This window comes from Hyperolius riggenbachi, chromosome 2 (assembly GCF_040937935.1).
Source record: "Hyperolius riggenbachi isolate aHypRig1 chromosome 2, aHypRig1.pri, whole genome shotgun sequence".
NCBI lineage: Eukaryota > Metazoa > Chordata > Amphibia > Anura > Hyperoliidae > Hyperolius > Hyperolius riggenbachi.
The window spans coordinates 297,385,381-297,457,469 of record NC_090647.1 but is presented as its reverse complement, the minus strand read 5'-3'; the positions used below and the strand labels follow the sequence as shown (position 1 = coordinate 297,457,469).

General features: G+C 45.5%; 2 protein-coding genes across 3 annotated transcripts in view; both read right to left on the bottom strand.

Moving 5' to 3' along the window:
- The window catches only part of RRAGC (Ras related GTP binding C), a 53,856-nt gene extending 43,221 nt beyond the window's left edge, over positions 1-10,635 (bottom strand). For both annotated transcript variants that reach the window (XR_011026267.1, XM_068269015.1), the window contains exon 1: positions 10,292-10,635. Coding sequence is in view for 1 of the 2 variants with exons in the window: in XM_068269015.1 (XP_068125116.1) it covers positions 10,292-10,477 (186 nt within the window). In the remaining variant the exon portion in view is untranslated. The remainder of the gene's footprint in view (positions 1-10,291) is intronic.
- Positions 10,636-26,457: 15,822 nt separating this feature from the next.
- On the bottom strand, positions 26,458-53,583 carry MYCBP (MYC binding protein). Its single transcript, XM_068265429.1, has 5 exons — positions 53,477-53,583; positions 47,134-47,206; positions 45,037-45,085; positions 40,006-40,135; positions 26,458-26,656 (listed from the first exon to the last, which is right to left on the bottom strand). Exons 1-5 carry the CDS (start codon positions 53,489-53,491, stop codon positions 26,612-26,614), a joined length of 312 nt encoding a protein of 103 aa, XP_068121530.1. The 5' UTR covers positions 53,492-53,583; the 3' UTR covers positions 26,458-26,611.
- Positions 53,584-72,089: the final 18,506 nt, after the last annotated feature.

The following is a 72,089-nucleotide window of genomic DNA, read 5'->3' as shown; positions in this document are numbered from 1 at the left end:
CAGTTTATTAGGTTTCCAATAGATTTCATAGTGAAATCTAATAGGAATCTGTTCCTAGTGCATTGCACAGATCAGATAGATGTCTTACAGTAGAATCTAGTGGCCATTCATTGCCAACTTTATGCACTTTTTCCCCTCCCTCTCTACATTTATATCACTCAATCTACAAGTGCTTTGCTAGTAAAGCACACAATACATACTTTACTATGCTTAATAATTAACATATTTCCTAGGTAAACGAGCCATTTGAGAACACTCTTATCTGATCATTACAATGAATACTATCATATGCCAGACACTATGACTAATCTCAGAAATAACACAAATATAGGAAGTGGAATACGGGGAAACCATACCCACAAAATATTTCTGTGCTCCGCAGCAGAGCTCAGATACTGCTTCTGTGCTTTCAATCCCAGGATAAAGCAGCGTACACACGCCGGACTTTAGGCAACGACGGGTACGTCGTTGCCTCCCGCTGGGTGGGCGTGCCAGCGACAGTCCGGCGTGTGTACGCTCTGTCGTCAGACTGATACGGCTGTTTCTGAGTGATCCGCCCGGCATTGCCTAAAGTCCGGCGTGTGTACGGACCTTAAAGGTGGCCATCCATCCATCAATGCATGGCCAGATCAACCATAAGAATTTCAGATGTATGGACATCTATTGCCTGTCCATACACTGTGCAGCAATTTCCAATAGATTTCAGCATCAAATGAAAATACCTGTGCCCAGTGTTTTAAAGAATAGTTCCCCAACCCTGTCCTCAAGGCCCACCAACAGTACATGTCTTGCAGGAAACCACAAACATTCACAGGTGAGGCCAGCTCGGGGTAACCTGCGTAGGAGGATTTCTCAGGCCCCGCTGGGCCGATTTTCCCAATTTTTTTTTTCCTGCACGCAGCTAGCACTTAGCTAGCTGCGTGCAGTTTCCGCTCGCCGCCGCCGCCCCCCCCCCCCCTCCAGACCCCTTGCGCAGCCTGGCCAATCAGTGCCAGGCAGCACTGAGGGGTGGATCGGGATTCCCTCTGACGTCCTGACGTCCATGACGACCGGGGAAGCCCAGCAGGAAATCCGGTTCTGAACAGGATTTCCTGCTTACTCTGATCGCCGAAAGCGATCAGAGTGGATAGGGAGATGCCGCTTGTCAGCGGCTATCATGTAGCGAGCCCTCGGCGAGGGCTCGCTACATGATTTATAAAAAATTTGTTTTTTTTAAAAGTGCTGCGCTGCCCCCTTGCCGCCAGAATTGTAATGGCAAGGGGGTTAATCACTACAGGACTGACACAGTTGAAAGTTACGTCTTGCATGTGGTAGTGCGGATCTGACAGGACGTAACTTTCAAAACCAGTCGCCGCACGGTTTCGCCGCTTAGACCGCTTTCTTCCCGACACAGATCACTCGCTCTGCAGTCTATATGATGGCAGAGCTCTTTGTGCCGGTGAGGAGCCGTTTTCATTGGCTCCTGGCCCTGTCAAGGATAGGCCTGTTAAAGCGTGTGGAAATTGTGTTCTATATCTTGTATCCTGGCCCTGTCATTACATCCCATTGGCTTACATTGATTGACAGGGTCAGGAGCCAATAAAAACGGTTCCTGACCGACACACAGCACTCTGCCGCCATAGCGACGGCAGAGAGAGGTGCCTGCGGCGGGGAGCGAGCAGGGTGAACGGAGAGAGCAGCGGGACTGCGCAAAGATTCGTCGGTAAGCGTTGTTTTCTGTTGCTTTGCTGTACCAGCAGTCTCTGGTCCTTAAAGGGTCAGAGACTGCTGGTCCAGAAATAGTTAACTACCTCTGTGGCTTTCCACAAAACATGCACTGTTGGTGGGCCTTGAGGACAGGGTTGGGGAACACTGCTTTAAAGTCTTACGCTAACACCACTCCTGCCCTCCTCCAGTGTTTGGCAAAACAGAGCACGGGATACCACATGACTCAGCGCATGTAATGACGCCATACATGCACCACATGGAACAGGTGCACAAGGTGACAGCAGTCACCGGACACCAGGATCCATGCCGATGGAGAGGTGAGTCTTTACATTGCACACGGGCACGGTGGGGGTAAAACACTGATACATCTATGGAGGATACTGGCTGGGGGTCTGTCGGTCATTGCGATTTTGAACGCAATGACCACAGTGCACCTGATCAAGCGCTTGCGACCGATTTTTCCACCATTCTTGATTGATCAATTCAACCTATTTTGTTGGACAGATCCAACAGCGTGAGTTATTACAGTGTCCTTGCAATTTGCTGGGCAGCTTTATTTGGTAATAGTTCTGCTTTAAGAAGGGGTTAACATATTAATGCTGTAATAGTAAAAGAGAAGTATAATAAATCCACAACGTCACATGATGTGTGAGAACTTTCTACTGTCCATCAAATGTATGATGAACAAAAGGTGCAATCACGCCACATATACCCTAGTCAAATGCAATGGAAGATGTACAAATTAAAAAAAAAAAAAAAAAAAAAAGAGATACTCTAATCTAAATTTTACTAGTATGATGAAGAAACTCCTACAACCTCAGCTTTTTTCAGTTTTGGGAAGATCTCCTTTCTGTCCAGAGTTTTTATATCCTCATCTGCCTTCTACCAAGGTAGGGTACTTATAGCATCATGATCGAAGGTAAATAAAACACTTCTGTAACCCAGAACCTCATACACACACACAAGGGATCTCGACCGAGTCTGTCCCTGGAACGAAAAAGTTGCACTGCACCTTATGCGACCTTTAGGTGGCATACAATGAAGCATACAGTCAATGAAAAGTATGCTTCACTGCCTTTGTTAATGCATGAGTCCTGCAGTAACGTACTGCATGCACTGCGTTGGGATTCTGTAGTGTGTTAAATCCCAATGCACCGCATGCACTGTGAACGTTCCACAAACGTACTACTGCAGTGCGACTTTCTGCATTAATCACTTCATCCCCGAGGGATTTTAACCCTAACTGACCAGAGCAACTGTCAGCTCTCCTTCCTTTCATTCCCCAACAATCACTACTTATTACCAGGGCTGTGGAGTCGGTCCAAAAATCTTCCGACTCCAACTCCGACTCATCAGTTTCTGAAACCATGACTCCGACTCTGGGTACCCAAAATTGCTCAGACTCCTCGACTCCGACTCCTTAGTCTAATACTTAACAAAAAATCATGCGACTCCGACTTCCTACTCCTCAGTTTCTGAAACCACGACTCCGACTCCAACTCCGACTCTGGGTGCCCAAAATTCCCCCGACTCCGACTGACTCCACAGCCCTGCTTATTTCAACAAAATGATCTATATCCTTTTTTTCTCCACCACGAATTAGGCTTTTTGTGGGTAATACTTATTTTAAGTAATTACTTTATTTTCCATGCATTTTATTTTGGGGAAAAAAAAAAAAAAAAAAAAAAAAAAAAAAAAATTTAAAAAAAACACACTATGACCCATATGCAATTCCCTTTTTTACCTGAGTTTTCTCCTAGGTGATATTTTTAAACTTGTCAATAAAATCCTTTTTAAGCCACCAAAAGGCAAGAAAATACTCAAAATAATTTTGATGGTCCTTTTCACCTACTTTTTAGTACTTTCTTTAGTTGAAAAGTTCTGGAAATTTATTTTACATCGAAGATGAAAAATTCTCTCCTAGGTAAAAAAGTGAATTGCATATGGGCCTATATTTCCAATTCCATCCCCTATAGTTTTAAAATAAGCAATGCTACTATAAATAAAACCCACACATTTGATTTGATCGTTAGTCCCAGCTATATGAACGTTTACATTATGTTCCTAGCACAACATATGACAACAATAAATTATTTGGAAATATAGCTATAATCTTTCTGTTTTACGTTTTGGGTCTATAATTACAAGCCCTTACTTAGTAAAATACCAGTAATATACCCTTTTTTAAGTGTTTAGTGTTTATTTGCTTTGGAAGTGGAAGGGACTAGTTTTATTAATTGGCCCCGATTTGGGTCATGCACATTAATTCCAGGTATTGTGATTGGTTAGGGGAACGCTTGATCCCCTTCACAAATCACAGATCTCCCAGTCCCAACTGATATGAGAGACGGGCTTGCCCATTAAAATGCCCTGGAGCCGCTATGAGGCTCCAGCATGACGTTTCAATGCAGCGGCTTGCAGCTAAGAAGTTAAGATGCCCCCATCTGCAACATCCCACTGTGAACCAAGCCTAAAATAGAAAAAAAATAAAAATAAGAATGGAGGAGAAGAAAAAACACACAGTAAGTAGTGAATGAAGCCAAGGTACAGGGTTAATTCAGTGTGCAGGATTTAGTGCCCTGTGTGCAAAGTTTAAATCTTGAATAATAAGCTGGAGGAAACTACCAGTTGCAAGAAGAGGACTGGGTGCTGAAAACTAAACCTAAAACAGACAAAGGAGAAGTTACAGGGCTAGGCATAGATTTTGAGAATTGGTGATATGTGATGAGGTGGTGATGAAGGTTAAGCATCAGAAAGGGATTATGTTCCTTTCACACTACGGGGAGGGCACATCGGGGGACAACAGTGAATGCATCCTGTGTTAATAACAGAATACATTCACACAGTCAATTGGGACACAAATGCAATGTACACAGATGCAAATGCAAAGCATCTGACCTGCTGTATTTCTCCATTGTATTGTGAACGCACCGCAAATCAGATGCAATGAATGCATATTGAAAGAAGACTGTGTCCATACCTACTAGGCTTCTCGCCACATGCAGAACGCTCACCTATTCAGTGGGGGTTCAATTCCTCCACCAATGTTTGGTCCACTGCACGGGATTGGAGCCCAGCAGAAGCATGGAACCCCATGCTTCTTCTGGATTCTAATCAGTTTCGGTGTGACAGCAGACAAGCAGTGACGCAAATGCAGCGGATGGATACAACAGCAATGTGCATGCGGCACGGATACCATGCATTTTAAAACGGATGCGCTTACTGCACTATTTCCACAACTACTGCCTCCAGCCCCTTGCAGCTATCCTGTGCCCTTGACGAAGCTCCGCTCCCAACCGGTGACCCGGAATCCTCTCCGGTACAAAATGCCTACTGCGCTTCAGCGTGCGGCTCACGGAGTAGTGCTGATGTCTTCCGGACTGTACTGCGCAGGCGCAGTAGTTCTGTGCCTGCGCAGTACAGCCCAGTTGACGTCAGTGCGACTCTCATGGTCACTTACAGTAGGTAGTAGAAATCTGACAGAGCTGACAGGATTTGGACTAGCACATCTCTTCATAGGGGGAGGGGGGGGGGGAAGAGGAGTTCTCAGGGTTTTCTTTATTTTCAATATCTGCTGGAAAAGGACATAGAAGTAAAGTAGTTTAAGGCTCGTTTTAATCTGTGGGAAATATACTTTTTATTTGTACGTGTTTATATGCATTTGAAGTTTTACAATTTAACTCCAAGGAAAGGAAAAGAAAGGAGTAGGGCGTCATGGCAGCCTCGGCTATCTTTTTCCAGGGACTTGTCCAGCCCTGCTCTAAAGCTTTGTGCACATACTAGAGCAAGGGTGTCAAACTCAGATACACAGTAACCCGAAATTGAGAACCGAGACCAAATCACGAGCCAACCTCTATGTCTGGTGGCCACCTCTTTCCCTTATACAGTTCCCTGAGGATCGGTCTGCAGTGTATGGGCAGCCAACAGATGTCTCTCTGATCACATTCGATCTATCTCTTGGTTGTTCTGTCCATACATCACTAGATGTATGGGTACCTTTAGAGATCCGGCACACCAGACGGATGAGCACATTGCTCTCCTGCTTATCCTACCCGCCGTTTCCTGTTGCAATGCTTGGAAATCTAACTCAGCGGATAAGGCACCCAAATGCACTAGATTTGTTTTATTTATAGAATTGTCACCAAACAAGACAGGTATTGCAAATGACAAACCAGCATACATAACAAGTACATTCTATGACCCAGAAAAAGAACAACCCCCGGCATGAGGGCCCATTCGCAATTTAGCAATTAGCGGGTGATTCCCGATAATCGCTGAAGCATTATCGCAATAAAAAGTATATTGCAGTGATCTCACTGCCGCAACTGGCGCTGATATAGGGCGATTTGCGATTAGCCACAATCACAAAACGCATTACATGCAGCATTTTGCCACGATTCTGGAGCGATCACAGTAAATTGATTAATAAATCGCTGATCACGAATAGCTCTGAGTCGCGGACGTGTGAGCCATGATTTACCGCTCTAATCGCGGTAAAATCACCCACTTAAAAGGGTAGCGCTAAGCGCTACCGGTTTGCGATTTATTGTGTGAATGGGTCCTAAAGGGAACCTAAGTCGAATCCCGGGTTCAAAAAGAGATAACTACCTAAAAAGTGGGAAGCCTGAGGATCCTATTGAAGCTTCTCTCAGTGTCCTCTGTCCTCCCACTTGCAAGCGCAGCCCCCCTCCACATCAGGGCCGCGCATGCGTAGTAGCGCCGAACTGCTCATGCACAAGCCAATCCAGCTTACCATGCACGTATGGCTACTGCGCTAATGGCAGAGGAGGAGCGCAGCCCCAATTACATTACGGACAAAGCATTTTGTCATCAATATTCCAGAGGGCCCCGCTTAACCACTTAAGGACCGGGCTTGTTTCCTCACATCTGTGCTGCGTGGGCTCTCCAGCCCACAGCACAGATCGTGTGGCAGCCAGGGCAACCAGACTTCCCAAAAGTACTAAAAGAAGATGAAGCGCGCCATAGTGCATTAAATGTGTAGGAGTTTTTATTAACAATTAAAAGTTATACTCACAAACATGAGTGATAAAAATCGCATCTCAGATCGTCAGATCTGATCTGACGAAGGCGCTGAGCGCCGAAACGCGTAATGACGTCACACGCCGATTGACACTCCAGCGACGCCCACCGACCAGTGAGAGGATTCCCAGTCATCGGTAACCGCGCTGCTGGCCACAGCGCGTCATCCCCCACTGCAGAGGCAAGCGGCTGGCAGTCCGCTGAGATGCGATTTTTATCACTCATGTTTGTGAGTATAACTTTTAATTGTTAATAAAAACTCCTACACATTTAATGCACTATGGCGCGCTTCATCTTTTAGTACTTTTGCCAAATCACCCTTGTCGGAGCGCTGCGGGGTGCTGAATGTGAAAGGAGAGCCATCCTTTGAGTGTACAGCAGTTACGTGGAGCGCAGGATATCTTCGTGCTTGCTTGTGAAAATACAACCAGACTTCCCCCCTTTTTTTCCCCACTAGGGGGATGACCTGCCTGGGGGGGGGGGTCTGATCGCCGCCGGCTATTTGTGGTAAGCGGGGGGGGGGGGCTTCTCAAAGCCCCCCCTCAAGCGATTCCCAGCCTCGCTCCCTTTCCCTCCCTCCCCTCCTTCCTATGGGCGGCACCGGACGGCTATCCGTCAGCCTATCAGATGCCGGCGATCCCCGGCCAATCAGAGGCCGGGGATCGTCGGTCTGCTTTACGGCGCTGATGTAAACATCGGGGACTTCTTCCCAGTGTGTTTACACTTAGCCTGCAAGCCACGATCGGAGGCTCGCAGGCTGTTCACGGAGACACCCTCCAAAAAACGATCAAAATCTGAATAGAGCATGTTGGAAATAATCGAATCGACCACAAAAACGAACACAAAAAGGCATCGTGTGTATTCAGCATTAGGAGTGACCACTATACTGACATGCTGTTCAGCTATAGGAACGGTCAATCAGGTGCAGTGGGTTACATCTGAGTGATGCACAGCATCCGGTGTGTTTACCAGACAATGTGTGTGCTTACAGTAGCATTAAAGGCGCGTACACACGCCATACTTCAGCAAACGATTGTTCCGTCAGACCCTCCCGCTGGACGGACGTTCTGCCGACAGGAGCCAGTGTGTGCGCGCTGTCGGCAGACTGGTAACACTGTTTTTGACAGACCCGCTCAGCGGATCTGTCAGAAACAGTCTTAGTCTCCCGACAGCGCGCACACACTGGCTAGTGTCGGCAGAACGTCCGTCCAGCGGGAGGGTCTGACAGAACAATCGTTTGCTGAAGTATGAAGTGTGTACGCACCTTAAAGAGAATCTGTATTATTAAAATCGCACAAAAGTAAACATACCAGTGCGTTAGGGGACATCTCCTATTACCCTCTGACACAATTTCGCCGCTCCTCGCCGCATTAAAAGTGGTTAAAAACAGTTTTAAAAAGTTTGTTTATAAACAAACAAAATGGCCACCAAAACAGGAAGTAGGTTGATGTACAGTATGTCCACACATAGAAAATACATCCATACACAAGCAGGCTGTATACAGCCTTCCTTTTGAATCTCAAGAGATCATTTGTGTGTTTCTTTCCCCCTGTTCTCATGCACTGAAGTTTCAGGCTGCTTGTTTCTTCCTGCAAACAGCTTTGCCCTTGTCTGTAATTCTTCAGTATGTGAAAGCCCAGCCAGCTCAGAGGACGATTTATCCAGCTTGTAAAAGATAAGAGAGAAGCTGCTCTAATCCTAAATAACACACAGGCAGTGTGCATACAGGGGCCTGGAAAAGGGAGTTCATAGCAGAACCACAACACTGAAGAACTTGGCAGCCTTCCAGACACAGGCCGACAAGTCTGACAGGGGAAAGATACATTGATTTATTACAGAGACAGTGATAGTATAAAGTGCTGCAGTAAGCCAGAACACATTAGAATAGCTTTTTGAACTTGTAGGATGATAAAAAACAGGATGCAATTTTTGTTACGGAGTCTCTTTAAAGAGCACTTTATTGCACTATATACTGCACTGTATGGTCGTATCACACATATACTGTGCTATGCGACTTTTCACCACAGCTTTACTGCGATCTTATCACAACATGCATAGTATTAGGGCCCATTTACACTTGAAAGCGCAAAACGTGAGTGATTTTTCAGTGGAAAACTCACTGAACACTGTGGCGATTTTTCCGCGTTTAGCGCTTCTATAGCATTGAAACAATCACCGGGAAAATCGCTGAAAATGGTGCAGGAGACACGTTTGCGTTTCACGATTTTGGGCGCTTTGTGGCAATTAGCCCAAGTAAGAATGAGCCCATAGGATTTAATTACACTAGCGCTTTTAAAAGCGCTAGCGTTTTGCCAAAATCGCCAGCAAAATGCTCAAGTGTGAATGGGCCCTTAAAGTACCCTTAGGTATAAACTGCCACAGGTTAGGGTTCTAAACACAAATTTGAAAGTGATGACATGCCTTCTATGTTAGGAGCTTGCAATCAATATAGGAAATACTGTATATTTAGATTTTCCAAGAGTCGGAGTTGACAACACAGCCTTGTTATTTCCCCATCATTTCAGTACCCATAACCAATACACAAAACGATTTGGCCTTCCTATTGCCCCATATAAGCTCCCTAACCTTCTCTGGATTTTCCATGTACGGTATGTAATATTGATACCTCATCTTCACCATAACCCAGAATTCAAACCAATCAGCTGATCAACAGCAACCAAATCAACTACTAGGAGCCAAAGTGACAAGCTGCGGCTGACAACCCCTTGAGCATCGCTTAGGACATAAATGCGCCCCAGTGCCCAAGCGAAAGGCATTCAATGGAACCCGAAGCGAGAGGTATATGGAGAGTGTCAGATGTATTTCCTTTTAAATAATGCAAATTGCCTTCCTGTCATGCTGATCCTCTGCCTCCTCTATCACTGTTGGGGCCTTTTTCCACTACCCTGCGATTTGATTCCAAACACAGGGTATATTAAACTAATATTAAACTAATGGAAACTGCAGCAACAATTTCCATTAGTGCAATTCAATTGCAATTTTGGTCAAAACGCAATTGTCGTCCTGCTGCATTTTGGATGCGATTGAGCTATACTATACTGAGTATAGCAGCTCAATCGCATGGAGGAAATTGAAACGTGATACCATTTCATAGTGGGAAAGAGCCCTTAGCCATAGACCCTGAACAAGCTGGTAGATGGTCTCTGACTCAAGTCTGACTGGATTAGCCACATGCTGGTTTCAGGGTTGTGACTCAGGAACTGCTGATGCCAGAAGATCAACATCAACGGTATTGTTTAAAAGGAAATACATAATATGGCTATTACTCTCACCTCTGGTTTTGGGTTTAAGACTAGCATTTTCAGAGCCTTACTTTATTTCAGTGATACCCGATTAGTTCCTATGAGCAACAGCTCGTTTTCTCTGCTTTGTCTTTAGATGCCCCACTACTGTATTGTTTGGTGTTAACCCCTGCAGGCAGGCACCACTTATTGCTATGGGAAAAGCAGGCAGTGTTTGGCTGTCCTTCCTGAAAAGCAGGAAAGGGGGAAGGGTGAGCAGAAGCAGCCCTCACTGGTCTCACCTTCTGTATGGAAGACTTGCCGCTGCGCCTCATTCCCATGAGCAGGATGCGGGGCTTGCTGTCTGACGCCGTGCAGCTCTCGTCCATCTCCGACTCATCAGCCCCATAGCCGAAGTCCTTGGGGAAGGAGTCCGCCACACCATAGCTGCCGGCCAGCGGCTCCTCTCCGGAGTACTGGATAGACATGTCGCACGAGTCAGTGGCCCCTCTGCTGCGGTCCTCCAGCCACCATAATCCAGCTGCGTCCCCCTGGCTGCAGCGCACTCCGGCCCGGGCCTGCTTCTTATTACTCGGCTTCCCTTACTCTTTCTCGCAGCTACCGAACCCTTCCTGTAGCACCAGCCCTGCTCCCTGCGTAACGCCTTCTCATTGGCGCTAGACCTGCAGACTGCTCCTCTCCGATTGGGCGAGAAGCGGAATTGTCCAACACAAGCGAGTAACAGGCTAGGTTGTACTAGAATCATATGGTATACAGTCACCTGACCAAGCAGTGGGGGTAGCGAGTCACATGTGACCTTTGACCCACAGCTCTATCTCAGGGCACTGCCCTGCCTGGAGATGGACGTGTGCCTGAGTCTGCACAAATAGACCTGCATACAATAGGCTGCACTTTGTTCTTGTGGTGCATTCATGATATATAACAGGCAAAACAAAATACAGTACAGGAGGAGAGCTTTTTATGAACCGAGAAGCAGTGTGCTGATCGCGCAGATTTGAGCACTGTATTATTAAAATACATATTAAAATACTGTATTAAAATACTATATTATTATTAAAATACTATATTATTATTATTATTAAAATAATATATTATTAAAATACATATTAAAATACTGTATTATTAAAATTCCTCTTATCAGGCTACTGAAGCTGAAATGTCAGTACTCTCCAAAGGCCTGTCATTCTGCCCTGCGAGACCCATAGACAGGATTGCACTCTGTGGAGATATGGAGGAATTTTTCAGAAAGCTGCGACTCAAGGAACACTACCATGATAAGGAAGCCTGTGATACAATGGATAATGGACCAAAACTCACCAGATCTAAAAAGAAAAAAAGATGGACCCCCAAAGAAGGAAAAAACCCGGCCCTGGATAAATACATAAACAAATTCAGACGCAGAATCTCTGACAGGATCCTGAGTAAAAGAAAGACACTGGCCCAGAACGTAACACCACAGGAGCGACAGGCCATCAGATCCCTTAAGGAGAATAAGGACATTATTATTAAACCAGCGGATAAAGGTGGTGCCATAGTCATAATGAACACCAGTGACTACATCCAGGAGGCACAAAGACAATTATCCAACACCGCTCACTATGCCAAATTACAAGGGGACCCCACAAAAGGCTACAGGATGGCACTTAATAGGATGGTTAACAGATTGCCTGCAAACATCAGACTACATGTAAGGACCCTTATCCCTGAAGAGCCTAGAACAGCCTGCTTTTACATGCTTCCCAAGATCCACAAAGAGGGAAACCCTGGCAGGCCCATAATCTCAGGGAGCGGAACTCTTACAGAGAACATCTCAGGGTGGCTGGAAAACATTTTGAAACCTCTTGTCTGTAAAAGACCCAGCTACTTACAGGATACCACCCACCTCCTGAACAAACTGTCAGCCATTGGCCCAGTACCTGAGGGAACCATACTGGCCACGATGGACGTGGAGTCCCTGTACACGAACATTCCCCATGATGATGGTATTGCGGCCTGCCGTAAATATCTTCAGGGTCAGGGCATACCTGTAAAGCCTATCTTCTCTAGCGTTTATTTGGTGTACCGAGCACCCCTGGGGTATGGCCTACTTATCAGAGGACCTCCCCACCATTGAATCCCTGACCACTGAGGCCAGGGACACGTTTATAGCTAACAATACTGAAGGTGATGATGAGACCTATAGTGCTGACACTGACGTAGAACCTGTATTTAAAGACATCTTCAAAACTTATAAAGAATTTACACGAGCAACGTGGGAGGTGGCTAGCTTTAATGTATACCTGAAAGAAAAAATTACCGTTCGAGGACTACGTATACTAACTAAACCCCATTCACATACCGATGACCCCGAATTTATCAAAGGGTGGGAGGAGTTAAAAACACGTCAAACTTTAGAGCAGATGAAATTCCTCCACGATTATGAATTCATCTACTCTGAAAAAATAAGGAATCAATTACTGGGCGAACAAAAAGTACTGTTAGAACTGTCAGGCCATCCTCAGTTTGAGAAATTTGAATCTAAACTTCAAAGAAAGATAGAAGCATATACAGAAGAGATTAAAAATAGAAAACAGAAAAAGTTCGCACGAGATTGCTTAGATTTCAAGAATAATAAAGTTTACACGTGGGCTGAGAAAACACAGGGTGCAGGGGCACAAGGGAACCAACCAGGGGGTGTGTCTGAAAGTGATACACAATCCGAGTGTGAATCGAATACATCTACTACGTCTACCCGTCACAAGACACATAAAAACAAATACAAAAATAAGGGAAAACACACCCCAAAATTGAACCCCAATAAACCCTCCACGAAAGCCGATCCCAAGACTGGTTTTTTAGACATCCCACCAACCACCCCAGATTTACAATGTGTAGGAGTAGCAGAAAATTCAATGACTCCCAAGGCACAGGGGTTGAGGCTACAGCTACAGGCTATCACAATCTAATGGAATAGCTACACCACACTCTGCAAGTGTGGGGGATAAGCAAAGACCTCCATTTTTTGATTGCACTCAACCTCCACTTTGAGACTGTAGAAGCATATACGCTTATGTCTGTAGCTGTGCTGGTGACAATATACAATATCCAGCAATTTTCTATTTATCCTTTATGCTGAGCTTATTGCTCAATCTATCATACCAATAGGGCTGGTCTTAGGACTTTGTGAATGTTCAATTTTCCCTGGTATTATCTCGGATAGTGCATGATCTTCTCTAGCGTTTATTTGGTGTACCGAGCACCCCTGGGGTATGGCCTACTTATCAGAGGACCTCCCCACCATTGAATCCCTGACCACTGAGGCCAGGGACACGTTTATAGCTAACAATACTGAAGGTGATGATGAGACCTATAGTGCTGACACTGACGTAGAACCTGTATTTAAAGACATCTTCAAAACTTATAAAGAATTTACACGAGCAACGTGGGAGGTGGCTAGCTTTAATGTATACCTGAAAGAAAAAATTACCGTTCGAGGACTACGTATACTAACTAAACCCCATTCACATACCGATGACCCCGAATTTATCAAAGGGTGGGAGGAGTTAAAAACACGTCAAACTTTAGAGCAGATGAAATTCCTCCACGATTATGAATTCATCTACTCTGAAAAAATAAGGAATCAATTACTGGGCGAACAAAAAGTACTGTTAGAACTGTCAGGCCATCCTCAGTTTGAGAAATTTGAATCTAAACTTCAAAGAAAGATAGAAGCATATACAGAAGAGATTAAAAATAGAAAACAGAAAAAGTTCGCACGAGATTGCTTAGATTTCAAGAATAATAAAGTTTACACGTGGGCTGAGAAAACACAGGGTGCAGGGGCACAAGGGAACCAACCAGGGGGTGTGTCTGAAAGTGATACACAATCCGAGTGTGAATCGAATACATCTACTACGTCTACCCGTCACAAGACACATAAAAACAAATACAAAAATAAGGGAAAACACACCCCAAAATTGAACCCCAATAAACCCTCCACGAAAGCCGATCCCAAGACTGGTTTTTTAGACATCCCACCAACCACCCCAGATTTACAATGTGTAGGAGTAGCAGAAAATTCAATGACTCCCAAGGCACAGGGGTTGAGGCTACAGCTACAGGCTATCACAATCTAATGGAATAGCTACACCACACTCTGCAAGTGTGGGGGATAAGCAAAGACCTCCATTTTTTGATTGCACTCAACCTCCACTTTGAGACTGTAGAAGCATATACGCTTATGTCTGTAGCTGTGCTGGTGACAATATACAATATCCAGCAATTTTCTATTTATCCTTTATGCTGAGCTTATTGCTCAATCTATCATACCAATAGGGCTGGTCTTAGGACTTTGTGAATGTTCAATTTTCCCTGGTATTATCTCGGATAGTGCATGATCTTCTCTAGCGTTTATTTGGTGTACCGAGCACCCCTGGGGTATGGCCTACTTATCAGAGGACCTCCCCACCATTGAATCCCTGACCACTGAGGCCAGGGACACGTTTATAGCTAACAATACTGAAGGTGATGATGAGACCTATAGTGCTGACACTGACGTAGAACCTGTATTTAAAGACATCTTCAAAACTTATAAAGAATTTACACGAGCAACGTGGGAGGTGGCTAGCTTTAATGTATACCTGAAAGAAAAAATTACCGTTCGAGGACTACGTATACTAACTAAACCCCATTCACATACCGATGACCCCGAATTTATCAAAGGGTGGGAGGAGTTAAAAACACGTCAAACTTTAGAGCAGATGAAATTCCTCCACGATTATGAATTCATCTACTCTGAAAAAATAAGGAATCAATTACTGGGCGAACAAAAAGTACTGTTAGAACTGTCAGGCCATCCTCAGTTTGAGAAATTTGAATCTAAACTTCAAAGAAAGATAGAAGCATATACAGAAGAGATTAAAAATAGAAAACAGAAAAAGTTCGCACGAGATTGCTTAGATTTCAAGAATAATAAAGTTTACACGTGGGCTGAGAAAACACAGGGTGCAGGGGCACAAGGGAACCAACCAGGGGGTGTGTCTGAAAGTGATACACAATCCGAGTGTGAATCGAATACATCTACTACGTCTACCCGTCACAAGACACATAAAAACAAATACAAAAATAAGGGAAAACACACCCCAAAATTGAACCCCAATAAACCCTCCACGAAAGCCGATCCCAAGACTGGTTTTTTAGACATCCCACCAACCACCCCAGATTTACAATGTGTAGGAGTAGCAGAAAATTCAATGACTCCCAAGGCACAGGGGTTGAGGCTACAGCTACAGGCTATCACAATCTAATGGAATAGCTACACCACACTCTGCAAGTGTGGGGGATAAGCAAAGACCTCCATTTTTTGATTGCACTCAACCTCCACTTTGAGACTGTAGAAGCATATACGCTTATGTCTGTAGCTGTGCTGGTGACAATATACAATATCCAGCAATTTTCTATTTATCCTTTATGCTGAGCTTATTGCTCAATCTATCATACCAATAGGGCTGGTCTTAGGACTTTGTGAATGTTCAATTTTCCCTGGTATTATCTCGGATAGTGCATGATCTTCTCTAGCGTTTATTTGGTGTACCGAGCACCCCTGGGGTATGGCCTACTTATCAGAGGACCTCCCCACCATTGAATCCCTGACCACTGAGGCCAGGGACACGTTTATAGCTAACAATACTGAAGGTGATGATGAGACCTATAGTGCTGACACTGACGTAGAACCTGTATTTAAAGACATCTTCAAAACTTATAAAGAATTTACACGAGCAACGTGGGAGGTGGCTAGCTTTAATGTATACCTGAAAGAAAAAATTACCGTTCGAGGACTACGTATACTAACTAAACCCCATTCACATACCGATGACCCCGAATTTATCAAAGGGTGGGAGGAGTTAAAAACACGTCAAACTTTAGAGCAGATGAAATTCCTCCACGATTATGAATTCATCTACTCTGAAAAAATAAGGAATCAATTACTGGGCGAACAAAAAGTACTGTTAGAACTGTCAGGCCATCCTCAGTTTGAGAAATTTGAATCTAAACTTCAAAGAAAGATAGAAGCATATACAGAAGAGATTAAAAATAGAAAACAGAAAAAGTTCGCACGAGATTGCTTAGATTTCAAGAATAATAAAGTTTACACGTGGGCTGAGAAAACACAGGGTGCAGGGGCACAAGGGAACCAACCAGGGGGTGTGTCTGAAAGTGATACACAATCCGAGTGTGAATCGAATACATCTACTACGTCTACCCGTCACAAGACACATAAAAACAAATACAAAAATAAGGGAAAACACACCCCAAAATTGAACCCCAATAAACCCTCCACGAAAGCCGATCCCAAGACTGGTTTTTTAGACATCCCACCAACCACCCCAGATTTACAATGTGTAGGAGTAGCAGAAAATTCAATGACTCCCAAGGCACAGGGGTTGAGGCTACAGCTACAGGCTATCACAATCTAATGGAATAGCTACACCACACTCTGCAAGTGTGGGGGATAAGCAAAGACCTCCATTTTTTGATTGCACTCAACCTCCACTTTGAGACTGTAGAAGCATATACGCTTATGTCTGTAGCTGTGCTGGTGACAATATACAATATCCAGCAATTTTCTATTTATCCTTTATGCTGAGCTTATTGCTCAATCTATCATACCAATAGGGCTGGTCTTAGGACTTTGTGAATGTTCAATTTTCCCTGGTATTATCTCGGATAGTGCATGAAAGCCTATTACTGGACTGATCAAATTCATTCTCACTCATAATTATTTCACTTTTGGACAGGACCTCTATTTACAGCAGATGGGCGTGGCAATGGGTTTGCGATTCGCTCCACAGTATGCAAATCTATTCATGGCCAAAATCGAAGAGGAATACCTCAATGCATGTGGCATAAAACCCTTGGCCTACTTCCGCTTCATTGATGATATTTTAATCATCTGGTCCGCAAGTGAGGATGATCTTCTCCAGTTCCACAGGAACTTCAATGCCTTCCATCCTACAATCAAATTGAAACTTACCTACTCTCACACAGAGATTAACTTTCTGGACACCACCATATACATCAGGGGTAACAACATACAAACCTCTGTGTATCGCAAACCTACAGACCGTCCCACATACCTAAGATATCACAGTTTTCATCCCAAGCACATTAAGAACTCTATAATTTACAGCCAAGCTATAAGGTACAACCGGATTTGTTCTGACAGGATGGACAGAGACAAGCACCTGGATCACCTTAAGAACACTTTCATTAAACAAGGTTACAGTCCTCCCATGGCTGAGGCCCAAATCAGGAAAGCCAGCAACATCCCCAGGACTGAACTCCTGAAATATAAGCAAAACCAGAAAGAGGAACGTGTCCCTTTGGTTGTCACCTACAACCCACACCTGGAAATCTTAAGGAGGATTGCTAAGGAACTTCATCCCATTTTACACAAGGATCACAGACTGAGAACGATATTCCCTAAACCTCCACTCTTGTCATATCGGCAACCACACAATCTAAAACAGATGATTGTCAGGAGCTCTTTGAATAGGCCTCAACAAAACGGAACATCACCCTGCCGACAAAAAATATGTGGGACCTGCAGACACATTTACTCCACTGACAGGGTAACGATACCAGGTTCACAACAGGAGTACAGAATACAAGGTAAATTTTCTTGTGGGTCCACCAATCTGGTATATCTGATCATGTGTGCTAAATGCCCCAATGTTATGTACGTGGGAGAAACTGGACAAACTCTGCGCAAACGTATGAATGGACACAGGCACACTATTAATGATACCAAATCTGGACTCCCAGTTGCTACACACTTTCGGTCCAACGGACACAGCATGGATGATCTTCGTGTCACTGCCCTGAAGGGCGGCTTCAAAACGTCAAATGACCGATTAATAGCAGAAACAAAATTTATAAATTGTTTCAAAGCTGTGCAGAAGGGTCTGAATAAGGACAACAACTTTCTATATTGGTATGAGATTGATGATATATGAACTGTCTCAGCCACCCTAGCTGAACTTGTGAACTAAGAATTTACGATACCTCTGGGTCAATCCTAATACCAGGTCTGTGAGCAATAAAGTAAACAAGGATCCTTATCTTACCCCATTTAGATGGTCTGTTTGTATTAAGGCATCTTAATGATGTATTTATGCTTGAAAAAAATATCTGTTTTTCCTTTTGATGTTGCATGTATATAAGCTGTCTGTACCACCAGCTTGCAAACTAACAGGATATAAACCTGACGAAGGCTGCAAGGCCGAAAGCTTGTTTATTCTTATTCATTTGTAGTTAGCCAATAAATGGTATCATCCTGATTTAAAACTTCTTGGTATTATTAAAAGTGCTACCAAGGTTATATCAGTTTTGGCAGTTCATTGTTGATCACCTTTTGGCGCTTTGAGTCCGCAAGGAGAAAAGCGCAATATAAATGTTATTTGTCTTGTCTTTTCCCTATCTGCTGTGGAAAAGTACTCTTTTCTGGGTCAAATAGTTCACTTCCTGACTTGCGTTAGGAAGTGAAAAAACAAATCACTCTGCTAAAGCGTTTTGAAAAGCACTTTACAAAAAGCGTACAGGCAAGCGCCGAGAGGGGGGAAAAAATCACTCACCAAATCGAAAATCGCTGGCGATTTCAATTTTAGATGTGAACAAAGCCTTAGAGGTGCCCCAGGGCCGCTATACCCCCAACAACTTAATCTCTAGTTATCTGGCTTGCAGTCACTGCCATGTAGTCCCTTTTCTTATTTCTCTCTGCTTCAGACACAATAGGAGAATGATAGCCAAGTGAGTTGTGCTCCCCCTCCTACACTGCGCCCTGAGGCTGGAGCCTCTCTCGCCTCTGCCCTGATGATGTGTCAGCTTGTTAATTGTACAGAGCCACAATAATTCAACATGCATACAGACTGTTTTGGATTGGTTGATCCTCATCAGTGCATGACATGGATTAATGTGGCTCTATTGAGTAGCCTGACTAGAAGAAAGCAATCTCAGAAACTGTTGCTAGAGCTGTAGTGCATGAGAACCCTTGTAAGACGATTGGAAATTAAATAGGTGATTTCAAGTAGAGTGATATAAAAAGGCTTCATGTTTGAAGGTACTGTGGTACACATATGCAGGGTGGGGGGAGGCATCCCAGTGTGAGCTTCAATTGACAACAGTGATGGTAATGTTAAGGAACACCCCGATATGGATGTTTAAAAATTAATTTATTGGACACCAAAAATAACAGCACGTTTCTCAGGATTTACATATTTCTTCAGGTTCATAGAACAGTGTCTCTGGCGCAGAACAGATTTGGAGTGCCTAAAAAAGGTTTTATCTGTTTTGAGCCACTCTGCAGGCCTGACCCCTTTTTCTATTGTCACTCATGCAGAGCAGCATGTCACCAGGTACAAAGTCCTCTCCCTATAGCCGTTGGCCCTGCTGCTTTATCCTTCATATGGCGCCCAAAGCATTTGACATGCATCAGTAGCCGTACAAAGTATGCGGCAGCACAGATGATGGCTGTTATGAGAGGAGAGGATGGCACATCTGGTGATGTGATAAGGCTGCTTTGCTGCGTGCTGCTTTTCATGGCTGCAGAGGGGGCTCTCTGTAAAGGGGCAACTTATGGGGGTTTAGGTGGGGGAGATATACAGTATGTTTTGCCTGTAAGGAGGTGCAGGTAGGGGAGTGTTATGGTTAATGGGCCACATTTTACTGGGAGTGTGGTTGGGGTGCTGGTTGCAAGGAGTGAAGCGAGGCCACAGTTTGTTGTGTGTGTGTATATGGGGGGGGGGGGAGGCTAGGCACACCCTGTGTTGGTGGGGTGTGCGGTACTGGGTGTTTTGGGGGTGGGGAGACCCTGCCCCCATATAAAATGTGTTTGAGTATGGTTAGGAGGGCCCACTGGTTTTCCAGGCGCCCACACCACTGCCCCTTCCCTGGGGGTCTACTCTCCTAACCTAACTCCCCACCCTAGAAGAACTCTGTAACCATTGGCCCAATTCCAGAGACAATACATACAGCCCCCCAGAAGAAATCACTTTAGAACCGTTCGGCCCAACCACCGCAAATATCCCAGAAAAATTTCCCCAGAAAAGTCCCCAGAAGTCCATAGAAAAATGTTTGGACTGAAAAGCGGTCTGCAGCTAAAAAAAAAGTTTCGGGAACCCTGCTCTTGATTGTATACTAGAAATTGTGTCCTTTTTATGTTGGTATTAAATTCTGATATATCAAAGAGCTGTGCCTTCTTTTGGGGGAATTTAGAGACTCCTGATTGTTTGTGACCCCCAACTCTGTGCACTAATACAACTAAAGGCAGTCTTTTTAGTATGGGGAGTTCATTAATCACAAGTGAGGTACTGGTGGTGGAGACATGTTGATCTTCAGGTTCCCTTTAAACTCACATTTTTATTCCTTTCCTTTAACCCTCCTGGCGGTTTATTAAAATCCGCCAGGGGGCAGCACAGCGGTTTTTTTATATCATGTAGCGAGACAAGGTCTCGCTACATGATAGCCGCTGCTCAGCGGCATCCCCCCAGCCCCCAACCCCCGGAGGCGATCGGAGATCCCGTTCAAAGAGCGGGATCTCCTGGAGGGTTTCCCCCGTCGCCATGGCGACGGGCGGGATGACGGCACCGACGTCGTGATGTCAAAGGGGACTCCGATCCACCCCTCAGCGCTGCCTGGCACTTATTGGCCAGGCAGCGCACGGGGTCTGGGGGGGGGGGGGGGGCGGCTGCGGTGCGACGGATAGCGGCGGATCGGTGGCGATCGGATTGCACACGCAGCTAGCAAAGTGCTAGCTGCGTGTAGCAAAAAAAAATTATGCAAATCGGCCCAGAGGGGCCTGAGTGGTGTCTTCCGGCGGCATAGCCCGGGCTCAGCTCGGGCTCACCGCCAGGAAGGTTAAGTCAATCCAGCCTTAGAGGCAGAGGATCAGCCTCCACATTCCTCTCACTTTAAGTTCCCTTTAAGGAAAAGGGACATCATCTAAGGAAAGACTATACACACTGCATTTGTGAATGCTAAAGTGAAACTCAGTTCTGATCATGTACGCAGGGCCAACCTTAGATTTCACAGCGCCCTGAGCGTAACCAGATTTTGGAGCCCCCCCCCCATTCAGCTCTTTACGATCCCTCCATTTAGTGTATATAGGCACCCCCCCTTTAGTAAATATAGGCAGATCCCCCCTTTTGTGTATATACAGTAGTCAGATCCCCTTTTAGTGTATATAGGCAGATTCTCCCCCCCACTTAGTGTATGTAGGCAGATCCCCCTTTAGTATACATAAAACCAAATCCCCCCCCCCCCTTCCCCGTTTATTGTATCTAGGCATAGCCCCCCTTTAGTATATATAGGCAGATGATCCCCTTTTTAGTGTATATAGGCAGATAAATAGTGTATACAAGCAGAGCCCGCTTTAGTGTATATGGGCACCCCCCCCAACTGGGAGATAGTTGGGGAACCTTACTTTTCTGCTTGTCTACTTACTGTGCAGTGTAGCTAAGGACAGAAGATGGCCAGGAGTCAGGAGTGACAAGCCTCTCTCTGATTAACCCTCCTGGCGGTCTATTAAAAACCGCCAGGGAGCAACGCATCAGTTTTTTTAAATTATTTTTTTTTTTAAATCATGTAGTGACCCTAGGGCTCGCTACATGATAGCCGCTGTGCAGCGGCATCCCCCCACCCGCTTCGATCGACTCCGGCGATCTCCGATCAGGAAATCCTTTTCAAAGAATTTCGGGATTTCCTGGAGGGCTTCCCCCGTCGCCATGGCGACGGGCGGGGTGGCGTCATTGGGAGTCCCGATCCACCCCTCAGCGCTGCCTGGCACTGATTGGCCAGGCAGCGCACGGGGTTTGGGGGGGAGGGGGGCGGCGGCAATCGGAGTGCACATGCAGCTAGCAAAGTGCTAGCTGCGTGTTGCAAAAAAAAAAATATGCAAATCGGCCCAGCAGGGCCTGAGAAATCCTCCTGCGCTGCTTACGCCAGGAAGGTTATAAGTGTGCTGCTCCGGAGCAGCCTGCATCCCCCACTGAAGCAGGCTGAGTCATCCAATCAGACATCGCCTGTGAGTGAGGGGCAGCGCTACTGGCTCACACACACTCCGCAAGAGGCAGCAGAAGGTTCCTGGAGTCTTTGCCCTATCACACCCAGCGGCGACAGGGGGCGGAGCTACCACTCGCAGCAGCCACAAACTGACCTGGAGCCTGCAGCCAAGTAGAAATGTGGCCAGGGCCAGTTGAATGCACGTGCGCCACTCAGGAAGCCGGCGCCCTGAGCAACCGCTCCGGTCAAAGGCCAGCCATGCATGTACGTTATTAGTAACAAACCATTCATCCAATTTGGAGTATATAAATGATACGTATTTTCTACACTTTTCTAGCCTGGGTGACCAATAAAATAAACAGATTTTCTCTCTCTTATGGTTTTAAAAACTGGAGGACCGATTTTGAATTACAGAGGTATCCTGAATTTTCCTCCACTTTTATGATCAGACACCATTATCTCCGGCAGCTTGAATACATACCTGCAATGAGCCATAGATGGTAGTTGTTTTACAGACGTGACACGGTAGTCATGGGCTACGTTAACTTTACCAGCACTCGTAATGAAAGCGTTAACAGAAAACTAGAGCACGTCTTGCCAGGTTGAGCAGAAAAATGTGACATTAGCACAGTTTGAATCTCAACATGAATCATTCTCCGCCACACTTGTGTGAGAGAATAGCAATTGCCATAGAAACTCATGCTGACTTACTGTCATGTAGGGTAGGCTGTTATTTGAACTAAGAACATTTCAGAATACAAATGTTTAGTCTGAAATTAGTTTGATGTCCACAAAGAGATACATTCTCACTCTAATTTGTTTTCGCTTGAAATGTCCAGTTCGATTCAAGGGAAATTTTAAATAAATGCAACTTTCATGAACGTGATTGGGTAATTGAAGCAAGACAGAAATTTATTTCACAGATATGTCTCATTACAATTTTTTTCTTAAAAACGACTCTCTAAATAAAGCAGTGTTTCTAAAGGTGGCCATACATGGTACAATTTTTCAATTAGATAATTTAGTTCGATTATTCCATTAGATCGAATATAAAGATTTTTCCAGCATGTCCGATCATTTTTCCAGAAAAAACGGGATAATCGTTCGAATTTCTTGATCGAGAAAAAATATTTTCAACTTTAATTCAATTCGATCATTTAGATCGAATAAACGGGAAAATCGAACGTTTTTATTGTACCGTGTATGGCCACCATAAAACCTGTCCTCGTGACTCCCCAATAGTGCATGTTTTGCCGGCAACCTCACCTATGCACAGGTGTGGTAATTAGTGTCTCAGCTAGGTGGATTCCATGTAGCTGAAACACTGATTACCACACCTGTACATAGGTTAGGTTGCCTGCAAAACATGCACCGTTGGGGCGCCACGAGGACAGGTTGAGAAACACTGAAATATTGGTTCTTCTGCAGCACTGTTATGTGGAGCTTCCACAGACAGAATACCATGGGATCTGCTGGATTCTGTCTGTACTTGCATGCCTGAGGGTAGCTTAAAGTTAAAAACATTAGGTGACCACTTATCTAGGCAGCCAGCACTATGACATGTCATATTCCATTTATTTTAATAATCCACAGCAGAATAAACTCCTGACTTTCATATGCTAATTCTGAAAGCCTGAGCATTTCATCCTTTTAATTTGCATCCTTATATGCAGTAGCAATGAATACAGAATGGGAATGTTTCATTGCATATCATGTTTGATAGAGGTAAAAGAGGCAGGACAGATTGTTAAAACTCATAAAATAGTACATTAAAAAGACCTAAAAAAGTACATTATAACCAAGGGTTGTGCAAAAGGGTATTTAATGGGAATCTGCAGTGTAAAAATAAAGTTATTATATAATGATTTGTATGTGTAGTACAGCTAAGAAATAAAACATTAGGCGCAGAGACATGAGTCTAATATTGTTTCCAGTACAGGAAGAGTTAAACGTATTTATACAAAAGAGCCACTGATCTCTACGACTTTCAAAGTCGCAGAGAGCTCTGTCTTCTGTAGCTTAATATCTCAAATATCTGTCACTGTATTTTCTTTTTCTCTGCAGAGGAAGGGTCAAAAGTTCACCTGCCTGCTCTGTAAAATCATTTAGAATGCTGAAGAGTGTGTAAACTGCAAATATTAAGAGAATGATGCAATGTAATAAAAAAAGAACTATATAACTGAAAATAAAAATGTGAATATTTTCTTTGCTACTAATGTTCTAGTAATTATCCGTACTACACAACCAATTCATCATAATTTTTTTTTCGCTTCAGTGTCTATTTCAAGAGTAGATGAAGTGGCACATAATATGATGGGATACAAATACCATCTAGTACGAATCCTTCATAGAACTTGCCTGTGTTACCTATATATTTTCACTGAGGGTTGATAAGAGGTCAGGTGTGTCTAGGGCAGTCATGGCTAACCTTGGCACTCCAGCTGTGACAAAACTACAAATCCCATCATGCCTCTGCAATGCCTCATGGGACTTGTAGTTCCACCACAGCTGGAGTGCCAAGGTTAGCCATCACTGGGCTAGGGCAAACATTTTGACAGCAGGCAACAGACAGGGCTGGTGCACATCAGAGTGGGTCTTTTTTTTTTCACAAACACAAACTCAGGGGCTGCAGCATTTTTTCTCCCTAAATGTTAAAGTATAGGAAAGTGGAAAACCGCTAGATCAGAGCGGTTTTCCATGCGTTTTTGTTACAGAAGCTGTTCCGTAACTTTTACTGTAGCAATATTTGTAATCTGCTACACAACAATTCTCAGAAAAACACTAGGCATGTTTAGAAAATCTCTCTAAACATGCCTAGAATCGCTCTAAAATCTGCTTCAAAAACCTCTAGCGTTTTGCAAATCTGCTAGAGGTTTTTGGTGTGCACTGACTAGGCCACAGAGAGATGAACAGGTCAGGATTACTCTATATTGGACCTGATTAAAAGTCCACTATGTGCTCTTGAAGAAAAACAAGTTTGCCTTCTTAAAGTGGACCTGAACTCTTGCACAGGACAGAAGGAAAACCTAGAGAAATCCACCCTGTATGAATTTTGAGAATTTAGCCTGTCTAATTCCCCCTCATTTGTGTCTAATCACAAGTTGATTGTGATTGTAATTTGGCCTCTCCCCTGTGTCACATGACTGCCACGACAGATGAGGCTCATTTGAAGGTACAGGGTGTAAACTATATGTCTGCTTCCATTAATCAGTAAGTAGAAACAGTGCAGATATATTTTAGGATGCGTTTGAGCTGTAACAAAGAAATGTTTTTCGTTTAACTGTTAAATTATGCTGTTGCATATCTTTTAAAAGCAGAGCGGACAGAGTTAAGATCTACTTTAACCCCCTGCCGCAGCCCCAGGACCGCTCCACGCCGATTCTCGTGAATGGCTGCGGGCGGGATTGCAGGAGATCATGCACGCGCATCTCTGCATGAATGACGGAGCTCCGCCTTCAGTCTCCCAGCGGCGGTCGCTGCTCAGAAACTGTTAGACAGCAAATAGGACTGTACAGTGCTGCGATCTAAGGCAGCGCTGTACTGGGGACAGAGGAGCGATCCACTGTGATAGGCTGAAGCCTATCACAGCCGATCGCTGTGATAAGCTGACGGGGGGGGGGGGGGGGAGGGAGACAAGAAATGAAAACAATTTTATATTTAATTAAAAAAAAAAAAAAAAAAAAAAAAAATCACAAATATTTATAAAAAACCCAAACATCTGGGAAGCGATCAGACCCCACCAACAGAGAGCTCTGTTGGTGGGGGAAAAAAAAAAATCACATGTGTGCTGAGTTGTGTGGCCCTGCAGCAAGGCCTTACAGCTGCAGTGGCCTATTAAGTAAAAACTTGCCTGATCACTAGGGGGGCAGGGTTTAACACCGCAGTCCTCAAGTGGTTAAAACAGAAAGTATTTGCAATTATTGGGGTTGGAGTGAGCTCTGAGGTGTCTTACAGTGCATCACTGCTGAATATGCAAATCATCCTTTTTTGTTTTTAATCTAAACACACCTCCAGAACCTCTGAAATGCACACTCCAACCTGAATAATCACAAACACCTGTTTTAAGAAGGCAAACTTTTGCTTTGCATAACATTTTAGTAAGAGGGCTGTTGGGTCCTTTGTAGCCCCGTACACACTCCTAGGAGTTCTGGTTCACCATGAGCTTGCTGGGTGATCTGTAACTCTTAAAGAAACTAACCTAAATACAGACTACTGAAATTCAAATGGTCTGCAGAACTTTTGAGGGCAGTATAAGAATAATGTTTCCATGAATGTAGTTTTTCTATTTGTACACACACACACACACACACACACACACACACACACACACACACACACACACACACACACACACACACACACACTTTGATGTTCATCACCAAAACATTTTGAACAGAAGAACGACCACAGCTCATGATGAGTTGTTTATTTTAGATAGATTTATAAAGAAAACAAAAATAGGTGTTCCCATATATCCCAAAACAGAATACATCCTAGGTGTGTACATTATATACAGTTCCAGTGCAGCATTTAAATAAAAAAAAAATATATATATATATATATTCCTATTCAGGACGTTTTTCATCTATTGGAGGCTCGTGCTGGGCAAGCTGAAACAAAACAGGATAGTATTAGACATGTTTTGTATTACATAGGCAAATCTGTAAGACAAGACAATACCAAAAGACAGAAGGAACAGGTACTAGAGGTTAGCAAAGAATACTATAAATATGCTACGCCTAGGGGGTAGAAGCTGATACCAACAGATACAAGTTCACATTGAGGAACAACATATACAGTATAACTTTGGACCACAGGTCTGCCTTGCTTTACATCCCCTTTATTGTATTTAATAAACCAGGGCTGTGGAGTCAGTCGAGGAGTCGGACCAAGTTTGGGTACCTGGAGTCAGCGGTATTAACCACTTCCCGACCGCCGTATATACAATTGGCGGCCGGGAAGTGCACCCCGCAAGGACCGCCGTATTGACAAATGGCGGCGGTCCTTGTAGGGGCATGGGCGGAGCAATCGCGTCATCCGTGACGCGATCCTCCGCCAGGGAAGTCCGGCATTTAGTCTCCGCTCGCCGGCCACTTAGCAGCGCCGGCGAGCGGAGGAATCCGCAAAAGGCAGCCAATCAAGTAGTATAAAGGCACTTTGTTAGGTAAACAAAGTGCCTTATACGTGCTTCCTCCTCGCCTCGTGGTCTCATTGTTCCAGAGACCACCAGCGAGGAGGAAGCACTTTGTGAGTACACAGGACACAGCTCTTTTTTGCCCACAGCCACCCTGATCTCCCACCCCAGCCTTCAGACCCCCCCCCTGATCACCCCAGCAGACTCCTGCCAGCACCCTTGCACAACTATAAACCCCCCCCCCCCCACCTGCCACTAACTATTGACGTTATCCCTTAGTTTAGGTCCCTAACTGCCTCCTAGTCACCCCTGACCCCCCCCCCCTACCTTTAGATCACCCCCAGACCCCATCCCAGACTACCCCCCTGTATACTGTATACATCTGTATACAGCTACCTTACCCCCTGATCCCCCTCTGATCACCTGTCCATCACCCCTCAGCACCCCCACCCATCAGAGCAGACCCTAACTGCCCCGCGGGGGCAACCGATCACCTGCCCCCCTCCTGATTACATCCACTGCTCTTTGTTTACATCTGGCCTCCCCAGCAATCACTAACTGATCTGCGATCAGTAACCCCCTGTGTCTGCCCCGTGCGGGCTCCTGATCAACCCCCCCTAATCACCGTCCGAGTGCATTGTATTTGACTGTGCTGTGATTGTATTAGATTGTGCTGCGATTGTATTCGATTGTGCTGCGATTGTATTTGATTGTCCCGTGATCTGCTTCAATTGTCCCGTGATTGTTGGATTGCCTCTGAGACCCAACTTTCCGCTACACCCAACCCATACCCCCCCCCCGAACCCCCCATCACCTTCCAAGTGCATCAGATTTGATTGTGCGGTGATTGTATTCGACTGTGCTGCGATTGTATTTGATTGTCCCGTGATCTGCTTCGATTGTCCCATGATTGTTTGATTGCCTCTGAGACCTCACTTCCCGCCACACCCAACCCCACCCTCTCCTCCACCACATCCAACCCCACCCTCCCCCCACCACCTCCTACCACCACCTCCAACCACCACCTTCCGAGTGCATCAGATTTGCTTGTGCTGCGATTGTATTCGATTGTGCTGTAATTGTATTTGATTGTCCCGTGATCGGCTTCGATTGTCCCGTGATTGTTTGATTGCCTCTGAGACCCCACTTCCCGCCACACCCAACCCCACCCTCCCCCCCACCACACCCAACCCCCCTCCCCCCCACCACCTACCGAGTGCATCAGATTTGCTTGTGCTGTGATTGGAGCCGATTGTGCTGTAATTGTTTTTGATTGTCCCGTGATTGTTTGATTGCCTCTGAGACCCCACTTCCCACCAACCCCAATACCTCTCAAATACTCCCTTTTGCTAGGTAGGTGCTCTTTTTTTCTGGGTAGTCTCGGAGGAAAACCCCATAAATTTAGCAATCCACAATGGCAAGAAGGGGGATTTCCGATGTGGAGGTATACAGGTACATGGACCAGTGGGATGAGAGCTTTTGGGAAGACTCATCCGTCGAATCATCCGGGTCCAAATTTGAACCTGTGGAAAGCAGTGGTTCCCTGACCGAAAGTGATGACGAGGCTTTGGTCCCGGCTAGAGCCAGGCGTACCAGACCCCATGTCGTTAGACCGCAGGTGGCGCAGGATCCGCCTCAAGGGCAGCAGGGTGGTGCTAGCGCTGATGATAGTTTTCTTGGTGAGGCAGGCACCAGCAGCGCAGCATCTCCTGGACTTAGTACCAGTACTTCTGTAGACCCTGGTGAAGTGGTGAGCGCCAGCCTGGAAGTTGAAACTGGTACGGTGGCAAGTGCAGTAGTACCTCCGTCGCAGCCACCAAGAAGAAGACGGGCCCGTAGTACCCATAGACTCCCAGAGGTGCTGGCACATCCAGATTGGCAATCCCCTGATTCCGCCACACCCGTAGTGCCCCCTTTCACCGCCCAGTCTGGAGTCCAGGTGGCGACAGCTCATCTAAGAACGGCCCTAGACTTTTTGCAGCTGTTCATCACCCAGGTTCTCTTGGACTTAATTGTGGTTGAGACCAACCGTAAAGCCACACAATTCATCACCGAGCACCCGGAGAGCATCTATGTCCAGCCTTTCCGGTGGAAACCAGTCCAAGTTTCCGACATTAAAATCTTTTTGGCCCTTATCCTTCACTTGGGACTAATGAAACAGAATGTATTGCGGTCGTATTGGTCTACGAACCAAGTACATCATGTTCCCTTGTACCCTGCTGCCATGTCCAGGACACGATTTGAGTCCATCCTGCGCTTCCTGCACTTCAACGACGACGAAACCTGTCATGAAAAGGGCCACCCTGCTTATGACCGGCTCCACAAAATTCGTCCCCTCATAGACAACCTGTCATCAACATTTGCAGATGCTTATATCCCTGAACAGAACATCTGCGTAGACGAGTCCCTCTTACGCTTTACCGGGTGCCTTGGCATCAAACAGTACATCCCAAGCAAGCGCGCCCGGTATGGGGTGAAACTGTATAAGCTCTGTGAAAGGGCCACAGGCTATACATGTCGTTTTAGGGTCTATGAGGGAAAAGACTCAAAATTGGAGCCGGTCGGATGCCCTGACTACCTGGGGAGCAGTGGAAAGGTTGTGTGGGACTTGGTGTCACCCTTGTTCCAGAAGGGGTACAATATTTATGTGGACAATTATTACACAAGTGTGGCCCTCTTTCAGCACTTAAAGTTAAAAGGAATCCGATGCTGTGGCACTGCGCGGCCTAGTCGCCAGGGCTTCCCCCAACGGCTCGTTACCACCAGACTTGAACGGGGGCAGAGGGCCGCCTTGCGTACTGACGACCTGCTCGCGGTGAAATGGAGGGACAAGAGGGACGTTTACTTTCTGTCCACCATTCACACAGACACGACAGTCCAAATTCAACGGGCAACTGCGGTCATTGAAAAGCCCCTTGTCGTCCACGAATATCATGTCAACACGGGAGGGGTGGACTTCAATGACCAGAGGTTAGCGCCTTATTTAGTTTCCCGGAAAACAAGACGCTGGTATAAGTGTCTTTTTATCTGATTCAATTGGCAGTTTACAACAGCTTTGTTCTCTACAGTAAGGCTGGGGGAACTGGATCTTTCCTTCAATTTCAGGAACAGATCATTCTGGACATCCTGTATCCAGGAGGTGCCAGGGCCCCCCCCCCCAGATGCAACTAGCCGACTGCATGGAAGGCATTACGCCTATCAGATTCCGAGTGCCCCAGGTCAACGCATCCGAAGAAAACGTTGTTGTGTCTGCAGCAGTGCTAGAAGAAGGAATGACACCAGTTTTTATTGTCCCAAATGTCCTGACCAGCCTGGCCTATGCATAGGGGAGTGCTTTGAGAGGTACCACGAGCTGGTACACTATTAGAACCTAGGGAACTCCAGACACAGGAGTAGGCACACACTCAGTGGTCTTTCGCACATTGTTCCAGGGAGAGGAGAGGTAAGCTTGAAAACCAAACAAGCAGGTAAGCATAAAAGTCGGAAGAAGGATCGGTTTCCATGCTTGATATTGCTGATCTGTCCTGGGTTGGCAATATAAGACGGCATGTTTGAATTTCCCTTGAGTGTGGACACCCCTGGTTTATATGCGATTTACTTTGGGCCTATGATGATGCTTTAATGCCACACAGAGTCATCTCTATTGGCAGGCATATTGCTGTATACTACAGGCATAATGCTGTATACTAAAGTTCTGAGGCCCAGTCACATAAGTTGGTGGCTCACCCTGAGTGCAGGGTGGCACAGGGTGTCTCTCTCCTGAGGTTATCACTGCCATTGATGTGGAGGAAGATCTGCCATTGATGTGGAGCAAGGTATGTTTGCCGTTCATTTTTCCTTTCAGCCCAGAGTGCATTACCCGTATACCCAATATAAGGAGTATAGCAGAAACTCCTAATACTGGCCATACATGTAATGATTGCAGAGACCCTAAAATGCCAGGACAGACTCCACAAATGACCCCATTTTGGAAAGAGGACACCCTAAAGTATTATGTGAGGTGCACGGTGAGTTCATAGAAGATTTTAGTTTTGTCACAAGTTAGAATTTTATTTATTTATTTTTTTTTTTTTACAAAGTGTCATTTTCTGTTAACTTCTGACAAAAAATTTTTTTAATGACCTCACCATTCCCCTCATGGAATACCTTGTTGTGTATTCTTTCCAAAATGGGGTCATTTGTGGGATTTGTTAACTGTCCTGGCAAGTGGGCGGGGTGCTAAATTGTAAGCACTATAGGAAATACTAAAGGTACTCATTGGACTCTGGGCCCCTTAGCGCAGTTAGGGTGCAAAAAAGTGCCACACATGTGGTATCGCCGTACTCGGAAGAAGTAGTTCAATGTATTTTGGGGTGTATTTTTACACATACCCATGCTGGGTGGGAGAAATACCTCTGTAAATGACAATCTTTTGATTTTTTTTTTTTTTTTTACACACAATTGTCCATTTACAGAGATATTTCTCCCACCCAGCATGGGTATGTGTAAAAATACACCCCAAAACACATTATACTACTTCTCCTGAGTACGGCGATACCACATGTGTGGCACTTTTTTGCACCCTAACTGCGCTAAGGGGCCCAAAGTCCAATGAGTACCTTTAGGATTTCACAGGTCATTTTGCGGCATTTGATTTCCAGACTACTCCTCACGGTTTAGGGCCCCTAAAATGCCAGGGCAGTATAGGAACCCCACAAATTACCCCATTTTAGAAAGAAGACATACCAAGGTATTCCGTTAGTAGTACGGTGAGTTCATAGAAGATTTTATTTTTTGTCACAAGTTAGCGGAAATTGATTTGTATTGTTTTTTTTCACAAAGTGTCACTTTCCGCTAACTTGTGACAAAAAATAAAATCTTCTATGAACTCACCATAGTCCTAACAGAATACCTTGGGGTGTCTTCCTAAAATGGGGTCATTTGTGGGGTTCCTATACTGTCCTGGCATTTTAGGGGCCCTAAACCGTGAGGAGTAGTCTTGAAACGAAATTTCTCAAAATGACCTGTGAAATCCTAAAAGTACTCATTGGACTTTGGGCCCCTTAGTGCAGTTAGGGTGCAAAAAAGTGCCACACATGTGGTATCGCCGTACTCAGGAGAAGTAGTATAATGTGTTTTGGGGTGTATTTTTACACATACCCATGCTGAGTGGGAGAAATCTCTCTGTAAATGGACAATTGTGTGTAAAAAGAATCAAAAAATTGTCATTTACAGAGATATTTCTCCCACCCAGCATCGGTATGTGTAAAAATACACCCCAAAACACATTATACTACTTCTCCTGAGTACGGCGGTACCACATGTGTGGCACTTTTTTGCAGCCTAACTGCGCTAAGGGGTCCAAAGTCCAATGAGCACCTTTAGGCTTTACAGGGGTGCTTACAATTTAGCACCCCCCAAAATGTCAGGACAGTAAACACACCCCACAAATGACCCCATTTTGGAAAGTAGACACTTCAAGGTATTCAGAGAGGGGCATGGTGAGTTTGTGGCAGATTTCATTTTTTTTTTTGGTCGCAAGTTAGAAGAAATGGAAACTTTTTTTTTTTTTTGTCACAAAGTGTCATTTTCCGCTTACTTGTGACAAAAAAATAATATCTTCTATGAACTCACTATGCCTCTCAGTGAATACTTTGGGATGTCTTCTTTCCAAAATGGGGTCATTTGGGGGGTATTTATACTATCCTGGAATTCTAGCAGCTCATGAAACATGACAGGGGGTCAGAAAAGTCATAGATGCTTGAAAATGGGAAAATTCACTTTTTGCACCATAGTTTGTAAACGCTATAACTTTTACCCAAACCAATAAATATAGGTTGAATGGGTTTTCTTTTATCAAAAACATGTTTGTCCACATTTTTCGCGCTGCATGTATACAGAAATTTTACTTTATTTGAAAAATGTCAGCACAGAAAGTAAAAAACATCATTTTTTTGCCAAAATTCATGTCTTTTTCAGTGTTCTCCCCAGGATTTTTTTCCAGCCGGGTGGCATGAAAAAGTAGCCGGGTGGGGTGCGAGGGGGAATGCAGGGCAGGTGCAACTCTAACTACAGCATAAGAAGAGGATGAGGAGGTGAGCTGATGACAGCCGGTTGCTCACCAAACTTAGTTAGGTGATGCACCCCTCTAAAAGAGCCCGAAGAGAACACCTAATATGGGTGTTATAGTTCATTTCATACGGGGGTGATTATTGCATTTAATATGGGGGGGGGGGATGGGGGAGTAATTTCACGTTTCATACAGGGGTGTTTGTTGCATTTCATAAAGGGGTGATTTTTGTTTTTCATATGGTTGTTGTTTGGTGCTGGGGTCAAGCGGTATTGCAGATAGTAAACAGGGTAGTAAATTATCTGCAATACCCCTCTACCCCAGCAGCAAATAACATCCATATGAAATAACATGCTTGTGAACTCTGCAAGAATCACCCCCACACCTCCTTTCCTGTCCTTTCAAGCCACTTGCACATACCCTCAACACTGGATCTATGTTCTATTTTTGCAGCAGCAACTTTTCACAGACTTTGCCCAACTAGTACAGCCAGGGCTGGATTTGTAATTTTTACTGCCCTAGGCAAACTCTTCACAACTGACCTCTGGCAGATTAAATCACTTATATTAAATCTGCCAGTTGCTAAAATCAAGTAATGTATGGGCACTTACATCTTATGAGAAACCAATCCAGCAGGCAGATGAGAGACAGCATTCAGCAGCAGCCTCCATCCTCAGCAAGTCAGCTAATCTACATTGCTTATTGTTTATTTGTTTACCAGACCCTTGAAAGCTCCGTGTACTCTCTGCAGACTCTGCACAATATCAGATAAGAAGTGCAGCAGAGGTCTGGCCCACAGAGTTCTGAACTTCACGGCATGCTTCAGAGGAGCTCTTATTGTAGATAGAGAAGCAGCCGGGAAACAGAGGGTGGGGCGTCAGAACTCCTTGCCGTGCACTGTATCTGGAGCTGAAGATTCGTGCAGCCAGGGCACAGGAGAGAGAGCCGCTGTGTGGATACGATCGCTCGGGGGAGAGGGGGGGGGGGGGATAGAGTGTCTGCAGCTTCATGCTCTCCCCAGCCTCAAGTAACACAGGGACAGAACTAGTTTCCCTGCGCTCTGTTTGTATTTACCTTGCGGCTGCCTCTGCTAGCTGAGCTGCTTGCAAGCTAACAGACACAAGCAGCCAGCAAAGCGAGGCATAGAAGAGGCTTTCCGGTATAGCGGTGACAGACAGTCAGCCAGCCCTGCCCCTTACAACCCACCCAGCCAATCACTGTTGAAGCAGGAGGTCACACAGCCACGCTCCTGCAGTGTATAGCGAGAGCTGAACACTGATTTATAGCAGGCAATAGAACGCTCTGCCTGCGTGACATCATCAGCCTTAGCAAGGTAGGCGGGCGGGATCTCAAAGCAGCCGGGCGGCCCGCCCACTTAAAGAGCCCTGGGGAGAACACTGCTTTTTTGATGAATATAATAAAAAGTAAAAATCGCAGCAGCAATGAAATAGCACCAAAAGAAAGCTTTATTAGTGACAAGAAAAGGAGCCAAAATTCATTTAGGTGGTAGGTTGTATGAGTGAGCAATAAACCGTGAAAGCTGCAGTGGTCTGAATGGAAAAAAAGTGCCTGGTCCTTAAGGGGGGTAAAGCCCACGGTCCTCAAGTGGTTAATGAACTGAGGAGTCAGATGATTTTTTTGCGCAATTTTCAATTTTCGATTTTATTTGATTAGCCGCACCCAGGCTATGCATATACATAGGTTAGGATTTAGTTAGTGTTAGGCCCCTCCCATGGAGGATTGACTTCTTCGCAGTGGGAGGGACGAGTACTTAATAGGTTGCATGCAAGCTATTAATGGAAACCAACATCCTCCTCTAGTGGTAGACAGGTCATGTGTATGCTCGGTGTGTATTCGACCCCACAAGTGGGGCTTGCACTCTTTTGCAGGTAGGCACTAGTCTGTTTTTAAGTAGCGCTGCTCATTTCCCTGCTATGTACTAATGTAATTCGTTTTTGGTCAGCTGCTCTCACTTAACAGCCATGCTTTTGGTGTATATGCAGAGCTTCTGTTTGGGTTCAAGGTGCGTTTGTAGTTCCTGGGGGGGCTCAGCGCATCTCTGATGGAGGCCATTCGGAGGCGGCCTGGTGTTGCGCTGATCCACCTTTTGCGCAGATGATTTTTTTGAACCATATCCATAGCATTTGTAAAAATTAGGCTGAAGAGTCGGAGTCGTAGAGTCGGAGCAATTTTGGGACTGGGAGTCGGATGATTTTTGAATCAAATCTATAGACTTTGTAAAAAAATAGAATAAGGAGTCGGGAGTAATTTTGGGTACCTGGAGTCGGAGGTTTCATATACTGAGTAGTCGGAGTCAGGCCTGGAACCCTCTACAAAACGCGATCGCAATCGCTAGTGTTTTGTATGAGCAGTTTCTAAGCGATTTCATGGAGCGTTTTAGGGAGCGATTTTAAAAAGTGTATTCAATTTGCCAGCGGTTGTGTAGCGATTAGCGTTTTTAAGTCTGATTGGTTTTTTCAATTAATTTTAATTTTGTTACAATGTACAGTAACTTTAAAACGCTAGCAAAACCGCTCCGTTAAGGTTTTGATAAGCGATTACGCCAGCGATTATATACTTTACATTGAAGCGGAAACGCTAACAAAATGCTGCATGTCATGTGTTTGCAATTTCGCTAATCGCAAATCGCTTCTGTAGAATTTGCACCATCTGTCACAGCCGTGAGAAACGCATGCGAATTGGAAGGATCCGCAAAAATCGATTCCTTGATCGTTTCGTGGTTAGATTTGCCAGTCATTGCAGCGATCAGAGACTGACATTTCTTAGTTTAAAAGACTTTTTTTTTTCTCTCCTTCCTTCCACCAGAAGGCAGGAGCCTGTTGCAGAGTGTCCCCGGCCCCCAGCTGTGCTAATGGCCCATCCATCAGATGAAGTTGATAAGCAGCATGGCAGAACCAATTTATTTGGGAAAAAGTCAGACTCTTTGGCTACAATCCCAGCAGGGGAGCTGACACGTAGCTTGCTGCCCCCAAGCTTCAAAAGAGCCTTCGCCTGGGAATGACCTGCTGTAAATCCCAGATGTACATAATATTCCATAAACTGCTATATGTGTCATATTTCCTGTATTGCCAGGCTGGCAGACCCTCCAAACTAACAGAGCATGCTGGGCCTGGTCTGGCGCTGGTACTGGAAAAGTTTCAGAACATTCGGAGGTAAAGACTGTCAGTTAGGCAGTTCGGAAGTGCCCTGGCGATACCACAGGGGTCCTACCCCTCATGTCTGGTATCAGGGCGCTGGGTAAATCGGGACGAATCTGAAAATGTTAGTAAGTCTGCCCTGACCTGTACGGTTCTGCGAGATATACCCATATACGGTTAGATATGATTTCTGGTCTCCAGGACAAGGGGAGGACTCCTCTCATATTCTAAGGGGGTGTATGGCTCCCGCCCTCACTCCCTCCTACTGGATCAGGGGCATAAGAATGGCAAAGGAGCCAAACTCAGTGTCCTCCACTTTGAACATCATCCTGATTATATCCTTGCCAGCTTGAGAACATGCTGGCACCTGGTTTGTTTGGACTGTGAACTAAAACAAAGGAACCTTACAAGTTTTCCCAGAACTGACATCTTTCCACGAACTAAGTATTTTCTCCCTTTTTATTTTCATACTGGCTATTAATGTTCCATAATTGTTGATTTTAATGATTTTCTGTATATATTAATTATTTATATTGCTTTTCAATAAACCGACGCTAACGTCAGTTTGTTTATTCCGCTACCCTATTATTCAGCCATACACAGAAACTGAACCAGAGTCTCTGAAGAGACGCTACTATTGTATTGTTGCTAGTTAGACAGAATAGAGTGTGTTTAACCGTTTTTATTTGTAGATCTAGGCTCAGACAGTCAGTGAGTTCCTCTGTCTCAGGAAACAGAGATGGTGGCAGTTATACCCTGAAATAGTGTGTAATTTGTAATTACCGTAACTCACAGGCTCTCTTCTAGTCGGTTTGCTACCCAAGTTCCAGCGGTTTCTGCGCACCGATCCCGACCACAGCTTGCATGGTCTGTGTGCTGAAACCGATTGGAAGGCAATTTGCGTTCCGGCCACTAGGGGTCATGTGACACCATCCATTTACATTGGCATAGCGTTTAGGGAAATCGCTAGCAATTTATCACGCTCCCTAAATGCTCAAAAAAAAATAATAAAAAAAAAAAAATCGTGGGTTCCAGCTCTCAGATGATTTTTGTACCGATTCCACAGCCATGTAAAACATGGTGATAGGGTTTTTCATACATGTAGGTCAAAACTTTTAAAAACATTTTTTAGCTACAGCACCCTCATTTCTCACAAAAAAAAAAAAGGTAACACTGAGGACTGCTAGATGGCATTTAAAATCTGTGCCTGGATTTATAGCTACATACAGACCTAAGGAAAATTAACAATTGTTCCATGATCTGTCACTGATGATATCCACACGACGCAATGTAAACAGTAGCAGAAAACTGCAAAACTAATGCCAAATATTGAATAAATTATGCTGGACCTAGGTGAAGTGCTGTAGACTTTGCGGACACTAGGTTTAATAATCGTTCATAAAATCTGTACACATTGCTGACTATGAAAAATTATCTGTCAAAGTGATACATCATTACATTTGCTTGAAGTGCCCAAGCATCGTTGTGAATCATTCAAGCCATAGTTTGTGTCATTAATTTTTAACTACTTCCATAGCAGCAGTCTCTGTCCCCTTAAAGGGATACTGTAGGGGGGTCGGGGGGAAAATGAGCTGAACTTACCCGGGGCTTCTAATGGTCCCCCGCAGACATCCTGTGTTGGCGCAGCCACTCACCGATGCTCTGGCCCCGCCTCCAGTTCACTTCTGGAATTTCAGACTTTAAAGTCAGAAAACCACTGCGCCTGCACGCCCGTGTCCTCGCTCCCGCTGATGTCACCAGGAGTGTACTGCGCAGACACAGACCATACTGGGCCTGCGCTGTGCGCTCTTGATGACATCAGCGGGATCGAGGACACGGCAACGCAGGCGCAGTGGTTTTCAGACTTTAAAGTCTGAAATTCCAGAAGTGAACCGGAGGCGGGGCCGGAACATCGGTGAGTGGCTGCGCCAACACAGGATGTCTGCGGGGGACCGTTAGAAGCCCCGGGTAAGTTCAACTCATTTTCCCCTGTCCCCCCTACAGTATCCCTTTAAGGACCAGAGACTGCTGTAACCGCATAACAACACTTACCAACGATTCGCCGCGCAGACCCGTTGTTTCCTCCTCTCTCCCATCACTGCATCGCCCCTCTCTCTGCCGTCCCTATGATGGCAGAGCTGTGTGAGCAGGTCAGGAGCCGCTTTCATTGGCTCCTGATGCTGTCCATCAATGTTAGCCAATGGGATTGGCTTACAGCGATTACAGGGTCAGGAGCCAATGAAATCAGCTCCGTCATATAGACGGAAGTGCGAGCGAGTTGTGGCGAAGGGAGAGCAGTGGGAGTGGCGGAACCACGCAGGAGCGATGTTTGAAATCTAAGTCCTGTCAGAGCCATGCAGCCACAAGCAGGACGTAGATTTCAACCGCGCTGGTCCGGAAGCAGTTTAACGACATCTGAACAAGGAGTCGTTCACAGTTTATTTTGAATGATTTTTACTCCCCGTGTGTATAATGCTTATGTCTCTACAGGAGAAACTGCTCAACACACCACACACACTAAATCACTGAATGCAACTTTACTGTTTCTTTCCCACCAACTGAAAATGTATCTTCTACACTCAATCAAGAAGTATCTCGGCTGGAAGTGAGAAAAAAATCTCCATAAAGAAAAACGCAAATAATTAAATATGGAAAGTACAGGTAGTCCTTGACTTACAAACAATCCGCCGATACAAACGGACTGAAAATGTGAAATTTTATTCTGTAAGACCAAGTCAATTTTTTTTTTCAAAAAGACCATGTCATTTGAGAAAATCTATTTAAAAAAAAAAATTAAAAAAGAAAAAAATGGTTTTTAAAATGACATTCTGCTACGGTACAGAGGCCGGTTTTAGCCTACTAGATGGTGGTAACGGTGCAGACCGTCAAAAAAAAGGCCTTCAGGGATTTCCGTGTTAATATGCGGTAATCCCCTTCTGGCTGACAGCCAAACAGGAAAGTGACACTCACTTCCTGTTTCAGAAGTATGGAAGTGCATGGAAGCGTATTGTTAAAATATGCTTTGGTGCATGCAAGCCGCAACGCTTCTGCATACATTTTTTTAAACACCCTGCATCAGACTTACATGACTTCTAAACCGCCGCACAATGCCGCAGAACCGTGCGGAAAGGTAGATCTGTCCTTGTGTCGGGGATGTGATGAAAATGTCATTTCCGTCGTATCACACCGCACCACGCTGATGTGAACGGCCCCTTAGACTTTCATGGGCTGCAGTGGGGTTGTGGTAAGAATAATGCAAAGCACCAGTGTAAAAGCACCCTGAGGGTAAGAGGTGACACCGTGGGGGAGGGGGGGGGGGGGTACGGACACTGCAGGCACGGAGGAAACAGACGTGACACAGAGGGTGACACTGGAAGGACAGATCTCGTTCGTTAACCAGGGACTACCTGTATACCACAGCAAAATCATGCATTTCGTTGTTTAAAAATGTGCATTTGTAATTATTTGTGCACAAATGATCAGTGTTACAAGATGGCTGTGCATTTTGAGGTGTTTATGTAGCAGATATAGCAAAACCACTACTATGTACAATCATGATTTAGAGATAAAGCAGCCAGTATAGAACACAAGGGGAAAAAATCAACAGTAAAAACGAACCTTTGCTTTCAGTTCTTTATTTTCCTCTAGAACAGCTTCATACTTCTGTTTCAGTTCTGTGACCTCCAAACGCAAAGCTTCCACATCTGGTGTCTCGGGACCTGCTGCACCTATGTGCTGTTTTAAGAAGCTGATTGTACAAATCAGGAAACGCAACAGTTACTAGTCTCATGACAAGATTATTTCCACATCAGCATAACTCCATGCAGGTCTCATCTGCCTCACTAGAGCCTATGCTGAGAGGTTATGAAAGCTGCCAGTGCTGTCCTCGGTACACAAAATGCTAGCTGCCTGGATTTCATGGCAGTCCTGTGCTCATTGTGGATAAGTGACCTAGAGTGTTAAAGGACGCCTGAAGTAAAAAGGATATGGAGGCAGCCATATTTATTTCCTTTTAAGCAATACCAGTTTCCTGGATGTTTTGTTGATCCTCTTCCTCTAATACTTTTAGCTATAGACCCTGAACAAGCATGCAGTAGAGGCTGCTGACATGTTTGTGAGATCTGACAAGATTAGCTGCATGTTGTTTCTGGTGTTATTCAGACACTAGTGCAGCCAAATGGATCAGCAGGGCTGCCAGGTAATTTGTATTGTTTAAAAGGAAATAAATATGGCAGCCTCCATATACTTCTTGCTTCAGTTTCCCTTTAAAGGGAAACTCCGACCAAGAATTGAACTTTATCCCTATCAGTAGCTATTTTTACAATACATTTCCGCATACAAGAGGCAGGAAGTGACTGTTAGTACGCATCACTTCTCGCTTGCCTGGTGGCCAGACAGGGAACACCGTGTCCTAACGCCGTGTTCCCTGAAAGCCTGTTTTGGCGGTGCCGCAACGATACCGCCAGTTTTCTGTGTGAAACCAGCCTCACGGTTCCCCACTGGTCGTTTGATCTGACCAGTGGGAATCCTCATGGAGAATTCACATTGATTCAGTCAGTGAATATCATTCAGGGTTTTTTTCTTTTTTGTTTCTAACTTATTCGAAGATTTTTCTTTTTCTGCCACAAGGTGTAGTTTAACCACTTCAGGATACTGCGTACACTTAAGTACGCCCCTGAATCCTGAAGTGGATACCATGGAAACGGCCACGAGCGGCCGTTCCATGTCAGTTCACGGAGGGTGTCTCCGTGAACACCCTGCGAGCCGCCGATCGCGGCTCGCAGGGTAAATGTAAACACCCTGCGAAGATCTTCCCCGCTGTTTACATGTATACGGCGCAGCAGCGCCGTAGCGGAGATCGGTGATCCCCGGCCTCTGATTGGCCGGGGATCGCCGGCACCTGATAGGCTGAGGCCTGTCCTATCCGGCTCACAGGGGGAGGGAGAGGGAGGGAAGGGGAAGGAGGCCAGGAAGCGCTGCGGAGGGGGGGGCTTTGAAGAGCCCACCCCCGCAAGCGCAAACAGCCGGCAGCGATCAGACCCCCCCAGCAGGACATCCCCCTAGTGGGGAAAAAAGGGGGGTAGTCTGATCGCCCTGGCTGCTATCTGATCGGTGCTGCGGGCTGGAGAGTCCACGCAGCACCGATCAGGCAAACCACCCCCTGGCACAGAAGTGGTTAAAATCACAACATACCAAAGTGTTCAGTTGCCACTCTTGAGACAAATCAGGCAACAATTTCAGCCATGCGATTGTTGAAAGCTAAACAACCGCAAAGCTCAACTGCCTGTCTATGTGTGTGATGTCAGTCTGCTACATGTCTATGCATGCAGGTGGCAATTGTTCAGTGAAAGAACCTGTAAACGGCTGCATAGTTCAGTGCCTCCAGGGGTCCCTGTTCTAGTCAGCTGAAATCTTTAACTGACTAGAACATCAAATATGGACGGGGAGGAAATGGCAGTTATTCTCCCCGATCACAACCCCTTGTACTGCCGACATTTTGCAAAAAGAAACCCCACTGCTTAACTTATCTACTCCCTGGATCCCTCAGTTGTCTTTTCTGCCTTGTCGGCTCTCTTTCCCCCCGTCTTTCCAAATTGTCGGTGCTCCTGTTCCGCCACCATGTCCCTCATACTTGCTGGCATCTTCAAACGAAAGTATTTCTGGGTCAGCACCATAGCAGTGAAGATGGGAGATCACCACTGCTATGGTGCTGACCCAGAAGTACTTTCGTTTGAAGATGCCAGCAAATATGAGGGACATGGTGGCGGAACAGGAGCACCGACAATTTGGAAAGACAGCGAAGGGATTCAGGAGTAGGTGAGTTCTGCGGTGGTGCTTTTTGTGTTTGTTTTTTCAGGTCTCAAAACAACGGTACAGGACTAATTTAACTTATAAAGCCAGCTACATTCTGCTTCTCTATTTCCTTACTAATTTCCCAATAACATCCCAGTTGCAAACCTTGCTTTACACATTACCACAATCCTTCACTTTGACCCCCTCTTCGCTTTTTAACATCCAACGTTTATAATGATGCTCTGCTTTGTCTGGAATTCACTTTTATTTTTGTCACTTTCCAACTTTAATATTTTTTTTTTAACCTCGTTAGCGGTAACTCCATATCAGGCTCGGGGCGGAAAATAAAACGCAGCCCAAAGCGGTAACCCCGAGTCTGACTCAGGGTAGCAGCTGGGAGGTCAATGCAGAGAGCATTGTGTGCAGCGGGCGTTTTAACATGCCTCCCCATGGAATCCAGACGCCGGCAGCCATTCTCCTTCCAGTCCTCGGAGGCTCTGGGTCCCTCTGGTGAGATCGCCGTCTGGCATCATGATGACAGCCGACGATCTCACTATGGACTCTTTTCCATTAGCAACCGCAAATCCCAAATGCCAGCGATAGCGATTCTTCACTCATTTTGTTATGCTATTGCACGTTTTCATACGCAATGCATTTGCAATGCACAACTGCTCTCAAAGTCGCTCCAGAAATCGATTGCGCTTTGTAGAAAATCAAATTGCGATAGTGGAAAACACCTACTGCGATTCCTATGTTAACCTCCTGAGCATTACGCAGCTCAGGAGGTTTTGTTACTTTTAGCCCGCTTTTTAAATAAATGTGCCAAATGGCTGTAAACCCTCTAGCTAGCACTAGGCTAGCTAGAAGAAGTCTGCGGCACCCTCCAATCCCTGCTGCTGCCCCGTTTATACATTACCCAGCCTGGATCCAGCGATCGGCGCAGCCTCCCCGGACAGCTCCGGTCTTCACTATGGGGAGGATCGCAGACGTCATGCGCAAACCCAATCCTCCCCATAGAGAGACTGGAGCTGTGCCGGGAGGCTGCGCGATCGCTAGATCCAGGGGGGGGGGGGTTAATGTATAAACTGGGGGATCGAGGGGGGGGGGGGGGGGGGGAGATCGCAGGGGAGCGGGGGGTGCCCGACACTAGGAGGTTTAAATAGCAACCCCTGCGATTTAAAAATTGCTAGCATTTTACGGTTACAACACCCAAAGGACAGAGAGTGAACTGCATTGCTGGATCCCAAGGAGGTGAGTAATTGCAGGCAGGGGCTGCTGCAGGCTCTCTGGGGGTATGATTTATTTTTTCTTGTTTTTAGGGTCTAAATGCTAATGAAAAAAAATTGTACCACTTTTAGTCCCTAAAATCAGGAAGGAATCATAACACCAGAGAGGTTAACTACAAAATCTCACCTCTTTAGAATTTTTTTTCACATTTCTGCTTCTAACAAACACTGACAAGGTTCTGTCTCCTCAGCTAAAGTAGGGTTTAGTTCTTGTCATTTCTTATTTATGTATATAATCTGATGCAGCTGTATGTACTTGTCATTAACTACTTTCGGACCGCAATGATTTAAAGGGAACCTAAACTGAGAGGGATATGGATGTTTCCTGTTAAACAATACTAGTTGCCGGACTATCCTGCTGATCTCTATGGCTGTAGTAGTGGCTGAATCACAGACCTGAAACAAGCATGCAGCTTAATCCAGTCTGACTTCAGTCAGAGCACCTGATCTGCATGCTTGTTCAGGGGCTGTGGCTAAAAGGATCAGAGACGAGTCAGGCAACTGGAATTATTTTAAAAGGAAAAATCCATATCCTCCTCTGTTTAGGTTCCCTTTAAAGAGACTCTGAAGCGAGAATAAATCTCGCTTCAGAGCTCATAGTTAGCAGGGGCATGTGTGCCCCTGCTAAACTGCCGCAATAGCGCCGCTAAACGGGGGTCCCTTGACCCCCAAACCCCCCACTGCGACACTTGGTCGCAGACTTGGTCGCTCCTGGAGGCAGGGCTAACGGCTGCAGCCCTGCCTCCAGTCGCGTCTGTCAGCCGCGCATCGCCGCCTCTCCCCCGCCCCTCTCAGTGAAGGAAGACTGAGAGGGGCGGGGGAGAGGCGGAGATACGCGCTGACAGACGCGCGTGGGGCAGGGCTGCGGCGGTTAGCCCTGCCCCAACCAGGAAGCGCTCCCCCGCATTACGGAGGGGGATTTGGGGGCGAAGGGACCCCCGCTAAGCCGCGCTATAGCGGCGTTTTAGCAGGGGCACACATGCCCCTGCTAACTCTGAGGTCTGAAGCGAGATTTATTCTCGCTTCAGTCTCTCTTTAAATCTACACCCTGTTTTGGAGGCTACCTGGCTGGCAGGGCGTAGATTTCAATCAACCGACGCCGCATGTTGTCGCCGCTCCCGACAATCTCGCCGCCGTTTCCCCGCTGCAGCTCCCTTGCTCTGCCGTCTCTATAACGGCAGAGCCCTGTGAGCAGGACAGAAGCTGATTTCATTGGCCCCTGACCCCGTCTATCAACGTAAGCCGCTCTCATTGGCTTACATTGATAGGCAGGGTCAGGAGCCAATGAAAGCGGCTCCTGACCGGCTCACAGGAACTCTGCCATCATAGAGATGGCAGAATGGGCTGCCCAGGTTGTCGACGTGCGGCGGTGACGGCGATTGCAGCAGGTATGTGCGGCAATTCGTCGTTATCCATCGGGATTCCGACGTTTCTGGTACCTGTGGTCTCTGGTCCTTAAGGGGGCAGAGACCACTGGTACTTAAGTGGTTAACCTATGTCTTTATCTTACTCTGTACAGTGTCAAAAGATATGATGGTCTCTATAAACCAAGTAAAATAATAAAGGATACTCCAGTGCATTATTTGGCTTTTCTGGCTCTTCATACAGTTCCACTAATACTGCAAAAGAAAAAGTTCAGGTTTGCAACTAAATTCTTAACGATTCAAGTCACTTGACAACTACATGCAGTGAACTATAAGCAGAGTAGTAGTCCTGGTAAAATGTAAGAAGTGCCCGAGTTGCATCTTTCCTTGTTTTTTTTAATCGCTCATGTGCAATCATCTATTTCAGTGGTCCCCAACCTTTTCCGGCCCGGGGACCACTTTCTGACCAAATTTTTCTCCAGGGAACGGCGCGGGTGTTTGCGCAACCTAGTGGACAGTGTCGTGCGCAGCGGGTTGTGGGGGGGGAGGGGCCTGGGGTGCGGCTGCATAGCTAGCATAGTTGCCCCAGTATAGGGAGTTTAGTTGCCCCAGTATGGCTAGTATAGTTACCCAAGTATAGCTAGTATAGTGCCCCAGTATAGCTAGTATAATGACCAGTATAGCTAGTATAATGACCAGTATAGCTAGTATAATGACCAGTATAGCTAGTATAGTCCCAGTATGGATAGGTAGTGCCCCAGTATAGTGCCCAGTATGGGTAGGTAGTGCCCCAGTATAGCCAGTAAAGTGCCCAGTATAGCTAGTATAGTGCCCAGTATAACTAGTATAGTGCCCAGTATAGCTAGCATAGTGCCCAGTATAGCTAGGTAGTGCCCAGTATAGCTAGGTAGTGCCCCAGTATAGTGTCCAGTATAGCTAGTATAGTGCCCAGTATAGCTTCCTAGTATGAGTAGGTAGTGCCCCTCCCCTCTCCGCCGCTCCTGTTACCTTATCATGAGGGGGCGGCCGCTTGTCCGATTAGATTCCCCCGTAGCCGCTCTCCTCAGTGGCATCTCCTATTACAGCAGCGCGCTCGGCGGCTGCTGTGATAAGCAGGAAGCGGTACAGCGGCTTCCTGTAGCAGCGATATGCATCGCCGTTACCATGGGAACCGATGTACCGCTTCCTGCTCATCACAGCAGCCGCCGAGCGCGCTGATGTAATATGAGACGCCACTAAGGAGAGTGGCTACGGGAGAATCTAATCGGACAAGCGGCCGCCCGCTCATGATAAGTTAACAGGAGCGGCGGCCACAGGGAGGAGCAAGAGGCCAGACCTGCAGCGGCCCTGTGATTGGAGACCCCTGCTGTACGGCACACCAGGCAACATCAGCGGTTGAAAAACACTGATCTATTTCATATTCTTCCACCCTGTACGTCCAGCCCTCCCAATGTACACCTCATGCTATGTAACTCTATCTCTACCCTACTTGTATTAAAAGGAAACCGGAAGTGAGAGGAAAATGAAGACTGGCATCTTAATTCATTTATAAACAATGCCAGTTGCTTTGCGGTCATGCTGAGCTTTTGCCTTTAGTTGTTTTTGAGTCACACGCCTACAACAAGCATACGCAGCCAGAGTCAAAGCATCTGATCTGCATGCTCAGTCTGGGCCAGTGACTTAAAGTATAAGAGGCAGAGCACCAGCACAGAGGTCAGGTAGCTGACATTGCTTATAAGGGAATGAACATAGCAGCCTCTGAATTCCTCTCACTTCAGGTTCCATTTCATGCCCCTGTTACAACTGTGGCCATCTTAAAGCCCAACTTATCCCAAAAATGTACTAGGCAATTCTCATACCAAGAACGTTGTTAACTGAATATACGCACACTGGAGTGACTTCCAGTGGGTGGAGTAATAAGGGCTCAGCCACACTATAAACGCTTTCTGAGCGCTTTTTAAAAAAATCGCTCCCATTAAATTCATTGGGATTTGCTAATCAATCACAAGCGCTCAGAAAAGCGCATATAGTGTGGCTGAGGCCTATGGAAGGGACAATGAGCTTGGTTGTTGTCATCTGGTGTAACCTGGTGGGGGCAACTTCACACAAGCTAAATATTTGGCAGAGATGGCCACCTTGGCCAAAATCAAACTAAGCGGTAGAAGCTTTACAATGTGTGGCCACCCTTAGCGAGTAACAGATATTTTTATATTTTTTTCTACTGCTGTATGCCTCTCAATTCCAAGGCACACATTTATGCAGTGTCTGTTACATGTTTGAGAAACAAACTGGCAAATGCTCACTTTTAGTAAGTGTGTCAAGCACTCCCGCTTTCTCCAAGTATCTTCTAAACTGTTCCCTCTTGGAATCTGCAGCCTAAAAACAAGAAAATACTGTATTAAAATATACATGGCATATTTCTGTACTTTTGCTGCAAGAAGTCTGTTAGAAACAGGATTTCAGGCATTAAAATAAAACACACAAGAGAAAAGAATCCACAGATAATGTGTTCATGATAAACATACTGGCACAGTATATATTTATCAAAATGAGATAGAGATATGCGATATGGAAAGGAAGGAGAGCAGATAAGAGGCAGAAGACAGATGAAAAAGATAGGTAGGACCAGGGCTGTGGTATCAGTACAAAAATCATCCGACTCCAACTCCGACCCCTCAGTTTATGAAACCACCCACTCCAACTCCAGGTACCCAAAATGGCTCTAACTTCGTAGTCAAATACTTACCAGGGCTGTGGATTTTGTACAAAAAACATCTGACTCCAGGTACCCAAAATTGCTCCGATTTAAACTCCAACTCCACAGCCCTGGGTAGGACAGAGCTCTCCTGGGCCCCATTGAGCAATTGAAGCATGATGAAAATATGACTGCAGACCTGACAGTTGGCCTGACTCTTACCTTATATGACACTGGTCTAGAGGTCGGTGGATAGCCTCCCCCATCCAAAACCGAGGGAGGCTAACAAAACGAAACAGAATATCACAGAAAGGGGAAATGCCCCCCACAAATGTCCCAAGCTGTTGTTGCCGCTAATCAATCAAGCATCATTCACTCTGGATGACCACCAATCCAAACAAAAACAAAAATCTACAGGGAAACATTTGAGGTGGATTCCATGGCAATAGAGGAGGCTACCAGGATATAAAATTCTGTACAGGAATCAACAGTTCAGATATAGAGTCTAGGTGCATTAGAATTTTAGGGGACTGCAGAAAATAAACTTTGCTTTGTTCTAATCCTTTACGTAATCCTGTATCAGGGGAAGAGGGTACTGAAGCCCCCCACATTGCGAGCCACTAGAAAAAGCAAACCCTATAATAAAAAAATCATCCTGACTGCTGTAGTTCTGAGGCGTGTCACAGAATCAGCCAAAAAGTAGTGAGTGGCAAGTGATTTCTCACAGATTTCCACGGAAGGGAACGCAGCCACAAGCACACTTAGAAATTAAGGAATATTTTCCCTGGGTCGCAGCGAAGGATTGGAGTGTGTGCAAGACCAGAGGCTTTCCCCTACTAAAAAGGTAAATATCTTGCTTTTTTTTCAAACTACAGGTACCCTTCAAAGTGATTTACATTCAGTTTACCCTTCTACTATATAGATTTGGTAAGACTGTGTCATCAATGGGTGGCCACTAATGATACAATCTTCATAGTACAATCTTACCAAATGTATGCAGTAGAAGAGTAAACTGAGACAGAGGTCACACTTGGGGAAAGTGCAGGCGATTTAAAAGAATGCAGAATCGCACTGCAAAATGCAGATAATGATTTCTTATAATTTGCCTGCCTAAATGCAGACAATTGAAACAGTAGCTAATGATTTTCAACAACAACGATAAAGTAGTGCATGTACTCAGATTATAAAATGCGCCAAAACTGCATCCCCAAAATGCAGTTCCTGAAATTGCAGTAGGCCCATTGTAAAACATTATGCGTGCTTTCGCATGCAATTTTGCATTGCAGCAAAACACACACGGTTTTCACAAGTGTGACCCCTGCCTGAGTGAATAAACTTTGAATAGATAATTAAGGTATTGCCTAATAACACATAGAAGTAGTAAGATAATACAGTTTTAATTGTACAATTATTGGGTACCTACAGTCAGACTTCCGTGAAAAGTTAGATTAAATGCAAGTTCATTGACATCAGGAATTGTGTAGGACGTTCAGTAGATTACTTTGTACCTACTGCCACAGATCATGTGTACTGAACAAATGATTCAGGCAGCATTCACATTTTTCCACACATCCACTTTTTTTCCCGCTGCATTTTCATGTTTTTGTGCACTTTTGTGAATTATCCTTGCACATCAATGAAGTTAATTTTCCTGTCCATGGCCTCAATTCATTAAAGCAAAAAAATGTAAAATTTAAAATACATACAAACAATTGAAGTCCGCACCGTCTTCTATAGTCATGAAAACTTTATTGAAAACAAGTTAAAACATAGTGCTGTGTGGCAGCAACAGTCTGCTGTTTCGGGCTCATCGGATGTCGGCACAAACATCAGTTACCTACCAGATGCATGTATGTTGTGCAGCTCGCCACCTCTGTATGGGTGATCGGCGGTGTCTGAGGATGGACAGACAGGCTCTTCACCGGCCAAATGCACACAATTTGGATCTGGTAGGTAACAGATGTTTGTGCAGACGACCGATGAGCCTTTTTTTTTTTTATTATCATGCCCCATCTAAACACTTTATTTAGGTAGTGACCAATGAAGTGTCGTTGAGCTAGTCAGGTGGTGTAGGCTTTGCGTAATAATGGGCAGTTTCCCATCAGGTCCGCAGAGTACATGGTCTGTGACAATGGTTATTAGATTTACCAAGCAGGTCTTCGTCAATTGAAGCACGTTTGTTCAGTAAATTACCGAACTTCTACCTCATGCTGAAAATCTAGTAAATTTGAAAAAAATAAATAAAGTGTAATATACTGAATGTGGTATTTTACCGACCTAAATGACTTTACCGAACTGCCCTTAGTGAATTGTGGCCAATGTATCTAGCCAACTTCAAAATCGGATGCAATTTTCATGAAATAAATGCAATTTTTTGGCATTCTCACTGACCTAAAATTACATTCAAAACCCACATGGAAAAACATCACTGCAGCATGATTTAAAGTGTACCAGAGCTAATGAAAAAAAAAAGGATTTATTCATACCTGGGGCTTCCTCCAGCCCCATACGTACAAATCGCTCCCCTGCCACCATCCTCAGTCTTCTCCCAGCTCTGAAAAACGGGTCCCCGCACTTTCGTCAGTCGGAGCCAGTCTGACATAAGAAAAGTGCGTCCTCCACGTAGCCAACAGCTGCAGGAGGGATACGCAAAAAGCGCACTTCTCCTGCGTAGACTGGAGCTGACTGACGGAAGTGTGGGGAGGCGGTACCGGCGCTGCAGAAGACTGAGGACGGCGGCGTGGGAGCGTATGGGGCTGTTTTCATGGCCTATTTTCATGAGCTCTGAGTCCCTTTAAAAAACGTGGAAAATAGCAAAAAGCACAACAAAAATTGTTGGTCATATCTGATGCCATTAAAATACATAAAATGTGCAATGAACACAAAAAACGCACACCCACGTGATGCACACAAATTCAAATGAGTTGAAAACCCCTCGGGCTAGGTACACACTTAGCAGAAACGCTAGCGTTGCGGAAAAACGCTGCGTATTTGCCGCTAATGAAAGTCTATTGGCCGCAGGAAAACGCATAAAAAAAAACCGCATGCGTTTTGCATGCGTGCGTTTTTAATAACGCTGGTTTTGTTGCATAATATGCGAAAAGGCATCAGAAACGCACATAATGAAAGCCAATGGAAACTCAATGGTTTGCATTTTTCATGCGTTTTTACAAAAAAAATTGTTTTGTGATGTATTTCCGCTTCCTTTTGTCTTCCTAGTGATTTGCATAAAACGCAATTTGAAACCGTATACAAAACGCATATGCGTTTTGTATAAGCAATACGCATTAAAACACACGTAAAAACGTGTGAAAAACGCCTCTGTGGTAAAAAAAAAAAAAAAAACCCGCAAACGCATCAAAAACGCTCCAAAAATGCTAAACAACCGCACATGACATAAAACGCAACCTTTCATGTTATGTGTGCACCTACCCTCAATCAGGAGCTTCTCAAACGTGTCCTCACCAATTGCACATGGTACATTTCCTCTCCTGAACACAACTGGTGTAATCAGTGAACTAATTAGCTAGATTTCCCTGGTACACCTGTGTGGAAAATTATACAACATGCATTGCTGTTTAAGGCCTCCTTTCCACAAACTGTTGAGCTGTGTGCTCAGCAAGCAGTTACCAGGCAGAAGTAAGCATTTATCATCCAGCAACAAGCAGTTACTAGGCAGCAGTGAGCAGTTGAGAGAGTTTGAGAGGCATTTCACTGCCTATCAGCGGTCCATGGGAAGGAGGCCTAAATCAGAGAGCAGGTTTTAGATCCTCTAAGAAAATGGACAAAAGGGTTATTTTTTTTGTATTAAAAAAAAAAAAAACAAAAAACACACTTTTAGACCAATGAAATGATTGTGCCTCACAGTTTGTGCTGGAATATGTACAAGAGTCCCCATCAACACCCACTGGCCTCACCTTCAGTTGAAATGGTAAACGGAAGATGAGACGTCCTCTTCATTGCAATTCTATAAATGGGTGCTAGTATGGTTGAGAGGACAGACTGGGAAACATCATAGGGAAGTTCTGGTAGTGTGATTGGTTAGTGTTTCAATAGTTCTCCAATAACAGCACCCTCTACAAATTTTAGGTTTCAAATAGGTTGTAGTAATAACTACACACAGACACACTATTTGGCCACTTGCCATGCTTCAATTTGAAGGTATTGCGATTGGAGAACTGTTCCCTATGAGGTTTCCAGGTGGGTTACCTCAGCCATGCTAGCGCTACACCATGAACATAGCTAATGTGAATATAGTAATATCTGAGCAGGTTGTAATTAAGGGGAACCTGAGATGAAAGAAGTCTCGGGTTTCATTCTTTAAGCCCCCTTGAGCCCGCTCGGTCCCTCGTCGTCTCCCTGGGTCACTCCTGTCTCCCGGTGGATGGCCCGGTAGCCTGGAAAAGTTGCACATGCATCTAACTCCCAGCTACGGGAGCACAAAGGACCGAGTGGCCTCAAGGGGGCTTAAGGAAGGCCCAGGTAAGTACAGTACCTGAGACTGTTTTCATCTCAGGTACACTTTAAAGATGAGCAAGAACGATTTTGCAAAAATCTAAATCGTCCTGGATTGTGCAGGAGGCTTGGGCTGTAAATGCAGGGATTAACTCGAATAAGCCTCTGCAAGTGCTAGTCTACTTAAGGGGACTCATAGGGAAATTCTGCCAATGTGATTGAGTAGACTGCATCCTCTCAAACTTCTAGGTTTCAGGTAGGTTGTAGTAAACTACGCCCACACTATTCAGCTAATCACAGCGCTTCGTGCTGTTGAAGGTGCTGTGATAGGAGAACTGTTCCCTATGAGGTTTCCTGTTGGTTCCACTAAAATAGACTAGTCCCCCTCTGCCTCCCTTCTGTTGTGCCTCATGCCACGTTCCATCTTACACTTCCGCCAATGCAGAAGTTCTGGTTTAGAAGGTGGAATTGTAAGAAGATGGAAATTGGCATGGATTGCTTTGGAAGAGAGACGACGGTGGCTTAGGCGAGTTATTCCCTGCATACACATAGCCCATGTGCCCTCCGAGATTATTTCACTTGTCACTAAATACTTCTCACTTATCTCTGAAAATTCCCAGTAAATGGTACACCAAATACCCACATTTGGTTGCCACCTCCAGGCTTCAAGGGAACATGAAGTGAGAGGGATATGGATGCTGACATATTACATTTAAACAACACCAGTTGCCTGGCAGTTACACTGATCCTCTTCCTCTAATACTTTCAGTCATATCCCTTGAACAAGCATGCTTGTGTTTCTGACAGGATTTGCCACACATTTGTTTCAGGTGTGTGTTCTGATACTACTGACACCAGATTAATCTGCAGTACTGTCTACCAGGCAACTGGCATTGTGTAAAAGAAAATAAGTATGGCAGCCTCCATACCGCTGAGTTCAGGTGCCTATATGAATCAGTCTGTAGCATTTATCCTACTGTTTACTGTTTATTATGTACACACAGAGGAAGTACTTTCTTTTTAAGAAAACATATGCAAGATATCCAGAATTTAATTTGATATAAATTATGTTAAAACAAATGCAGCTAGACAAAAAGATAATTAAGCTGTAAGCAGCCCTCAGCTGGACGTAGTATGTGCCAGGAACAAGGAGAAAGGCTACAATTTTCTAACACCTGATAGTAGAAAATGTCAATAAACCCACAAAGGCTTGCTGGCTCACTGGTATGTCACTGGTATAGTGATGCAGCAAACCTCTGTGGGTTTATTGACATTTTCCCAGCTTATATCAGGCTCTGTATTAAATATCTGACACACAATTATGGAATATGCGATTATATGCAATTGGCTGTGTAACACAAGCTTGTCATACCTACACACAGCTCTGCCCTGGTGAACTGCCTCTGCTATAGTTTCACTTCATAACTGAATAAAAGCACTTAATAGAGCAATGTAAAATGCAAGCATAGGCCCGTGTATGGCAGGCCCCGGCTCACCTTGTAGCTCGCCATCCTTTTCCTCGTATGCTTCTGGTTTGTTGTTACCCAACAATCTCCCCAGTAACGCCAGCCAGTCCGGAACTCTGCACATGCGCAGTAACAATGGAGAAATGTGCGGCTTTTCGAACTACGCATGTGCGAGTTCTGGACATGTGCGCTGGGCGTGGCTGTGACTGTCAGTAGTACAGCGTATAGTTCTCGGAGTGCGCTTACAGGAAGTACAGTGAGGCTGCATGTACATGGATATAAGTAATACCAAGACAAGAACTCGTGGTAGCGCTGTTGTGCTGCAAGTTGGCTGTGTGTGTCTCAGAGTTGTCATACTCCTGTAGATGCTGTTCCAAGCGTTTTGGTACACACAGGTCAATAAAACCTAATACAGCAATGCAATTTTCTTATAATTTCCAGGATGTCCGATTTGCTTCTTATGCAGGGAACACACAACCTATCGAGTAGTAATCTGATGAGATGTTGTATCGTGTCTACATGTCCAAACCGTATTGATCAGGAATCCATAAAAGGACTGACTTTCCGATTATAATTTACTAAATTGATCCCTTTATCGATCAGAATCAGATACAGATTGGATAAATCGGAAAATCGTCCAATTCGGACCGGAAGTTGCATAGTGTGATCCTAGTATTAATGAGGAAGGGATTGATTTTGACATCAGTACTGCTCAGAATCAATCCCTTTCTCGATCGGAAGCCATCGGACATGCTGGATAAATTGCATTGTGTGTGTCCAGCGTCCATTTGCATGGATGGAGCAATTGAGATAGGAAAGCTGATGACTGGTTATCCAATAATAGGGTTGGAGTAAAGCACACTTGATGGTAAAAAAGTGTACTTTTCCATTAGCCGGGCGCATCCACTAGGTGTCGATAAAACTCCACCAGAATTACATTTTTCCCTACTATCCATGTCCGCCTGGAGGGGGATTAGTAATTAACGCCACATAGTGGATGCGCCCAGCTAACGGAAAGGTGCCAAAAAAGTTTATTTTTACTTAATTGAAGTTTCTTCTAGCCCCTGGTAATGTTTGAGGAGTATACATTGCAGTGCATCAGTTGGGTAGTGCCGTTAAAGGATACCATAGCCGAACAAAGCTAGAGAAAATGGGGAAGCAGGCATATATGTCACCTATCCTGATGCCCAAAAGCCCCCCGGGATCCTCTTACCTAAAAGCCCCCCCGGGAGCACAATGACAAGAGACAACATATGCATGCGCAGAATTCTCACGGGTGTGTGTTGTAGCCAGCGTCTGCACAGTGAAACCTGACTCCGGCGACCCGAAAGACAACCCCGGGGGACTTTTCTCTGGCTTTATTCGGCTCTGGTATCTTTTAACTCCTTTAATACTAAAATGTTGGTAATTGAAAATACTTATATTTGACTATGCACATATACAGTGGTTTGTAAAAGTATTTGGCCCCCTTGAAGTTTTCCACATTTTGTCATATTACTGCCACAAACATGAATCAATTTAATTGGAATGCCACGTGAAAGACCAATACAAAGTGGTGTACAGGTGAGAAGTGGAACGAAAATCATACATGATTCCAAACATTTAAAAAAAATAACTGCAAAGTGGCTTGTGCGTAATTATTCAGCCCTCTGAGTCAATACTTTGTAGAACCACCTTTTGCTGCAATTACAGCTGCCAGTCTTTTAGGGTATGTCTCTACCAGCTTTGCACATCTAGAGACTGAAATCCTTGCCCATTCTTCTGTGCAAAACAGCTCAGATTAGATGGACAGCGTTTGTGAACAGTTTTCAGATCTTACCACAGATTCTCGATTGGATTTAGATCTGGACTTTGACTCGGCCATTCTAACACATGGATATGTTTTGTTTTAAACCATTCCATTGTTGCCCTGGCTTTATGTTTAGTATTGTTGTCCTGCTGGAAGGTGAACCTCCGCCCCAGTCTCAAGTCTTTTACAGACTCCAAGAGGTTTTCTTCCAAGATTGCCATCTTCTCATCAACTCTGACCAGCTTCCCTGTCCCTGCTGAAGAGAAGCAATGATGCTGCCACCACCATATTTGACAGTGGGGATGGTGTGTTCACAGTGATGTGCAGTGTTAGTTTTCAGCCACACATAGCGTTTTGCATTTTGGCCAAAAAGTTCAATTTTGGTCTCATCTGACCAGAGCACCTTCTTCCACATGTTTGCTGTGTCCCCCGCATGGCTTGTGGCAAACTGCAAACAGGACTTCTTATGCTTTTCTGTTAACAATGGCTTTCTTCTTGCCACTCTTCCATAAAGGCCAACTTTGTGCAGTGCATGACTAATAGTTGTCCTATGGACAGAGTCCCCCACCTGTAGATCTCTGCAGCTCGTCCAGAGTCACCATGGGCCTCTTGACTGCATTTCTGATCAGCGCTCTCCTTGTTCGGCCTGTGAGTTTAGGTGGACGGCCTTGTCTTAGTAGGTTTACAGTTGTGCCATGATCGCTTGAACAGTGCTCCGTGGGATGTTCAAGGCTTTGGAAATCTTTTTGTAGCCTAAACCTGCTTTAAATTTCTCAATGACTATCCCTGACCTGTCTGGTGTGTTCTTTGGACTTCATGGTGTTGTTGCTCCCAATATTCTCTTAAACAACCTCTGAGGCTGTCACAGAGCAGCTGTATTTGTACTGACATTAGATTACACACAGGTTCACTCTATTTAGTCATAAGCACTCATCAGGCAATGTCTATGGGCAACTGACTGCACTCAGACCAAAGGGGGCTGAATAATTACGCACACCCCACTTTTCAGTTATTTTTGTGTAAAAATGTTTGGAATCATGTATGATTTTCGTTTCACTTCTCACGTGTACAGGGGCGGACTGGCCCGGGGGGACGGGTGGCATTCTCCCCCCGGGCCGCCGCCACCTCAATCGATCAGGGCCGGTGCGGTGGTAAAAAAGTTTAGAGCAGCTCCGCAGCCACTCGATTCAGCCCCGCCCCCAGCAGCCCACTGCTGTTCTGATAGGCTTACTCAGTAGGGCCAGGGAGCAGGGCATTGGCTGAAAGCTCCTGCTTCTCCCGGCATCCTCTCATTGTCTCATCTCACAGACTGCGTGTATGTGTGTAGGCTCCGCCCCCCGGCCTGAGGAGACCACGCTGAGACACACTTGCCAGGCTGCTGTGTGATGTGCATTCATGGGGAGAAGCAGCCAGGGCCCCAGAGAAGAGAGACATCACACTGCACTGGGAGAGAATCAGATGCATGGCTGGGAATTTCTTCTGCTGCTGTGCATGGCTGGGAATTTCTTCTGCTGCTGTGACTCTGCATGCCTGTAAGTTTCTGACACCCCTCCCCCACTCCACAGCATTAGGTAGCCCGTTTTTTCCCTCCCCCTCTAGAGAGGTACCATATCTCCCAGCAGGTTCCCCCCATAGAGGCACTACTGTTCCCAGCATGTCCCTCCCCTCCATAAAGGCACCACAAGTCCCAGCATGTTCCTTTCCCTCAAAAGAGGCACCAAAGCTCCCAGGAAGTCTCCCCCTCCCCAATAGAGGCACTACTGTTCCCAGCATGTCCCTCCCCTCCATAGAGGTACCACAAGTCCCAGCATGTCCCTTTCCCTCAATAGAGGCACCACATCTCCCAGGAAGTCTCCCCCTCCCTTATAGAGGCACTAAAGCTACCAGCATCCCCCCCCATGGAGGCACCATAGCCCCATCAAGTCTTCCCCCTATAGAGGCACTACTGTTCCCAGCAGGTCTCTTACCCTCAAAAGAGTTACCACAGACCCCAGCAAGCTCCTCCCTATAAGCACCACGGCTCCCGTCATGCTCCTTGCCTTCCCTAGAGGCACCACAGGTCCCAGCATACCCCTACTCCATATATTGTTGGGTTGTTCCCCAGGGCCCCACAGCTGGTTGCTGGGCCCCCCTTGGTCTCCCCAAATTGAATAGTGGACCCCCGGAGCCTCTGCAGAGTATTCACAGCGGAGCGCGCTCAGCTGTGTGCTAACGTCTCCATCCTCACAGGCACCTTATCTCAGTGACCCAGCAGCACATAGGTGTGTACATGTCACCAGGTCATGGAGATGAGGTGCCTGTGAGGATGAAGCACACAGATGGAGGGAGCCCGCTGGCTGGACAGGTGAGTGTGCGCCACTGTAAATACTCTACAGGGGCACCAGGGGAACATTATTCACATTGAAAAAAGCCTGGGGAGCCCTGGGGGCTACATAATTCTATATGGAGGAGGAGAGGGTTGCTGGGAGCTGTGGTTCCTGCTTTGGAAGGGGAGGAGCATGATGGGAGCTGTAGTGCCTCTATGGAGTGGGAGAGGTATGCTGGGAGCTGTATCTGTACTCCGCATGCGCAAGTAACATCCATACATGCCCAGTCAAATGGAGTGCTTTTACATTAATGAAAAGAGCCATGCACAAGTGCCTTAGTTCTCCTGGGCATGTGTGGGCCTCATTTGCACATGCCCAGTATGGACATGCTTTCCCACGGTCAAGCTTCTGCACTGAAGAAATCTATGTGACCATTTCCCTGTACTGTCACTGCCATTAGATGGGGTATTGTGAAATAGTGAAGGGAAGGGACAGGCAGTGTAGCTTTAAGGCTGGTACACACAATGCTATATTCCATCAGATCCACGGGTCGAATTGATAATGTCCGGCATGTATGATCTGCTCCCTATCGAGAACGGGATCGTTTTTTTTTTTTTTGTAGTACTAATCTGAAAATCGATCCCATTCTTGATCAGGAACAGATCAGACATGCCGGAAATTATTGATTTGACCCATCAATCTGACGGAAAATAGCATTGTGTGTACTAGACATTATGAAGCTGGGGGCACCTGCTTCATTTAGGGACACTGGGCACCAATGACTTAGGGGGTGCGGCTGGTGGTGGCTGCATTAGGCCCATGACTGAGGGGACTCTGGCTGAAGCCAACACTGCACTGAGCAGAGGAGGAGACACTCACTGCTATACTACTGTGCTCCCCTGTATGCAGAGCAGCAGCACAGCAGTCTCAGCTCATCCAGCTAGATGTCTGTCCTCTGTAGCGGCCACCTGCTCACTACGACTTGGTTATCCTGAACATCGCCTGATTACACACAATGTGCAGGAGATGGAGATAGACAGAGAGCAGACAGCCACTAGCTGTGGAGGACGGACACATTGCTGGAGGAGGTAAGACAGTCAAGCACCACTGCTGCACCAATACTCTGTTTATACAGGAGAAGAGTGGGAGGGTGACCACTAGGGGAGCTAAATGAGGATAGGGGACCACTAAACAACCAAACCAGGGCTTAATGTAAAGGGGAGAGGGGACCACAAGATCATTAGGGAAAGTTATATGGAGATCAAGGGACCATAAGACCACCAGGGAATACCTTGAGGGAGATTTTTTAGTATTTATAAAACGTCTTTTGCAGCGTTCTACAGAGTACATAGTCATGTTACTGATTGTCCGCAGAGGAGCTCACACTCTAATGCTACCATAGTCATAGTCTAATGTCCTACCAGATTATTATTATTATTATGTATTTATATAGCATTGACATATTCTGCAGCACATTGCAAAGTACATAGTCATGTCACTGACTGTCCTCAGAGGAGCTCACACTCTAATCCCACCATAGTCATAGTCTAATGTCCTCCCATATTATTATGTATTATATAGCACTGACATCTCCTGCAGCACATTACAGAGTACATAGTCATGTCACTGACTGTCCTCAGAGGAGCTCACACTCTAATCCTACCATAGTCTTATGTCCTACCATATTAATAGTATATATTATATAGCACCAGTGGCGGACATACGGCCGTGCAGGCGGTGCCGCCGCATGAGGGCCCCTGAAGTTCCGTTTTCTTCAGGGGCCATTAAGTATTTTTTTTTTTTAATATATATTTTTTTTATTATTTTTTTCCCCCGGGGGGCCCCGACTCCTATCCTCCCTCCCTCCCTCACCTCGGGGGGCCCCCTCCCGGTATGCGCGGCGGGAGAGCGGCAAATCCGGGTCTCCAGGCATGCGCTAGAGGGCTCAGCCGCTTGGTCTCCAATATGTCGACAGAGTTGGAGACATATTGGAGACCAAGCGGCTGAGCCTCTAGCGTCTGCCTGGAGAGCCCTGAAGACTTCCTGTATTTGCCGCTCTCCCGCCCCGCATATCGGGAGGGGGGCCCCTCAAGGTGAGGGAGGAAGGAAGGAAGGGAGGGAGGGAGGGTGGAAGGAAGGGAGGGAGGGAGTGTAGGAGTCGGGCCCCCCACCCGGATAGGTACTCAAAGGGCTACCTGCCTACCCACCCGGCTACCTAACCACCTACCCACCTGGCTACCTACCTACCCACCCACCAGGCTTCCTACCTACCTACCCACCCAACTACCTAACCACCCACCAGGCTTCCTACCTACCTACCCACCCGGCTACCTAACCACCTACCCACCCGGCTACCTACCCACCCACCAGGCTTCCTACCTACCCACCCGGCTACCTACCCACCCACCAGGCTTCCTACCTAACCACCCACCCGACTACCTAACCACCCACCCGGCTACCTACCCACCCACCAGGCTACCTACCCACCCGGCTACCTACCTACCTACCCACCCGGCTACTTAACCACCTACCCACCCGGCTACCTACCTACCCACCCACCAGGCTTCCTACCTACCCACCCGGCTACCTACCCACCCACCAGGCTTCCTACCTACCTACCCACATGGCTACGTAACCACCCACCAGGCTTCCTACCTACCTACCCACCCGGCTACCTAACCACCTACCCACCCAGCTACCTACCCACCCACCAGGCTTCCTACCTACCCACCCGGCTACCTACCCACCCACCAGGCTTCCTACCTAACCACCCACCCGACTACCTACCCACCCACCCGGCTACCTACCTACCCACCCGGCTACCTAACCACCTACCCACCCGGCTACCTACCCACCCACCAGGCTTCCTACCTACCTACCCACCCGGCTACCTACCTAACCACCCACCCGGCTACCTACCTACCCACCCGGCTACCTACCTAACCACCCACCCGGCTACCTACCGGGCTAGTTACCAACCTACCCACCAGGCTACCTACCTACCCACCCACCCGGCTACCCACCCACCAGGCTACCTACCTACCCACCCACCAGGCTACCTACCTACCTACCTGGCTAGTTACCAACCCACCCACCAGGCTACCTACCCACCAGGCTACCTAGCTACCAACCCACCCAACCACCCATGGGAGCTGAGCGCCGGATGGAGGCTGGGACAGGAGGTCTGCTGCTGCAGGTGAGTAAATGTTTTTGTTTTTTTATTTATATTAGCAGGTGTATGTTCTGGGCAGGTCTGCCACATGATTGCATGTATTTTCTGGGCATATCTGCCGACATGATTGCACGTATTTTCTGGGCATATCTGCCAACATAATTGCACGTATTTTCTGGGCATATCTGCCGACATGATTGCACGTATTTTCTGGGCATATCTGCCGACATGATTGCACGTATTTTCTGGGCATATCTGCCGACATGATTGCACGTATTTTCTAGGCATATCTGCCGACTTGATTGCACGTATTTTCTGGGCATATCTGCCGACATGATTGCACGTATTTTCTGGGCATATCTGCCGACATGATTGCATGTATTTTCTTGGCATATCTGCCGACTTGATTGCACGTATTTTCTGGGCATATCTGCCGACTTGATTGCACGTATTTTCTGGGCATATCTGCCGACATGATTGCACGTATTTTCTGGGCATATCTGCCGACATGATTGCACGTATTTTCTGGGCATATCTGCCGACATGATGTGTATTTTCTTGAGAAAACCTGCACAATTATGTGAATTTTCTGGGGAAAGGGTCACCAAAACTTGGGCCCACTGTCTTTGCGTTGCACTTTTCAAGGGAACCTGAGGTGAGAATAATCTTGAGGCTGCCATATTTCTCTCCTTTTAAGCAATACCATTTGCCTGGCTGCCGTGCTGGTCCTATGCCTCTTATTCTTTCAACCATAGACCCTGAACAAGCATGCAGCAGGTCAGGGGTTTCTGACAATATTGTCAGAACTGAGAAGATTAGCTGCATGCTTGTTGCTGGTGTAATTCAGTTTATTACTGCAGCCAAATAGATCAGCAGGGCCGCAAGGCAACTAGTATTGTTTAAAAGGAAATAAACCCTCACCCCGGGTTCGCTTTAAGTTACAGTTAGCTCCGCCCTCATTCGATCATTGCCACGCCCATTTTTTGCAGCGGCTCTATCCACACCGCGACGCGCTTCGCGCGCCGCAGGTTGTAGCCACCCCCATATTTTGAAGGTCGTAGGGGGCCCACAATTACAATTTTGCACAGGGGCCCACTGCTGGCTGTGTCCGCCACTGTATAGCACTGACATCTGCAGCATTGTAGAGTACATAGTCATGTCACTGACTGTCCTCAAAGGAGCTCACAAGCTAATCCTTACCATCGTCATATGTCTATTGTAGTCTAGAGCCAATTTAGGGGTAAGCCTTTTAACTTATCTGTATTTTTTTTAATGTGGGAGGAAACTAAAGTGCCCAGAGGAAACCCACATAGACAAAGGGAAAACCTACAAACCTAATGCAGATAGTACCCTCAAAGGCCCAAAGTGCAACAAGAAAATGTCCCCCACACAATTACACCCCCAGCCTGAAATGCTGACAGGAGGCAAGATGGATGCATGCTTTCTTAACGTAAATGCAAAATGTATTGTTGCTTTAAACTACCATTGAAACATATCTTTATTGCGTGGAAATGTATTTGGGCTGGGGATTCCGTGACCGGGCCTCTAGGTTGTGTTTTCCCCCCAGGCCAAATGGTCCCAGTCCTCCCCTGCACGTGTACACCACTTTGTATTGGTCTTTCACATGGAATTCCAATAAAATTGATTCATGTTTGTGGCAGTAATATGACAAATTGTGGAAAACTTCAAGGGGGCCGAATACTTTTACAAACCATTGTATATTCTGGATATACTGTAGGCGCATATATACAGGATCTTCTCAAAAAATTAGCATATTGTGATAAAGTTCATTATTTTCTGTAATGTACTGATAAACTTTAGACTTTCATATATTTTAGATTCAAATACACACAACTGAAGTATTTCAAGCCTTTTATTGTTTTAATATTGATGATTTTGGCATACAGCTCATGAAAACCCAAAATTCCTATCTCAAAAAATTAGCATATTTCATCCGACCAATAAAAGAAAAGTGTTTTTAAAACAAAAAAAGTCAACCTTCAAATAATTATGTCTAGTTATGCACTCAATACTTGGTCGGTAATCATTTTGCAGAAATGACTGCTTCAATGCGGTGTGGCATGGAGGCAATCAGCCTGTGGCACTGCTCAGGTGTTATGGAGGACGAGGATGCTTCGGTAGCGGCCTTAAGCTCATCCAGAGTGTTGGGTCTTGCGTCTCTCAACTTACTTTTCACAATATCCCACAGATTCTCTATGGGGTTCAGGTCAGAAGAGTTGGCAGGCCAATTAAGCACAGTAATACCATGGTCAGTAAACCATTTACCAGTTTTGGCACTGTGAGCAGGTGCCAGGTCGTGCTGAAAAATGAAATCTTCATCTCCATAAAGCTTTTCAGCAGATGGAAGCATGAAGTGCTCCAAAATCTCCTGATAGCTAGCTGCATTGACCCTGCCCTTGATAAAACACAGTGGACCAACACCAGCAGCTGACATGGCACCCCAGACCTTCACTGACTGTGGGTACTTGACACTGGACTTCAGGCATTTTGGCATTTCCCTCTCTAGTCAGTCTCCCTCCAGACTCTGGCACCTTGATTTCCTAATGACATGTAAAAGTTGCTTTCATCCGAAAAAAGTACTTTGGACCACTGAGCAACAGTCCAGTGCTGCTTCTCTGTAGCCCAGGTCAGGCGCTTCTGCCACTGTTTCTGGTTCAAAAGTGGGTTCATGCTTCCATCTGCTGAAAAGCTTTATGGAGACGAAGATTTTATTTTTCAGCACGACCTGGCACCTGCTCACTGTGCCAAAACCACTAGTAAATGGTTTACAGACCATGGTATTACTGTGCCCAATTGGCCTGCCAACTCTCCTGACCTGAACCCCATAGAGAATCTGTGGGATATTGTAAAGAGAAAGTTGAGAGACGCAAGACCCAACACTCTGGATGAGCTTAAGGCCGCTAACGAAGCATCCTGGGCCTCCATAACACCTGAGCACTGCCACAGGCTGATTGCCTCCATGCCACGCCGCATTGAAGCAGTCATTTCTGCAAAAGGATTCCCAACCAAGTATTGAGTGCATAACTGAACATAATTATTTGAAGGTTGACTTTTTTTGCTTTCAAAACACTTTTCTTTTATTGGTCGGATGAAATATGCTAATTTTTTGAGATAGGAATTTGGGGTTTTCATGAGCTGTATGCCAAAATCATCAATATTAAAACAATAAAAGGCTTGAACTACTTCAGTTGTGTGTATTTGAATCTAAAATATATGAAAGTCTAATGTTTATCAGTACATTACAGAAAATAATGAACTTTATCACAATATGCTAATTTTTTGAGAAGATCCTGTATAGTGGATTTATGCACATATATTCACTATATATATGGCTATAGTGGATCCGAGATAAACTTTGACTTATTGCATAATTGTGTTCCTTTCATATAGTTTATAGGGCATTCCTCAAGCCAAATGCTTTTTTTTTTTTTTTTTTTTTTTTTTTTAATACTCCAATTCCCTATAAACTAAACAAGCCTCGCCCATAGCTTCTCCAGAGTGCCTTTCATCTGGGATCCACTTTAACCCTCCACTTTAAGTGCCTAACCTTAACAAGTGCCTGACCCTAAAATCCCCCCCTGAGGAAGTAAGATACTTACCTCAGTAGTTGGAAGACTCTGAATAATCGAGAGGCTTTCCTAATCATCATGGAGCCCATTGTTCCAGTGCAGGGTCCTTTATTTTCTGCCTGTGAGCATGGTAAGTGGTCAACACAACCGCAATGTGGAGGGAAGCGCTCGTGTGCTGAGGAAGTTTTTACCAGGGCTGTGGAGTCGGTACAAAAATCATCCGACTCCTATTCTGACTCCGACTCCTCAGTTTATGAAACCTCCGACTCCAACTTCAACTCCAGGTACCCAAAATGGCTCCGACTCCTCAGTCTAATACTTACCAGGGCTGTGGATTTGGTACAAAAATCATCCGACTCCTCAGTTTATAAAGCCACCAACTCCAACTCCAGGCACCCAAAATTCCGACTCCACAGCCCTGGTTTTTACTGTGCAAAAATTCCTTCATGCACAAGTGCTTCCCTCTTCTAGGGCTCCTTCCAACCACTGCAGCTTTACAGGTCTCGCTCTGTTGTTCCCCTCCAAAAAATCTCCAGTAGCGGGCTACTGCGCATGCATGGCTCAGGCTGTGCTGTCTCTTTGTTCTAGCTCCCATGGCCAGGATCTCAGACACAGGAGCACAATTGAGGAGTCGCGGGGCCGCACATGCGCAGTAGCTTATGACTGGTCAAGTGGGTGAGCTTTCAGAGGGGCTCAGCAGTACAAAGAATAGTACCAAGAGGAAACCGAGGGCCCTTTTAGGCTATGGGGCTGGAAGAAGCCCCAGGAAAGTACAACATAACTTGTTCCCAGTTACATGACAACATTTTCAGGAAAATTAGGGCAAAAAAATTGGGCAAGGCCATAACAGGTGGCCTGGAATGTGAATGGAGCTAACTAATCTAACAGTGTACCTCTAAGGCAGTGCACAGAATTTTATCCCAAAATACAGGCAAAGTGACCAGGTAATAAAAACAACATTCCTCATATACACATAAGAAAGCAGTGTTTCTTCCATGATGTGGTGGAACGGAAGATTCACATCATGAGTGTGCAGGCAATACAACGGCAGAAACTGCATGATGCTACTGTGCTAATATGGACTGAGAAATGCCAGTAAGGATTAACGAGAAACCGTGACCAAGAATTGACCTTCATCCCAATCAGTAGCTTATACCCCCTTTTACATGAGAAATCTATTCCTTTTCTCAAACGGATCATCCAGGGGCTCTGTATGGCTAATATTGTGGTGAAACCCCTCGTTGCATTGTGGGAAATAGCTGTTTACAGCTGTTTCCAACTGCCAAAAAAAAGCAATCAGCATCTCTTTCCAGTGGCATCACCTGCCAGCAGTAAACATGTCACCATGTGATAAATCTCTGAATGTAAATCAGGGAGAGGAAAGCTTTTACTATAGGCACACACTGACTAAATCATTATACATAATTATTGTAAAAATGAAGCACTTTTTTATGACATTATTTTCATTGGAATTCCTCTTTAAGGCAGTTCTGAAGGTAAAAAGGGATTGAACTCAGTACTAGCAAGACGTACCTAATAAAGTGGCCACCAAAATATATACATTTTCCTGTCGTGTTTTTTTTTTTTTTTGGTTCATGTATAGCGTTTAGTAATCATCTAAATGCCAAATGCTGCAACAATAACCTCTAAGTATTAAATGCAGTGCCTATGCCCATCAAATAATACATTCAGCAGACATTGCCTCTGACACATCAAATGCAGCAAATGTTACCTCCGACACATGCAATGCAGTAAAAGCTGCCTCCGACACATGAAACTCAGACAAAAGTTACCTCCCACACATGAACTGCAGCAAAAATGTGGAATGATGCACCCCTTGTATTAGGCAGCCCGACCCCCCCCCTTTAGCGAGATGTCCCCCTTATATTAGGCAGCCCCCCTCTTTAGCGAGATGTCCCCCTTGTATTAGGCAGCCCCCCACCTGTATCGCCAGACGCCCCCATGTCCCCCCTTGTATTATGCACCCCCCACCTTCCAGTATAGTCAGATGTCCCCCCTTGTATTAGGCAGCTGCCGGTATACCTGTCTCGGTGCCACCGGGATACATCTTCACCCTGCTGCATAGTCTCTCCATCGCGTACGAGAGATAACGGCGCCGGTAGACTTGGGTGCAGGATACAGCCGGTATATGGCTTATCCTGCTGCCGCACAAGTCCCGGCCGTATTAAATACTATTCCCCCTCCAGGCCGCCATGGATAGTGGGGAATGAAATAATTCGGCTTCCAGCAATTGGAAGCCAAATTATTATGTTTTAAAAGTAACTTCAGCTCTGTCTTCTGACGGCGCTGAAGTTACTCCCTGTGCCTCCTATAGCCGTAATTCCTATTACAGCCTATGGTGGCTCCGGCTGCGCCCAAATCTCCTACGCTGGTTTCAGCGTGTTTGTCTCCATCTCCTATTTCACTCCTCAAATGGAGCAACAATGAGAGGCACCACTAGAGGGCGTAATAGAGAGGATATAGAGGGACTGTGCAACAGAGTGAAGTTGACAGATCCCGGTGGTGCCAAGACAGGTAACTGTGCCAGCTCGCTCCGGTACATGCAAGGTGCTCTGCTGATCACCAGACAAGGAGAGGCACTCAGGGGCACACAGGCAGACTGGCCCTGGTGGCACACCTCTGTCACCCGGGCCAGCCTGCACCAGCTGCACCCCCGTCAGCACACCACTGCTTGTTCCCCCCATCTCAGGTACACTTTAATGCAGCCAAATGGCGCAGTAGATACCGACCTGGCGAGGTCGGAATCTGCAATGGAGGGGATATGGGGACACCAGAGCTGCGGTGAGGGACAGATAGGCTGCCAGGGGTTGGAGGAAGCCCCAGGTTAGTAGATCTTATTTTTTTAGTGCTCGGACCTGTCCTTTAAGAATGGAAAAAGTCGTGGTCCTCATGACTATATAAGTGAGCTTTGTAAAGCATTTGCTGAAAAGCTGGTCCATCCTTTACTGCAAAATGGTTAATAATGATGATGGAGTAAAAATCTTCTCTAACTGACAAACAAGCCAGTAATTGCACTACTTCCTGACAACAAGGCATGTAAGGAGTGCACTAATTTCCATTTAAAGGATACCCAAAGTGACATGTGACATGATGAGATAGACATGGGTATGTACAGTGCCTAGCACAAAAATAACTATGCTGTGTTCCTTGTTTTCTTTCTCCGCCTGAAAGAGTTAAATATCTGGTATGTAAGTGGTATGTAAGTGGCAGGACTGTCCAGTGACCCTCACTGATAAGAAATTCCCCTTTTTATCTCTTTCCTGCTCTCAGAAGTCATTTTCTGCTAGGAAAGTGTTTTTTTTTATAGTTGGAATTTCTTATCAGTGAGGGTCACGCTGTATTCACTTCCTGTCTGAGTCAGGACTGAGTCATCCACTTACATACCTGATATTTAACTCTTTCAGGCAGGGAAAGAAAAAAAGGAACACAGCATAGTTATTTGTGTGCTAGTGTGTGCTACTTGTGTACATACACATGTCTATCTCATCATGTCACATGTCACTTCGGGTATCCTTTAATTAATACCTATACTTCTGCCTGCAAGTGTGGCCTTGGTCGAACAAAACCCCACTGGGCATGCTCAAGTACAGTCCATGCATGCCCAGTATCAAACTTGTTTTTTTTTCATTCTCTTCAGGATTACTTAAAGGGAACCTGAGATGCCCGCAATTGGCCCTGGAAAGTCCTCCAATACGAGGCCAACTGTGCATGTGCAGCCCGGCCGCACGGGTACACCTGCCCCGTCTGGCCCAGAATGGAGGATTTTCTGTGGCCAGTTACGAGTAAACGGAGAGGCAGAAGAGGACGGCATGGGGGTGGTCAGGCTGGAGGAAGCCCCAGGTATGTATATTTTCTTTATAATCACCCATCTCAGGTACACTTTAACCATTTCAGCCCGCAGGGATTTTTTCCCTTATGCATCAAAGCAATTTTCACCTCCCATTCATTCGCTAATATCTTTATCACTACTTATCAAAATTTATTGATCTATACAGGATCTTCTAAAAAAAATAGCATATTGTGATAAAGTTCATTATTTTCTGTAATGTACTGATAAACTTTAGACTTTCATATATTTTAGATTCATTACACACAACTGAAGTAGTTCAAAGCCTTTTATTGTTTTAATATTGATGATTTTGGCATACAGCTCATGAAAACCCCAAATTCCTATCTCAAAAAATTAGCATATCATGAAAAGGGTCTCTAAACGAGCTATTAAGCTAACCATCTGAATTGACTAATTAACTCTAAACACCTGCAAAAGATTCCTGAGGCTTTTAAAAACTCCCAGCCTGGTTCATTACTCAAAACCGCAATCATGGGTAAGACTGCCGACCTGACTGCTGTCCAGAAGGCCATCATTGACACCCTCAAGCAAGAGGGTAAGACACAGAAAGAAATTTCTGAATGAATAGGCTGTTCCCAGAGTGCTGTATCAAGGCACCTCAGTGGGAAGTCTGTGGGAAGGAAAAAGTGTGGCAGAAAACGCTGCACAACAAGAAGAGGTGATCGGACCCCGAGGAAGATTGTGGAGAAGGACCGATTCCAGCCCTTGGGGGACCTGTGGAAGCAGTGGACTGGGTCTGGAGTAGAAACATCCAGAGCCACTGTGTACAGCCATGTGCAGGAAATGGGCTACAGGTGCCGCATTCCCCAGGTAAATCCACTTTTGAACCAGAAACAGCGGCAGAAGCGCCTGACCTGGGCTACAGAGAAGCAGCACTGGACTGTTGCTCAGTGGTCCAAAGTAGTTTTTTCGGATTAAAGCAACATTTGCACATCATTCGGAAATGAAGGTGCCAGAGTCTGGAGGAAGACTGGGGAGAGGGAAATGCCAAAATAGTACTGGTCAGGCGCTTCTGCCTCTGTTTCTGGTTCAAAAGTGGCTTTACCTGGGGAATGTGGCACCTGTAGCCCATTTCCTGCACACGCTTGTACACGGTGGCTCTGGATGTTTCTACTCCAGACTCAGTCCACTGCTTCCACAGGTCCCCCAAAGTCTGGAATCGGTCCATCTCTACAATCTTCCTCAGGGTCCGGTCACCTCTTCTCATTGTGCAGCGTTTTCTGCCACGCTTTTTCCTTCCCACTGAGGTGCCTTGATACAGCACTCTGGGAACAGCCTATTCGTTCAGAAATGTCTTTCTGTGTCTTACCCTCTTGCTTGAGGGTGTCAATGATGGCCTTCTGGACAGCAGTAAGGTTGGCCGTCTTACCCATGATTGCGGTTTTGAGTAATGAACCAGGCTGGGAGTTTTTAAAAGCCTCAGGAATCTTTTGCAGGTGTTTAGAGTTAATTAGTCAATTCAGATGATTAGCTTAATAGCTCGTTTAGAGACCCTTTTCATGATATGCTAATTTTTTGAGATAGGAATTTTGGGTTTTCATGAGCTGTATGCCAAAATCATCAATATTAAAACAATAAAAGGCTTTGAACTACTTCAGTTGTGTGTAATGAATCTAAAATATATGAAAGTCTAAAGTTTATCAGTACATTACAGAAAATAATGAACTTTATCACAATATGCTAATTTTTTTAGAAGATCCTGTATCTTGTTTTTTCCGCCACTAATTAGGCTTTCTTCGGGTGGTACATTTTGCTAAGAATTATTTTTTTTTATAAATGCATTTTAACAGGAATATTAAGAAAAAAAAGGAAAAAAAATAATTATTTCTCAGTTTTCAGCCATTATAGCTTTAAAATAATACATGCTACCATAATTAAAACCTATGTATTTTATTTGCCCGTTTGTCTCGGTTATTACACCATTTAAATTTTGTCCCTATCACAATGTATGGCGCCAATATTTTATTTGGAAATATGCATATTTAAAAAGTCCAGACCCTTAGGTAACTATTTATGTTTTAGTTTTTTGTTTTTTTAATTGTAATTTTTTTTTCATAAAAAAAATGTATTTAGGTAATTTTTTTGGTGTTGGTAAATAAACAGTTAATTTTTAATGTTATAATATGTGTAAATTGGCATGAAAAATGTATGTAGATGTAGTTTTACTATTTGGCCACAAGATGGCCACCTTGAGGTTCTTTTTTCCTTGTGCTTCTCGCTTACCGGAAGCACAAGGAGGACGGGGAATTTTTTTATTTTTTTTTAAACTGCGGTCTCTGATTAGAAACTGTCGGTTTTTCTGCTGGCAACTTAGATCGGTGAACGGGAACCATGTTTTGGTTCACTGATCCCAGGGCTACTGGAGGACAGCACGGGGGCGCGCCCGCGATCGGTCACGTCCGGGCGGCTGAAATCGTTAAAGAACAAGCGACACCCATGCTAACCTAGAAATAAGAAACATAAATAAGTAGATCACGTATTGTGCTATCCACATAATGATTCCTGTGAATTTTATAAAGGAAAAGCAGAAAATCCTATTCTAGGCAGTGGCCATTTTGCCAAGCTAATGCTGACATCATATCCTCCCTGACTCTTGTTTTCCCCCCTCCTTTCTCTTGCTCATTGTGTATTCATTAACTGCCTTCCTCCCAGAGTCTTCAGACACTCCCACTGAGGTATATACTAGGAACTGCACTGTCTTTTTTTTTTTCCTCCAATCGTTGAGTCACCTCAGCCTTGCTTGTAAACACAAGTGAGCAGAGGTGTTTCAGATAAGAAGCTAGGCAGGGAAATAAATGGAAGAGGAGGAATATATTATAGATAAAACAACCCCCAGCAATCAACTCTTTGGCACTGTGTGATGAAACGCGGAAAAGCCGCTGTCTCTCAAAGTGAGGCGGCTGTTTCCGCGTCCGGCAGGGCATCACAACGCGGAAAAACCGCCGCATGCCGCTTAGGCAGAGCGGCGGAATCCGCATTGGGAACAGCGGAATCCGCATTGAAAACGGCGGAATCCGCATTGAAAACGGCCCCCACACGCGGTGTTCAAGATACATTGCAAGACAGTTCTGGTGTGGCTGGGACTGATAGTCCACCAGGATTCAGAGTGACACGCGCGCGCGCACAGAGACAGAGCTTATATAACAGCCAGAAGTAGTCAGCTGACCAGGCTGGTCAGCTGACATTTTCCACAACTTTCATTGGTCCAGCAATTAGGGAGGTCCTGGAAAGGTCCTTGAGTATATATACTGCTGGCTGTTCACTTGTTCCTTGTCTGGCGTGCGATCACACATGTGGGAGCACCCAGATCCGTAGTCAGATCCGTAAGTGTGCCGGGACCAGCTGGAGCTGTAATCCTACACTTAGCTAGATTCTGTTGATAGCTAAAGTACTAGTTTGATTGTGATTATCTGTTATGACTTCCTGCTTGCCTGACTATCCTCCTGAACTCTGATCTTGTACCTCGATATTTCTGATACTCTTTTGCCGAACCCCGGCTCGTCCTTAGACTCCGCTTCTGCCTCCTGATCTTGTACCTCGATATTTCTGATATTTCTGATATTTCTTGTACCTCGATATTTGCCGAACTCTGCCTGTACCTAGACTCCGCCTCTGCCTTATGATCTTGTACTTTGTCTGTCCGTGTGTGTACGACCTGGCTTGTCCGACCTCGAGAACCGACCTTACGCTTGGAGGCGGTTCCTCGTCCTGTCAGTGACATCTCCTCCTGAGTGTCACTCTCAGACTATCCTTCCTACTGTCAGTCTGACTCCTCCCGTCTCGGAGAGCTCAGGTCTGCGGAAGGAATCTGTGCAGTACTCCTTGCTGCACTGAGGCCTAGTCCTCTAAGTGTTACTGTTACACCAAACACCACACTCTACTCAGGTGAACAGAGGTTAGCTAGTATATGGGATT

Coding starts and splice junctions, on each gene's coding strand:
- MYCBP (XM_068265429.1), bottom strand. Junction 45,086..47,133: donor GCTTGACACACTTACTAAAA/GTGAGCATTTGC, acceptor TTTCTTTTGCAG/TATTAGTGGAACTGTATGAA. Junction 40,136..45,036: donor AAGCCAAATAATGCACTGGA/GTATCCTTTATT, acceptor TTGTACAATCAG/CTTCTTAAAACAGCACATAG.